This window comes from Mercenaria mercenaria, unplaced genomic scaffold, assembly GCF_021730395.1.
Source record: "Mercenaria mercenaria strain notata unplaced genomic scaffold, MADL_Memer_1 contig_3850, whole genome shotgun sequence".
Taxonomy (NCBI): domain Eukaryota; kingdom Metazoa; phylum Mollusca; class Bivalvia; order Venerida; family Veneridae; genus Mercenaria; species Mercenaria mercenaria.
The window spans coordinates 5305-74647 of record NW_026462030.1 but is presented as its reverse complement, the minus strand read 5'-3'; the positions used below and the strand labels follow the sequence as shown (position 1 = coordinate 74647).

General features: G+C 33.0%; 1 protein-coding gene and 1 long non-coding RNA gene across 2 annotated transcripts; one reads left to right on the top strand and one right to left on the bottom strand.

Moving 5' to 3' along the window:
- Positions 1–22234: 22234 nt before the first annotated feature.
- On the bottom strand, positions 22235–64795 carry LOC123548279 (beta-1,4-galactosyltransferase galt-1-like). Its single transcript, XM_053534611.1, has 4 exons — positions 64771–64795; positions 64105–64255; positions 45321–45458; positions 22235–23619 (listed from the first exon to the last, which is right to left on the bottom strand). Exons 1-4 carry the CDS (start codon positions 64793–64795, stop codon positions 22695–22697), a joined length of 1239 nt encoding a protein of 412 aa, XP_053390586.1. The 3' UTR covers positions 22235–22694.
- Positions 32278–36073, top strand: LOC128553461 (uncharacterized). The gene is made up of 3 exons (XR_008369348.1): positions 32278–32433; positions 33262–33358; positions 33873–36073. It is a non-coding gene; the product is annotated as an uncharacterized LOC128553461 (long non-coding RNA).
- Positions 64796–69343: the final 4548 nt, after the last annotated feature.

The following is a 69343-nucleotide window of genomic DNA, read 5'->3' as shown; positions in this document are numbered from 1 at the left end:
GATCGAAAAAACATAATGTTTCTAGTTATGTTATAAATAAAACATCATTATCATGTTATGATGATAAAAGATATATCCTCGAGGACGGGGTTACTACCCAGGCTTATACATAAAAAATTAAAGATTTATACATCTTTCACATTTTAGAAAGAACATAGTTTCTTATTTTTAGGACATCTTTTATGATGTAATTTTTCACATTTTAGAAAGAACATAGTTTCTTATTTTTAGGACATCTTTTATGATGTAATTTTTCACATTTTAGAAAGAACATAGTTTCTTATTTTTAGGACATCTTTTATGATGTAATTTTTCTTTGGGACATCACTTCTCAATTTTTAGCTCCGGTTTAGAGAAACATAAGTTTCTGTTTTTATGATTGTTTTAGGAGAAACATAAGTTTCTACTTAAATAATAGAACCATAAATTGTTAATTGAATATTTTTAACATTTAAACCAGTAATAGAAATAATATCATTCATTTTAAATTTATTAGCATAATTAATAGAAACAGATTCATTTTTTCTGTTATTTTTTACATCGTAACTTTAAAGAATTATATTTTCTTTGTTTTTTAGTTGTAATTTAGCTTCTCCTTTATCTAATTTAATTGCATCAACAAGAATAATTAAAATACAATTAAAATTAATTCTTACATTATTACCATTTTGAACTAAACCAGGACTAGCATTTACAGTTTTCCACTGAAATAATCCACTATCAGTATCTTCGGTATAACATGTTAAGAACAATAGAGGTTTTCTTATTATTTGTCTTTCTATTTTACTTACTTTTTCGTTTATATTATTGAATATTCCCATTATATTAATTAAAGTTTTAATTAAGATTTTAATTCAAAAGTTTACTTTCTTTATAATTTATATATTCCTCCAATATGTAGAATTTGACATAACTCTCCATCATAAGAATAAATGATACTTCTGTAGATGATGAATCGTCATAAGGATGAATGTCAAACATTGTCCTTTCTGTTAAATGAATTTTAATTTTTTTCTGATACACACATACATTGTCCGATACGAGTCCTTTTTCATCAAACCTGGATGTTATATTTACACTCCCGCCGGGAAATGTACCTGTAAAACCATCTTGCCACCACCGAAAAAGAAAATGTGATATTTTGCATTTTTCCCTCTGTCCAGCCGCCGTTAAATAAAACCTAATATCTATTATATAAGTTCCAGTTTTTTTAGCTAAAAGCACATTTTTAATAGTACATCCGGTACAGCTAGTTTATATTCTTGGTTTATGTTTATAAAATCTCTATAATCTACGACATTTCCAGATTCCAAATTAAATGCATTAAAATATCCCTGACCACTACTAATTATACTTTCATATAATGAATATATCCAGACACCGTTGCGATCAAAATACTTTTTCATTATTATATATGAATGTGCTGCAAAGTAATCTGGTTCTCCTTCAACATAACCGCTGTTATATTCAAAAAGAAACACTTCACGTTTTACTTTTTCCAGTTCAGATTTATATTCTACAAATTTATTTTCATGTTCGAGAATTACTTCAGCTAAATCATCAACTCGTTTTGTTGTAGCAACTTCAGAACTTTTAGTTTCATGATATAAATTCTCTATTCTTCTTTCAAAAACAACGTCTTGTTTATCATATGCATCCAGCTGATCATTAATTATATTAATTGCTTCAGTATTGGTAGAAATTGTTTGGGTATTAGTAGAAATTACTTGGGTATTAGCAGTAATTGATTCTCCTTGTTTAGTTGATATTTCAACTACAGAGTCCAGATCATTTATTATTTTTTTAATTTTATCATTAAACTCGTTGATATCTTTTTGTAATATTTCTGTAAGTGTACTTAATTCCGAATACTTTAAATTATGACGTGTGTCAACAGTACTAATCAAGATCCGGAGTTGTTTCTTCAAATTTTCTAGTCGATCATTAATTGTGTTAATTGCTTCTCCTTGTTTAACTGATTTTTCAACTACAAGGTCTAGTTCATTTTTATGTTCTTCAACTTTAACATTAAACTGTGTTATATCTTCTTGTATTTTTTTTGTAATATTACTTAAGTCTGCATACTTTAAATTATGACGGTTATCAACAGTACTAATCCAAATTCGAATTTGTTTTTTAAAGTCATCTATTTTAGAATTAAGCTCTTTTTTAAGGTTATCTAATGTTGTGTCATGATCATCACCTCTTTGTGAAGCTGCCTTTTCCAATTCAGATTTATATTCTGCAAATTTATTTGAAAATGTATCGAGTAAATCTTGGTGTTTTTTTGTAAAGCCAGTATTTACTTTATTTATTTCTGTTCTAATTTCTAACTGATACATATTTTGTAACTTTTTTTTCAGCTTCAATAATCTTGTCTTTTAGTTCTTCATGTTTAATCATACTATCTTTTAATTCTTGAACTGGATTGTATAAAATGTTTAAATTGACTCGAAATACTTCTTTTATGTTTTCGTCTGTCAAATCAGATTTCTCTTCAAGTTCTTTAATAGAATCAACCATAGCTTTCATTTCTTTTTCAATTTTATCTTGTAATTCAACTATTAATAATGAATTCTTTTTAAAATCTTTTGTTAATTCTTCAATATTCTTTACTTCTGCTTCTAGTGTTTGTTTTATACTTTTAACATCTTCAAGATCATAGTCATCTATTACACTTTGAACTTTTTTAAACACAAATCGTCTTGAAACTGCATCGTTGGGTTTATCTGGATTTCCTAGGTTTATAAGGTTATTATCTCCCATAGCCAATGCTCTGTTCATTATGTTATCAAGTTCCTTATTTCTGTGAAGATATGATTCCATGTCCTTTTTAAGCTTTTTGTATTGTTTTTTAGTAGCATAATCACTTAAATCAATATCAAATTTAACTTTACTTATACTGTCAGGTTGATTAATTTGTTTTACATCATTAAAAACTCCCATCTATATATTACCAGTAAAGTTTTTGCTTGAAAACTTCCTTGGTTTGTCAATATATAAGAAATCATATTTTTGTTTTGTTGCATTAGCAAAAGAGTTAGAGTTAATATTTTGTTCATTACAAATCATATCATTTTCTCGTTTACTTGGACTTTCAAATAAAATATAATGTGAACAGTTAATCCGAATATCTTTTGGTGTTTTATAGTAAGACTGACTTAAATAAATAACACAACAGTTTTTGTGACGTCCTTGAATGATGTATTTTGTTATTTCATTCTGAACCTTTTTATCTTCACATACAAAATCATCAAATATTACTACTTTTTGTTTTTCTGATTCAAGATTCTCACAAGGTTCAATTTGGTTGGGATCAGCTGAATATTCAAGTATTTCATTTGGATTTATTTTATTTTTTTCTGCAATTCCATTTAAAAATTTAATTAAATCCTGATATTTAGATTGTTCTAGATTTTTAGCATACAAGTATAATTTATCATAATATATAAGAGGTTTTCGAAGTATATGCATTAATGTATTTGTTTTTCCAGATCCAGAAGATCCACATATTAACATTCTAAAACATGAATCCGGAATAAAAGGATAATGTTGTTTAAAGTTATTGGACTTATTACTTTTTGTATCATAATTTGGAATTTCCATTATATAATAATATTACATTATCTTACATTATTTTACATTATCTTACATTATCTTACATTATTTTACATTATCTTACATTATCTTACATTATTATATAAATACAATCAAAACTTAATGAAATAAGAATAAGAAAAAACTTAGTCGGGCAAAAGATGAGGGCTCTTAGAGAAGAAATAATGAGAGAAAAAATTAAAAAAGCTACAAATCGGGATATCTACACTGAAATTTATAAACCAATTACTGAAGGAATAGAAAGTCAAAAAGAACAATTATCAAGTCAGTTAAAAGCATTACCTGGAATTAAGGAGCAATTAGCGTTACTTCCAAAAAGTATATCAGAAGATCTGTCACAAGGTATTGCTGAATTAACTAAAGAAATGCAAGAAGAGTCTAAAAAACAACAAGCTTTAAAATCGACTCCTTATACACCGATAGATTGGGGAGATGAACCTGTTGGATGGGTTCCTCAAGATGAACTTAAGAGATTAGAAGATTATGGAAGAGAAAAAATGGGAATAACTGAAACAACTGACGATATATCCGAAGAATCAGAAGAAGAAGAATTGGGAGCAAGACCAAAAGAATTTAAACTTGATTTAAATAAAGACATTAATTTAAAACGTTTAGGTGATGAATATAACACACCACAAGAAGTTTTTGACTTTTTTCACAGTAAATCTAAAGACCCCAAGAAAAAATGACTAGAGAAGAAGTAGAGAATATCATAGAAGACGTAACGGGGGATATAAAAAAATTCAATGCTCAGGCGGTGTCAAAAGGAAATATAAAAAATCCCACAGAGGAAGACAAAAAGAAGGCAACAGTTTTAAGACAAAAAGTAAATAATCTCAAAAAATATAGAGGTGTGCTCAATTATATTCTTAATCAAGGAAAGTACGTAGGACAAGGAATAAGATATCATAACCCATATAAAGTTTCACCAAATGGACATTATGGTAATTTAATTATTAACTTAAATAAACTTTATGGTCAAAACAAATTAATTGCTAAGGATAGAATAACTGGAAAAGAAGTAATTAACACTAAAGTAGATAATGATTTAATTGATTTGATTAATAAAAGATATAACAATAATAAAAAACATTCAATTCATTCTAGAAAAATATTTAAAGAATTAACAGAAAAATCAGGATTACCTGTCAATAAAAGATCTATGAAATTTAAAAAAGTAATTAGGGGACAGGGTTATGACGTTTGTCCGTGTCATCCAGAAGAATTGGTTAATGACTTGAAGTTAATTTGTGGTTCGATTGATGCTGGAAATAATAATGAAGCACTAAAAAATGAGGGTATTAGGGTAGTAGATCAATTATTAAAAATGGATAAATTGTTACCAGAACAACATGAAATGCTATATAAAAAATATTTTTCTTGAATATATAAATGGAACAAAAAATAGCATTAAGTTCTGAAACAGTAAAAGATGATAATAAAAATACTCCGAGTGATTTTACAATCAGATTTGGTCGTTCTTTAATTTTAGATAAAAATAAAACTTATGCTGTTGGTTTGGATAGTATTAACACTATGACTTATTCTTGGCATAATATTAGTGATGAATATGATAATAAAAGAATTCGTTATAATAATGGTAAGGATTGGAAAGATATTATATTTACAAATGGTTCTAACAGTTACACTGATATTAATAATTACATAAGGGAAACATTAATAAGTAATGATGATTATGAATTTGATAAATCAGACATTGCTCCAATAAGTTTGGAATTTGATTTAAGTAGTTTTAAGATTTTGATTTCAATTAAAGATAATTTTATGTTGGATTTAAGAATGTCAAATTTCATACATTGCTTGGATTTGAGAAAAAAGCATTGAGAAATACTGAATGGGGAACTACAACACCAAATATAACATAACTCTGTGGATACAATTTACATTCATTGTTGATCTTATTGATAATTCACTTGTTGATGGTAATTTTAGTGATATTATCTATGCTTTAAGTACTGCAGATTTAACAAGAGCTTATCCGTTACAAAAGACCACAAAGAGTTGGATATTCTGAAATTAATAAAAATATTATAAATTCAATAAGAATATATATTACAGATGTGTTTGGTAGAATAATTATTTTTAATGAGGTTGAAACAAGTTTTACACTAATTTTAAAAGAAATTAATTAAAATTTAGTTTTATATAATGTACAAGAAAGTTTATGATAAAAATAAAAGAATATTTATTTATGTTGATGCTCACACGGGAGAAGAAAATATACATGGTTCGGGTATCTTTGACACTTTAACAAAATTGTTTTCAAGTGGAGTTGCATCTTCAATTAGCACAGCTGGAAAAAAAGCTCTGGAAACAGCAGGAAAAGCCGCGCTAGAAAGTGGAACAAAAAAGGTTGGAATGGAAGTTGGAAATTTAGCTGCTAATAAAATTGTTGAAAAATTTAAAAAGAAACCTGCTCCGGCAGTTGGTGATTTAATTGTTAAGGAATTACAAGAAAAGAATAACAGTAAAAATAATGAGGCAGATATTCATAGAGAATAAATAGAATATTGTCAGGATCGGGGACTTTAGCTCGACAAAAACGTATTAATAGATTAATTTATAAAAAATAAAATAATATATAATATATACATGTTTAGAACAAAACAATATTGTGAAAGATACGAACTAACTCCTACTCAATTAGATACAGCTTTAATATCTGTCTTGGGAAATAATGTTAAGCAACAAAAAAAACGGATATCACTTTACAATTAATGATAGAAGCTCATATTTTGATTGGTTTAATGGTTATTTTGAAGTAAGTTTTAAAGTAAATAAGCTTGCTGATGGTGCTAATTATGCTGGTGGAGATCAAATTGCTCTAATTAATAATGCAGCTTCATTAATTGATCAGTTAGTGGTTAAACAAAATGGAAAAATTGTTTATGATTGTAACAATTTATACAAAGTAATAAATGTAAAAAATTTACTTGAATTATCTACTGATTATGCAGAATCAACTGGAACAAATGAATTTATCTATTTAGATACTACTGCTGTTGCCGAAAGTAGGGATGACCAAGCTGGATATAATAAAGTTTTTGCTTCTAGAAAGTTATCAATCCAGGGTGGTAATAAGATAAATGCTAAAATTCCACTAAATAATTATTCATTTTTTCAGGGTTTAGAAACTAATATTTTACCTCCAAGTCAAATTCAAATAACACTGCAGCTGACAGATGATGATGAATTAATTTTTAGAGCTAATGCTGCTGATGCTGGTTGAGTAATTGTAACAAAATTATTCTATGGGTTCCGCGTTTAATTTTTAATGAATTTGGACTTAATCTAATTTCTGAAAGATTTACAAAAGCAAGATGGTCATACCTTCGTGAAATGGTAACACAATCAACTGATACACAACAAAGTAATATAACCTTTAGAATAACAGCTGGTATACCAAACCACAACATGTATTTGTTTATTTACAACGACCTGATAAAAATAATTCACAACAACATAACCCGCATTTATTAGATACATTTAAAGTTAATGCAGCAAATAATAATTGCACTTTGAGCTCCTGTCGTCTTGAAGTTGGTAATGGTGTTTTTTATCCAGAAACAGAATACACAAAAAAAAAACAAAGAAAAATATCAAACAGGGAATGCCACGCACCAAAAACGTAGCCTCCTCAAAACGAAACCCCCAGCAGCAGACGCGTGTTGGTATAAAAATGTAGCAAACTTGTTCCGACTACCTATTTTGTATGAATGTTCACGGAAACGAATTTTTAAAGAACGTCTTGTTTGGCCAACATATTGAATACCACAATTGGGTGCGTTTCAAGTCAGTACATATATCATGTGGGACGTATTTCAATCAATGTCAGAATTAAGTACCACATTAAAAGTTCTGCCGTTAACGTTTGAGGTAATTGTAGACCTGTGCGATAAATGATTGCAACAACCGCACCTCTTAGAATTGTATTTGTTAATAGAACGGTACTCTCTACATCTCTGTGGAAAATATGTATGTTTAATTTTATATTTCTTCAGTATAGTAGAAGTTAAAGGTGATAGACAAATACGCAGATTATTACGAAAAACAGCTGGAGAATTTAAACTAGTACGTGGAATATAAACTGATTGAACAGAATGTAGCTTAAGTGGAGAAAGGCTAATCGATGGTGTATGTCTTAAAAAAGTACTGTTATCTTTAGGCAGATGAACAGAAGATGTAGAATGTAACCGAAGAGGTGAAAGAATTAATTTCGGTACTCTATTATATATACTCATGAAATGTAATAATTGTAATACCATTCTGTGAAAAGTGGCGTTCGGGTAGATCAGTCATCAGTTTCAATTCGTTAAGTGAAAATGTTAAGCGCCAGTTAGAAAGGCGCTGGAGGTCCCAGAATACAAAAGGACGGGATAACTAGCATGGACCGGAATGTCAGTGAACACAGAACCTTCAACGCGGTATAAGATACTTCTCATCTTGACAGAGGCCGAGAGTTTAGAGCGAATAACAATCCCTGAAGGATGAAAATATAACAACATTGATTGAATGTACGGGGAGACTTTTTACGGCCGCCACACGGCACAAACAACACAGTTGTGCGCATAAAAAACAAAGAAAAATATCAAACAGGGAATGCCACGCACCAAAAACGTAGCCTCCTCAAAACGAAACCCCCAGCACGCAGACGCATGCACCACACACACACACACACACACACACACACACACACACAAAGCCAACACATAAGGACAAAACGAACAACACACACGCACACAAAGCCAACACATAAGACGAAACGAACAAACAAAGGAACACAGTGGGGCACCGCCTTGGAACGGTCAGTGGCAAAAACACCACTGGGGAGCTTAAACCGGTTTATGGTGCACCTAACCTCACTCTTACCCCCACCATGTTCCAAAGACATGGGACAGTGTAAATAAAAGTAATCCCCTCCAGGTGAATCTCTTACACACGTAATGGAAACAAAAAGGCATGGCATGTAAAACACAAAAATGCTCGTGTATAAATATATAAAAAACAAACATTAAGAACCAAAAACGTATGTACTCAATGCCTTTTCAGAAGACAGAGCAACAAGAGAAACACCCTTAAGGGCCCGACGAAACAGGCCAGAAGACAAATATCAAAACAGTTCAGTCCTGGTAGGATTTAAAAACTGCTTATCATAGAGTCCTCCCCCTCTTCCGTCAGACACAATCAAAGAGGGAAGCGTAGTGTCCAACTGTAAACGGGTTGAACACTAAACATGCGGTATGTCTCAAAAACGTAGCCTCCTCAAAACGAAACCCCCAGCACGCAGACGCGTGCACCACACACACACACACACACACACACAAAGCCAACACATAAGGACAAAACGAACAACACACACGCACACAAAGCCAACACATAAGACGAAACGAACAAACAAAGGAACACAGTGGGGCACCGCCTTGGAACGGTCAGTGGCAAAAACACCACTGGGGTATATCAAGAATATATGATGATGTAATTAATTATTATTATAAACAAAATAATAAGACTACTGGAAGTCTGCTAAATAGATCAAATTTTTCTAATTTATTTGCATTTGTTCATTTTAACTTGGAATATAAAAAGGAAGTAATAACAGAAGATCCTAAGCATATTACATTAACAGCTAAATTAATTATTCCACCAGCAGCTAATATTCGTGTTTACGCAATTGTATTGTATGAAGAAACAGTTGAAATAAATACTACTGGAAATGAACTTGTTATTGTTTAAATAAAATAGATTTTAAATATATAATGGTATCAAATTATATTGAATATAAAGTTAACCTTACAGATGGACAAAAGAAAAATTTAGCACAAGCTTATAATAATAAAACTCCATATAATTTTAGATTAAAACATGAACAATTACGTGGAAACTTCCCTTTACTTTTAACAAAAACACAAATTAATCAAATTGAAAAGTCTATTAGAAATAAGAAGGGGTTAGAAATTACAATTTCAAAAAGCAAATGTCCAGTCAAGGTCAAAATGGTGGATTTTTAGGAGCCTTGGCTGGTTTGTTAGGAAAAACAATTCTTCCAATGGCAGCAAAAATAGCTCCAAAAATATTAGCTCCTCTGGGCATCGGGGCCCTCTCTGGACTGGCCAGTATCGGTGTTAGTAAGTTACTTGGGAATGGTATGATTTCGGTAGCTAATGATAAGAGAAATATGATATCACCATATCTTACACCTAATCAAAAAAAGCAACTAGTAGGATCTGGGGTGATTAAATTAACACAAAAACAGAGACAAAATGGCGGCTTTTTGGGTATGCTGGCTGCTAATCTAGGAATACCTTTGATTACATCTTTGTTAAGTGGGAAAGGATTACAGATTGATTCCCAACGGAGGTCGTACAGACGAATTCCTATAACAAAAAAAAAAATAAAATTTATAAACAAACCAATTTCTAACTTTGAAATTGAACAATGGGTTAAAAAATTAAAAATTAAAAATTTTAGGGGTGTATTTAGTAGAAATAATTTACCAAGAGTGAAACTCTCGGCGACCGCAGGTTTACCAAAATCAAAGTTGAATAATGAATGTGGAATTATAAATTTGGACGACTCTGTTGAGCCTGGAACACATTGGGTTTGTTATTTAAATACTTTGTACTTTGATCCATTTGGACTTCCTCCGCCGAAGGAGGTAATTGAATATATACCAAATGTAAAGTACAACAATGTTCAATATCAAAACAAAACAAGTACACTCTGTGGTTACTATTGTTTATTTTTCATACAAAATGTTACAAAACAAAGTACCGTTGTATGATTTATTGTATAGAATACTAAAAGTTAACAATCAAAGAGTAAATGAACAAACAATTATAAATTATTTTAAGTGTGGAGTTTAAATGTAGAATCTCTTAAATTTTCCTTCTGGATTTTATTTTTAAATATATGTTTTCTTCATTTTAAAAAAAAATTTAATAAATTATTTATTAAAATCTTTTGTTTTTTTTTAATTGGTCGACTTTGGATTTTTTAGAAGAGGGCGGCTAATTAAAATTGAAAAAAGTGTCCCAGAAACCCCAGTTCTTATACTACTGGCAATACCTCTGAAAATAGGGGGCGGAGTCAGATGAAAGATAGGAGATGCGCAAGTTCATATCATGATGAAGACTCATACAAGGTTTCATGAATCTATATCAAATACTTCTTGAGCTAGGCGTGTCACAAGGTAAAAATGTGCATTTTTGACTATTTCAGGGGCCATAACTCTGAAGATAGGGGGCGGAGCCGGACGAAAAATGGGAGGTGCGCAAGATCATATCATGATTAAGACTCATGCAAGGTTTCATGAATCTATATCAAATACTTTTTGAGCTAGGCATGTCACAAGGTGAAAATGTGCATTTTTGACTATTTCAAGGGCCATAACTCTGAAAATAGGGGGCGGAGCCAGATGAAGAATAGGAGTTGCGCAAATCCATATCATGATGAAGATTCATGCAAGGTTTCATGAATCCATATCAAATACTTTTTGAGCTAAGCGTGTCACAAGTTAAAAATGTGCATTTTTGACTATTTCAGGGGCCATAACTCTGAAAATAGAAGGCGGATCTAGACGAAAAATAGGAGGTGCGCAAGTTCATATCATGATAAAGACTCATGCAAGGTTTGATCAATTTATATCAAATACTTTTCGAGCTAGGCGCGTCACGAACTTCGGACGGACGGACGGACGGACGGACAAGACCAAATCTATATGCCCCCACCACTCATGGGGGTGGGGGGGGGGGGCACAAAAATAGTTTGATATCTTAAAATATATACTTGTAAGAATTTCCCATTACATATGTCAGCTTGACTGACTTTCTTATTACTGCAGATTTTTCTTATACATCTAGAAAGAAAATTCTTCTGTCAAATGGAAGTAACTGAACACAGAATATTTAAAACAGGTTATGTACTTACCTGAATTTAAATAGTATGTTGTGAAATGAACTTCATAACAAAACAACAATGTACCAAACATCTGAAACATGCAACAAAGGAATGGATATTGTAAAATATATAATATAAATTAAAGATAAATGCGTTCAACATTTGTACATGCATTAAGTAATTTACTAGAGTATTTTGAGCATTTAAGTATGTAAAATTTTGGCATGTGACTTATAGAAATGTGTCACATGGAAGTTAAAAAAAACAACCATATAAGCTTTAGTGAAAATAAAAATGAGTCCAATCCATATTAAGCATTCTTTTCTTTTCCATATTATATTTCTATTAGTATTCTTTTAAAACTTCTATATTTATATTGTGTATACTCTAGATTTGGTAACATATGAAACTAAAACTCCAAAACAGTAACATTTGATGAAAACAACAGCCAAGAAAAAAAAAACACACAAAAAAACCATCATACCTTTTGGTGGGCCTGTTCATTGGCTAGAGAAATTGATATGACTTTCCGGACTGCAGAAAGTTCATGAAATCTTTGTTTCATCAACATTCCGTATATAGTTCCAATGACAGGAACCAGCCCTTCTGTTGCCTTGGTGTTTCCTATTTTTCCTGATGGCAGTGTCACTGCAAGAAGCTTTGTTTTACTACAAGTTCGTTAATAATATCTGTCCAGTTAAAGTTTCTTAGACTTTGATATTGTTTACTGCGCTGAGTACTGCCTTTTGTGGAACCCTCACGAGCATCCATCTCAATGTCGTATATTACCAGTGTGTTGATTTCATTAGCAAGTGATGATGACATAATAGCCCTCGATACCTGGCGTGATGTTCCAGTACCTACAATGTGTCAATGACAAATGTCACATACTTAAAAATAACATTTCCCTTGGAAAAAGCATGACTTCCTAATATTATAGCTGAACAGTTATTATTAAAAGTAATTCTTTACTCTTACTCCTCAAAACAGCTTTGACCTATGTATGAATAGAAAAGACACAGATTATGCACATTCATACGATTTACTTAGAATCTACATTCCTTACCACAGAGAAAAGTCTTTAGCACTCCTAGTGAGCAGTGTAGACCTATATTCTGCCCATCCATATATTCTGACCTTGATCTACAATGGTCATTCAGGGGCAAAGTCTGCAGTGAAGAGACAATATAACTCTGGTTTTAAACCTAGTTATTTGAACTTAATTATGGTGAAAGTGAAGAGCTTATGCAAATGCTTTGGAGTCTATTTCCTGGTGAGTGGAACAAGAACTTTGGATTGAAGGAATGTACCAAAATAGAGTAGGAACAAATCTTCTGAATGCAAGGCAGACAGCATATCCATTATCCCACCGTGCACTAAAAAGATTTAAACAAATAGTACCCTTCCTTCAAAATAAAAATTGTAGAACGTAGAAACTAAACAAGAGCTGTCACTAATGGTGACAAATGCCCCCCGCAGCACCTTGACCTTTGACCTGGTGAACCCACAGTCAATAGGGGTCGTGTACTCAATAAGTACTATTAGCATGTGAAGTTTGAAGGTCCTGGGTGCAGAGGTTCGCGAGTAAAGTGCCTTCATGAAAAAGTTAACGTTGCCTTCATGCAAAAAGTTAACATTGTGACGAACGAACGGACGGACAGTTGAAAACTAATATGCCTCCCTTCATGGGCATAAAAACATACAAAATAAGTCAATTAAGCGTGCTTTCTACTTGGTAGTCATGTTGGGGTGATGTCTTTAGCGCTTTAGTGCTGTTTTATTCAGTACATCAGCAGCAATGTTTGCATTTTCCTGCAAAGCAAGTAATTAAATATTGTACAACAATACGCAGTCAAACATGCTTGCTGAACTTCTAGTCATGTCATATTATTGCGTAAGTTTGAAGACAATTTGTATACTATATAATATTGATATTTTATTTTAGTAAGAAATCTAAATTTCATTAAACCTCATCAAAACGTTTGAGTCAGTGGCCTGGTCATGTTGAATTGCAGGCAATGTATATATATAAAAAAAAGAAATCGGAAATAATATTTTCAAGCATATAAATGTCATTATACCTGAAGTTGCTTTTTAGGCTCTATAAACACCCAGTCACCAGATTTACAATCCTCAGCCCTGAAGAAAACATATTTACCATTAATTGTTTTTATAGACAGCATAGACAAATCAATATTAATCAGTACTCATGTGATATAAGTAATAACCACACTGTATTGATTAAGTTGTACATTGTACATGTATATATTTTTTGGAAAGAAATGTGTAGAATGCCTTCCTAACAATGTACATTATAAACAACAATGTACCTTATAAACAGAACTGAAAACTTGAAAAAATTACTATGATGTACAGTCATATAATGGCCATAAAGTGCTAAAACATAAAAAAGTATATAGTACATTCTATATAGTATACCTCCTAAATCTTAGTATTACATAATAATGTGATAACTTACCAATTAGTGTTTATAGGGAGTGTTAATGTGGTCTGCGTACTAACATCTACAGTTGATGGTAATAAACGGCAGCCTTGTACAGCAGTTACTGTTTCAGAATCAGATGTGCTTAAAATAACTCGGTCATTTGAAAAGCAATTTGCATGAAATCAACGGATATCGTTAGCTATTGAACAGACACACCATTCAAGTGCAATGAAGCGGGTTTTTTTTAAATACCTAGGATAAAACTACGGAAGCCCATTAGTGACAGTTCTAATGTAGCGATTTGTGTACATTTGAAGTTATTAATTTTATAGAAAACGAAAATAAAGTAAAACAAGTGAATGAAGATTTGCCTTTCAATACAAAGTCCCCATCTGGAAGGCAACTATTTGTTTCCTCCGCAGTGTTACATAATGATCTGATTTCAATGATCTATAAACAATATTGTACTATTAGCGAATAAAATATGGAACAAAAAATGTCAAAGATGCTCCCGTTTGTGAAGAAAGCACCAGATCCTACAAGAGGAGGAGACACGCTCTATCTGCCATGGAACCTCCTTTTAAATCAATTTAGAAAGGGAGGTAAAATGTCTTGAAAAAAGTAGTTTTTCCTTTAAATTGAAATCCATCTATATACAATTAATTAATAAAATTTCTTTCCTCCTGCTTTTGAATCTATCCGTTTCTCGTAATTTATAAATTGGCATGATTCTAAATTTTTTAACTAAATCTTTTGAGCATTCTGCAATATGTCAACTGACTGGAAGATGAGCCTTTTCCAGATACCTTATATGTTGGTTATTAGGAGTTACGCGATTTCGTAAATTAGACGTTGCTCCATTATAGTCTTTTGAACATCCGTAATATTTCATAGCATATCATTGCATTGTATGACATATTGTAATTCGCAAGTACCGGAAAATTTGATATTAAATTGTCGATCAATTCTGAAGTTTTGCTATATATATATATATATATATATATATATATATATATATATATATATATATATATTATTGCAACAAAATGTTATAGATTAACCAAACAGCTTTTCCGGTATTGGTGTGATTCCAATAACAGTGCTGGGTTCACATAGTTGTTTTTTTCACTTGATTTAGTCCGACAAAACATTTCTGGCTTTTCTCCATTACTAACTGGATGCCGTCATATAACTGAAGCTTATACTCATGTGGAACTGTAAGTGTTATTTTTTTCCATTAGATTGATTTACACCTAATGATATTCTTATGTCAGTATTTGTTAAAATATATTTCAATACGTTGAAATTGTGCAGCCCAGATTGGACTTAAATAAATTACAAGAAAGAGACAGATTCAAAAGAAGGAGAAAAAAACTTTATCAATTAATACTTTTTATCAAGAACTGAATGTGAAATAACGCATTAATAAATACAGAGTGACGTCCCTTGAAAAAGACTCTCAAGAATGACGTCTCTTACCACAGTAACGACGACGTCGTTACCAAGCGATTTTACTAACGTCTTCAGTACAGTGTCACTCCTGAAGAAAACGTAAACGGGTGAAACCGTGCTCGCTGTGGTCTGGAATGCAAATTCAACGTTTCAAGTGACTGTTCATGAGCTTCTGGAAATTGTACGCTTCATGAGCTTCTGGAGCCTGTAAGTGTTCCATGATCATTAGCGGTGGCACACTTTCCTCATCGTTATGTGGGTGGGTTAGCGTTGCTGGAATATCTACTTCACCAGGAGAAGCTACCTTCTGAATTTCTCCAATGTCTATATCACTTTCACAGTCACTAACATCAGGTTTGTGGTAGGTAAAATCTGATATATCTTGAGGTACATGAAAGCATTGGGATAACTTAACTTTGTATGAAGATGCGCGCAACTAACTCCCTACAATTTTTAATGTAACACCATTCCCCGTCCATAGACACTATTATGTAACGCTGACGAGAAACATGTTTACTCCTGTCAGCATACAGGTACACTATCTTCCATAACCTGAATAACTGTACATATCTGACATCTTTCTTCAGTACACTCAGGTGCATTTCTGCTTCGGAAGTCAGATGGCACATTCGCAGAACCAGCTAAATTTTTCACTGTAACTTGGTACCTACTCACAATAGACAGGAATGACATAACTCTGGGACTAACAGAGAATTCACCGCGATAGTGCTTCTGAATGGCTTGTACCCGTGGCTGACTGTCTGTCAGTACGCACGCAGTTTTACTGGACTGGATAAGGTATGAACTGAAATGTTTCACAGATGCACAAGTACTTAAAGCTTCTATTTCACAAGGTAGCCAGGTAACTTGATGTTTGCGTAACTTGGCACTAAAGAACCCAGCTAAACATAATTTGTCATTTCTTGTTACATACAATGTGGCTCCTATACCACGCCTAGATACAGAGGCATCCGTCACAATCCAAAGCTGATCGTCAGGTTGTGGGATTACGATAGACTTATGGTTCTTCAAAGCATTTTTCGCCCTGTCGAAACATTCAAGTTATTCATCATTCCATTGTATCTTATATTGCAAAGCGCGACCTGCTGTCAAATCATCCAACAGTGACACATACATAGAACACTGAGGCATAACTCTGCTTTGTACGCTCCGATGAATGACCGCACCCCATGTACTGTCTCGGGAGGCCGACACGATACTAGTGTAGAAATTCTATGGGGACTGGCTGACAGCTTTCCCTCAGACCACATCCAACCTAGAATGTTTGTTGTTTTTGGACAAATGACAGTCTTAGATGGTGCTAGTTTCACGTTACACTTTTCCAGAGCCATCAATACTAGTCTGGAGTTCCTTCCACTTTCACTATGTTATCGGGTCAGGCAAGGACGAATCATGGCGGCACCCATTGTTTACAATAAGGTTTAGACATTGTTTTTATTTCTTTAGATCACGTAATTGAAACAAGCCTTTTTTGTGTGCTTTCAACAGATAGTAGTGCAATGGTAAATTATTTTTTGTGAACTCATTTACAATGTAGCGTAGTTGAAGACAGAGAAAAGGGTAATAATTCGGACGTTGCACATTTTTATATGGATTTCGGATATATGCGTCAGCTCAAATATCTTGCTTGATAATAGGCACGGAACGAATTATAAAAAATGACTTTTGGTTGGAAGGGGTCCAAACTTCATGTGACTGTGTAAAATTTGTGACTGGCAATATAAACGTCAAAACTTTGGAGGACCAAAATAATGGAGGATGAATCACAGTACACAGCCTTGCTCTAAAGTTATTGGATTTATCGCGTGTATACACATGGTAAATATAAATTGTGTACAGTACATACATAGGTTTGAATCACCAGATTATTCGTAAGTATGGATATTATTTGATATTTTTTACAAAAATCAATGAGGAATTAATTCCCTTTTGATAAATGTAAGTTTTATTTGAATTTATGGCCAATTCGTGAAATAATAGGCATTTAAACCTATAGCATGTAAAGCATCGGCAGCGATGAAAATTTCATCAGAAATTGCTTCAACTATTTTGGTCTTTCAATATGTTCAAGTGTTTGACACGATTGGGATATTGCCCATATGAAAATATTATCTCAATATTTCATAGAATCGCGTCAAATTAGTTGGACTTGTATATACTGTATTCCCCTACCCACCCGCACACACGGGCTGCCAAATGAAATAGGACCATACAAAAAAATGTCTGGCTCCGACAGGATTCGAACCGAAGTCTCTTCGCTTGCAAGTCTGGCACTCTAAACCGAGCCTCATGACAATATCACCAACAATTTATTATTATATAAGAATTAGCAAGGTCTATGGCAAATACTGTGAAGACATCATAATTATCGCCTGAATTGTGAATTTTAGATGGTTTTTGTGAGGAGGAAAAACATGAGCCGCACCATGAGAAAACCAACATAGTGGCTTTGCGACCCCGCAGTCTGGTCAGGGTCCATGCTGTTAGCTTTAAAAAACTGTAGCAATTAGAGACACCGTTAGCAAACAGCATGAATCCTGACCAGACTGCGCAGATGCAATGCCACTATGTTGTTTTTCTCATGGAGCGGCTCATATCACTATTTGGCATTTGGAAATGGGGCCCAATAAACTATTATATTTATTTGTTTTTAGTGAATTATCTTTCATTAGTTAAAAATCTGGTAATACCATGTCTCTTTTTGTGAAAACACTTGCTAGTTTGTGTCAGAGGAAGGGAGTCTAGTACTAGTATTTCACAGGAACGATGGTTTGGAAACTACCCGTCTGACATAACTGAAATACTGTTGAAACGGGCGTAAAACTGGATCCAATCAATCAGTCAATCAATCTGGCAATCTGGCATTAATGAGTTGAATGTCTTACAGTGACATCAGTTAAGTTGATTTATGCAACAGATGACTCACTGACATAGATATAGACAGAGACATACATTAAGAAAATGTAAATTTTATACATGCAAAGCAAACAGTTCAGAAGTTGTAGGGATGCCTGTGTTTAGTTCAGTCCATTTGTCATACCTGTAGGAATGCCAGTGTTCAGTCCATTTGTCATACCTGTAGGGATGACTGTGTTAAGTTCAGTTTAGAAGTTTTATTTGCTGCAAAATTGGCAATTTTTGTAAATTTCCATTGTCAGACATGATATTTGAAGCTGAAAACAGGTTAACAGGTGAAGTTGCTTGCCTGTGCCACTGACTAATATTAGTTTTAATACCTGTGCCACTGACTATTATTAGTTTTAGTCATATGTTTAGTGTACTACTATTTCCAAAGTTCAATGATACACTGGATGATCTACATGAATTCAAAAGTTTTTTTTCTGTTCTCAACAGGCAATGTAGAAAGAACACTCATATACAAAACAAATAGAATCAACTTACAGTAAACCTGAAAGGACTCCCAGTATATTTAGAACTGATCATTTTTATTGTAAAACACCAGTATGTGTTTCAAAACATGAGAAGAGGACACCAACTAAACAGAGGAAAAGAGATGCAAGTACCCCAACAGGAAAAACACCCAAACAAAATAGGAATGTTTGATATGGATAAAAAAAACCAAGTCTTATGGACTTCAGAAGAAAAGACTTACCTGAAAACCTTCATCCAAAATACCCCTTAAGCCACAGAAACATTAAACCAATATTGGCAAAAATGTGCTGATGCATTAAATGACCGATTTCCAGAACACTGTAGAAATGGTATGTTAAAAAAGCTGTGCTTGTTCTTTTTAGTTGCAGTGAAAATTATATTGTAAGATGTAATATTATATAATAGTACTTTATACTTTTAACTTTACTTCAGTTTTAAAAACAGTTTAAAGCTTGAACCCATTTTCTGGATGGAAACCACTACTGCAAACCCAGTTTTGTCTTTGGAATCCATTTGAATCCATGAAAATTAAAGTGTCTAATGTAGGGACCTGAGTTAGAGATGGATGCCAAGTGCAGTATTCTGATGCCAGTACTACTGCACCATTTCATCAGCTTTCATACCCTAACAGTATATAACAGTTTATTTAGGTCATATTTTGGTTGATAAATTGTTCAAATCAAATGTACACAGGCAAACCTGTCAAAGCGGCCAGCCAAGGATGCATCAGAATTGGCCACCCAAAGAAGGTGGATGCTTAATACAGGTGTATATTATATTGCAGTGACCAATTGGAATATTACAATGACCAATTGGAATACCAAAATGTTAGCTGTTTTAGACATGCAGTTGATCGCTAAAGCTGGTTTTACTGTATGTATCATTTCGTATTATAATAACAATGTTCCTAACTCATAAGTAACTGGATTATTGCAGTTCTTTAGGGCTTGCATGCAAGAGTTTGGCACAAAGGCTATATATTACCCCGAGTACTTGTTTAAATTGCAATACGTGCAGTCATATACACTGACCAATTTACTTGTCACATTGTAAAATGGACGAAAAGACTGAAATTCATAGCTATATTAAATGCCGCATTAGGCTTGATATAGATTCAAAGCGGATACTTGATGAATTGTGTGGTATGTGGACCTCATGCCATTTCAATGTGCACAGGTTTTAGGTAGGTTAAAGTTTTTAAAGCTGGGAAATTACCGTATAAGTACTTATTTCTACGGGCTTAATATTCTGCGATTTTTTTTCAAAAATGAGGTGGTATTAAATTTATGCGTACCTTATTTCTGCGTTGTCTTCCTTCTCATGTTGATGGGATTTATTTCTGCGGTTCTGTATTCACCGGTTGTTTTATTAATTTCAGTTAGGCAGGTACGTATTTTGTTGTTATTTTGAAAGTTATGTTGGCTTCCGGTTTGAAAATAAAATTTGAGGGATACTGATGCAACATCGTCATTATCACATAATGTTTAGTATTAAAGGGGAAACAGTCATTTTATAAAAATGGTCATGCCAAACAGACACGATAAATGCCTGAATCTATATTTTGCAAACATTCTCATCTATGCATTGTAACGGTATGATAATTTTTGTTAATCACGCCATTTTAAAATCCCATACAAATAACGGTAAATATGACCATCGCCAGACGGCTCGGTTAACAATAGACATAAAACATACTATGTTTTGTGTTTGTCACATAATTTAAGGAATTTGAAACTAACAGCTGACTTCTCAATGGTGAATGAAAATCAAAACAAATTCGATGTTTTTTATCATGGTTAATTCAACAGCAAAATAATAATAGAACGATTCTATTATATTACTGTTACTACTAAATTTTCAACTTGCTTCGTCGGCCTTCGGCTACATGTGGGACAAAAACAGATAACGCTATCGGACATTGTCTTATACATAACCGGATTATAATGGCGGCTTGTATCTTCGTATCACGGCATGTCAGGACAAAATTTTCTGCGGATTTTAAATCTGCGGTCTTATTGTCTTCCGCAGAAAACGTAAAAATAAAGTCCCCGCAGAAAAAAGTACTTATACGGTATCTTTCGAAGATGATACCCGTTCTGGTAGGCCTAAACCCTGTGTTACCAAGGCAAACATCGCTGCTGTAAAAGCTGTGGTCGAACAGGATGCGCGATTGTCGGTGAAAGATATAGCCAGTTGTAATTGCATATCAGAATACAGTTTACAAACAATTCTGAAAAAGCGTTTGGACCTGAGAAAGGTTTGTGCTAGGTGGGTACCTCCTTTGCTCAATGAGGAGCAAAAGAAACAACGCCTTAAATGTGCCCGGGAACGTTTGAAAACATACAAAGGCTGTGATAGTCGGGTTATTTCTAACTTGCTAACAGGTAACCTGGTTGAATATGTTTGAGCAACAGAGAAGGGCTGATAATAAGCAATGGAAGCGAATATATCAAAAACACCTTTGTATTGCCAAGAGAACCATCAGTTCGAAAAAGATGTTGTACGCAATTGTCTTCAATTCTGAAACTTTTACGATAAGAAACAACGTCCATTCAAAGGATGGCCAGGAGTCCATCTTATACACGACACGCCTCCTCGCACAAGTGCGAGGTTGTTAAGTCTTTTGTTTTTTTGCTTCTGAAAAGGTTGAAGTTGTAAACCATCCGCCTTATTCACCTGACCTGAGTCCATGTGACTTTTTTTTTATTTTCAGTGCTTAAGAAAATGCTTTCAAGAAAGAAATATAAGTCCAGAAGTTCTCTTGGTAGAAGTGTCTCAAACAGATACCAAAAGAAAACTATTTATCTGCTTTTCGCGATTGGGTAAAAATTTACAAAAATGTGTTTCTGTAAAGGGGGACTACTTTGAAGGTTTGTATTAAAAATAATGTTGATAAAACGTAGCACTTAAGATATCCGAACCCAATGACAGAACTTTTTGCAGGACCCTCGTACCTTAGAAATAATGTTGAGGTAAAACGTTCAAGCAAATGGTAATAAATGTTTAAACTACACTTTTCCCTTATAACATCTTTAAAGTCGCTTAGAATTTTGTGTCAACCATAATACACCTTTAATGTCTACAAGGATATAAATACGTCTCTAACAATCTTTAAGAATATAGTATATACAGACTTGATGGGACTGTTGATATTGAATGTATTTTTTTTATTTTTCAATTGTAGAATTGTCCGATTAAGGTGATGCTTGGTGCATGAGTTTTGTTGTGCTCAACTTCAGTAAAATCATTTAAACTCCACTTGAATGTGTGAACACGGTGATTTTGCGGTTACAGTTAATTTGAAATATTTGAATAGGATTTTTCTTCCTGTTAGTTCATTCATTTCATTATAATACAGCTTGTTGTTGTGGGATTCATTGATAAAGCAGCAATGAGCGCTCATTATAAGGTTTATGCCAACCTATACATATACAAGTAATTAAGATAATGGTTTCAAAAATTATTTATTACATCACGGTTTCTATCACTATAATCAATGGACACGCACATAATATATACAAGCAAATATCCCGTTTCTTTTCAAAACATACCTTCAAAGGTATTGTACGGTAAACCATTGTTTCAACGATCGTCATTATCAGACATTTTGTTGTAACAACATATTTACATTTAATTTACTTGTTGGATTTCGCATGGCTTGAATCAAGAAATCGGCATCATTAATTCTTAATGTACTTTTTTTAATTAGCGTGTTTCAGATTTTTATTCTATGGAAGACTTTTACTCCCTAAAAATATTGTTTATACTAAATATTATTCAAAAGTTCAAACAACAATTTAAATTAAAACTATAAGTACTATTTTTAAAACAAATAATCTAACTTTGTTTATTTATCTAGAATCCATGTCATACTCTTATGTAATATTTGTGAGTATTTTTTAGTCGCTTCGTTTGTTACGGTTAACTCTTCATCATATTTCCTTTGAATGTCATCTTTCCTGTTAGATGATTGTCCTTCAGTTTCATTGTGATTAGGAATACGTACCCTGTAATGATGTAACAGGCCGATATTAGGATCAACAGCGTGCTGATTGCCATTCATTTCTCTAATAAAATGTATATCGGTCGTGTATATTGCGTCTGTTCTGGCAATAAATTTGGATCGTCTACGAGGCCAGTATATGAAATTTTCTCTTCTGAAGTTCGAAGTAGTAATTGGCATTTGAGAAATAAACTTTCCCGTTTCATTTCTCAGAAAAAAGGAATTTCTAAAAATATAAGCATTTGCCTTTGGTAATCTAGACAACATATCTAACCAAGTGACATCTTCATCCAATTGAGGAATAATATATTCGTCTATATCAAAAGCTGCTGTATACAAACTTAGTCCCCTGTTTCGGTAAAGGCAATCATTAATCGCGGCTAGTTGTCCATAATAATGTAGATTTTTCTTTCTTTTATTTGTTATGTCTTTGGGTAAAGACCAGTTCATAATATCTACAGCGCCTTTTGACTCGTATATTTTTAGTGTTTGCATTACGTCGTTAGAGCAGTTTTGCACATATACAATTATTTTATCTACCCCAAGAATCATGTTCAACTCAATCCATTCCACTAACTTCAATTTGTCATTAAAACGCGAATGAAGGGGAGATAGGCACAAAGAAAACATGCGATCATGATGATTTGTTTGTTTCCTCCTTACTGGTAAGATATTACTTGCTTTCTCCGAAGAACTGCCTTTTAAGATAGATACTGCCTCTGGGACATCTAACCGATACAATTCACATAGAATGAAAGCAACGTTATACCTATATATTTAAAAAGAAATCGATTATTATAAAGTAAATTATAGATTTAATTAACAAATTTGAACACTTGCACACATTTAGACATGCTAAAACTGACCGGTGTATACACAGCAACAAGTTTAGTAAAATGAACCTTATGAAACAAATACAGTGCCTGTACTTCTACAGAAATATTATTTTAATGGTTACTTCATTGTATTCGTTACAGCTAAATGAGTTAACCTTCCATTTTCAGCCTTTTTAAGTTTTATTATATGAAAATACTCATTAAACATTTTGTCCAATTTTTATTCGAAGATTTTAAAATTTGGCAGAAACAAAACCAAAATACAGTGTTGGAGTTGGAAAAGTTGTTATTAATACATGTGTAGTATCCTGTCTAAAGTTTGTCATTGTTAGGTAATCATTTGATGACACTAAAACAACGAAGTTATTTGTCACAATGGTGAGTATTTTTTCTGAATGTAGTTGTTCACTTAAAGCCTTCTTCTGATCATGTGTCATATTGACATCTTATTATTATGTTACATGTTCTAATGTGTAAATATTGAAAAAATTTCTTCTGTTCGAACTGTAACATAGCTTGCTTTTAATAATCATTTACTTGACGTTTAAAGCTTCTCATTGTAAATAGTATGATTCGATCCGAAGACATTTTAATAGCTCTTTATAAGCCTAGACTTTCAAAACAGTTTTCGAATCGTTCATAACTTGTCATTTTATATAAATTAAACCAAATCATTCAATGACAGCACATGACAGTATCTTACTTTTTATTTCGTCACTCCTTGCAAACAGTTTTTTAACATTACCCGTGTTGTCTTTAATTATTACTGTACAATCTGTACGCGCATACGGCCTTACCGTTATTCCGTATGGGATAATAAGCGCATGTCATGCCTTTACCAAAATTTTCTCTCGAAAGTAGGCGCATATCCGATTACTGGTAAACGCAGCAAAAAAACGTAATTAACGGTATTATACCGTGATAATTGTTTATCATAAATACAGGTGACAAGTGTTCTTACCTGTTGAATAGGCAATGGGTGTCAAAAGATTTTAACGTCTATTGTCTAATAAAACGATAATTGTTTACGATAATCATGCTTTTTGAACAGAAAATGTTTTCAGTAAATGAAAGTAAAAGTTTGTAAATCTGTGAAAAGAATATGGATAAAATGCTACAATCTTAGTGTTGAACAATTATTGAATGGTCCGCGAGATTGAACGTTATTTGCAAATTATGTAGTTCATTATGCTTTCATTATGAATAAATACTGTAGTTCTATGCAATAAAAGTTAGAAGTTCACTGCGCACGTCCATGGCCATGTTTTACTTTCGTTTTCTCAACCAAGGTAGGTAAGCACTGTCAATATTCCTAATATATCAAAAATAGGCGCACACAGCTTGTCTAAAAGCGCTTATCAAATATAAGCGCATAGTTTTGGTTTAAGTATAAGCGCATTCCAGCTTTAATGGTGGAAGAAGACCTCAGTTGCCCCTCCGTGCATTATTTCATCACGAGCGGGCACCTGGGTAGAACCACCGACCTTCCGTAAGCTAGCTGGATGGCTAATACAGGTATTACTATTACAATAATGATATAGAATACTGTCTTAGCAACTGGCGAGACCTTTATTTGATATAGTTCACGCTATATTTTCTCTTCTCAGCTCGCTTGGAACATGCTATCTTTTTGTACTGTGGATAGGATTCCCAGTTCTTCATTCGAGTTTCATTTGTTATACGCCCGTTCTGGAAAATCTGCACGCATTGTAGGATGGTGCGTGCCTCTGTTCGTCTGCATAACCGTCTCTCTGTCCATCATAATTCGTGTCCGGAGCATACATTATTATAATTCAAGATTTTGACATCAAACTTGGCATATTGGTGTATGGCAATGGGATAATGTATAGAGCGCATAAAACAGGTCGGTGGGTCGAACGTCAAGCCAAACATGTAGTTCATATTTTAAGTTTGTATCTCGTTATTCGTGTCTAGATTGGTGGGCAGTGATGGGACAATTTAAGAAGCGCAAAACTCCACATTACCCCACATCCCAGACCTTATAGCCCAACAAAGAAAAAAAGTACTTTCTTGCACCTAAATATTTCGTCACCGCCGACGAACAAAAAACCATCAATTCCCACCCACCGCCGTATAATACCCCCTCCAAATCACTAGACTTCAAAAGCCACGTGTTTTTCAAAATTGTCAACCCATTTTTATGACTCCAGCCAAACACAATTCAGATTCAGCTATGATTGATTTACCGATACTATCGATCATTTGTTGCGGACTGTACGAAATAAAGACAGTAAAATAAAAGTTAGATAAAATAAAATATAGGATGAAATAAAGTAATTAGATAATAGAAATGGATAATGAAATATGGCCATTAGATATTACAAATGGAGATTGGAATAAGGTATGATTGTAGTAGATACTGCTTTTTGGATAAAGTAACCTTCGTACAAAAACCAAACAACACTCATATGCAACCATCACCAGGATTCCTTTTAAGTTGATACGTTTTCATTAGTTCATCATGTTTTTTAATGGAAGTCATGTGTTTATTGTTTTAAATAAACATATTATACAAAAATATTTTTCTTTACATAATTTCTTCAAGTTTAGACCACCCTTATTAAATGTTCTTCACTGTACTAAATATATATATTAATTGAAGTGTACAGATACATTCATGATTAAATATCTACAATGGAGCTCGCGATAAGCTTCCGTGCAATCTCGATTGTAAAAGCTTTTGAAACGGTTCTGAAACGTTTCCCGTTTCCCGTTTAAATAACGGTTATCTTAGTGATCGTCCAATTACATGATATCTAAACGGGAAGCGTTAATCGAGAATCGTTCATCAAATCAAAAGCTTGGTGGGCGTTCCCAATTAGTCGAATGATATCTAAACGGGAAGCGTATCAGCCGATCAAAAGCTTGGTGGGCGTTCCCAATAAGTGGATCGATTACCCAAAACAAAAATCTCCAAGCCGCCGTCTATATCGTAAATTTGCAATTCATTCTACTTTGAAATGATTAAAATGTTATTCACCTTTTACACCCGGTATGACGAGATACTGGAAATGGCTTAACATTATCGAGAATGGTCTGCCACATGTTTATATGATTTATGATATTATTGAAATATTTCTTCATATTTCATTTAACTATTTAAAAAGAAAATAAATTATGAAAAAAAAGAAGAATTATCAATCTTAGAGCTTTTAAGAGTAAAAGACAATATACGAGTCGGTGCATGAAATGGTCTAAAACGATCTGCCATATGTTTGTTTTGTGATTTATTTGATTATTACCTCATATTTCACTAAACAATTGAAACAGAAAATAAATGATGAACAAAAGTTTCTATTTTCTTTTTTAAATAAATTACATACAAGATATAAATCAGCGTATAAAACGCGCTGATCGAAAAGGGCTAAACATCGGAAAGGACCTGTAATATATTTATTATTCGGTATTATTTAAATATTTCATTTATCAATAGGAAATGAAAAAGTATTGTCTGCTTTTGAATGAAAGAAAAACAAAATATGAGTCAGTGCATAAACATGCTGTTCGTTAAGGGCTGAACATAACTGGAAATGACCTGATATATATTTATTATTGCAAATTATTTCCTTATTCTTATATGAGTCATATAAAAACACATAAAGAAAAAAATGCAATTTTAGCCAAATCATACATCAGTCTAATCTATGCGTCGTAAGAAAAACATGCATCCGATTAGTCGTGATTGAGTTTGATTTGATTATCACACCTATCGACTATAGCCATTAATTGGTATATTTGCAAGTACACAAAATTGGCACGCGACAAATTTTGTTGCACAATTTTATTATATCTCTGAATTCTAAACAGCTGACCGCCTTTATTTACTTTAGTTGCTTTCTTCAAAGAATTTCGCTTGATACTATGGGTGTAAAGTGCATTAGATTTTTACCGTACATGTTTTCAATAAAAAAATAAACACGAAGGAGTATGTGTGCTCCGTTTGCATGGAACAGTGTGACACGAACTACATATTTTGTGAGGTAAGCACATTAAGATATAATTGTGCAATATATACGACTTTCATTTTCTGACATAATTATCCATATCATTTGAAAGCGAAGAACAACTGGTAAATTTGGTATAATTTCTATTTTTACACAAACAGTTGAAAATGAAGATACAACCGTATCCATGTATATTTTGCACGAATGTTATACCAGTGCAATGTTTTATTTCATTCCTCCTCTTTTCTCTCAGACGTTTATGTCCACAAAATAACACCAGCCATTTTCCAAATAACACACATCTCTATTTCTTAAATTTATTCATCGGAAAAGAAAATCGCTTCGAAACCTACATTTTTGTTATTTTCATTCACCGTAAATAACGCTTTTTATAAAGTTCTTTCAAGATGAACAGTTTCAATGTAGATTCGTTAAAACTCTGTTATCGTGACCGCAGGTAAAATGTGCGTATTTCGTCAACATAAGTCATGATGTCAGCATTTATAAAAAAACGACGTCAAAATTAGTGTTATAAGTAACATGCCGTGTGTCAAGTTCTTATGATGTAAACGGAAAATGTTGGAACATCCCGATCCTAGTATCTGTTTACTTCGGCTACTTAGCGAAACTCCATATTGAGCAACACGATACGTAACACTTTATTTTACTAACTGGCAGGTAATTTTAGAGGATAACAAACCCGCTTCCCATCTATATACTACATCCATGGGACATGCCCTGGAAACTGGATCCGCCCCTGACCATCACCGCTGAAATAAAGGCTGTGTATACTCTTTTCATGCTGAATATTTTTGCGAAATTCTGTTTTTAGTAAATTAATATTTTTAATTATAATAACAAGTTTGAAATGTAGTACACTAAAGGAAAGTGGTGTCGCTTTATTACTATCTATATAGATAAGTGATTAAAATGTGTAAGAGATTAGACTGATTCCTGATTTGCGTACTATTAAGGCGATCTCAGGATGCCAAGATTGTTTATCGGCAATAAAGTGATAAAGTTTTTAAGTTATTACTTCGGCCACAGGGTCTAGTGTCCCATGTGGTACGCTTTCTGTACGCATCTACATTCCAGTGGTGATTAGTGTGGTGATTAGTTTACATACCTAATCATCCGAATCGAAATATCAAAATTATGTAGTAGAGAGAAGGACAAAACTCCTTTCGCTGAATTTTGAATAAGTGGACAAAATCCCTCCCATTTTTTTTTCATTTTAAGATATTTTCATAGACAGAAATCTCACAGTGGAGTTTAAAGGCACTGGCCTCCAAATCGTATGGCAACAAAAATAGAGAAAATGTTTAGGTATCAGGAAATTAATGTTACAAGACAACTTTGAAACTATTGTTACGGAAACACATGACGATTAGTTGTTTTTACTAATTTTTACCATGGAGCTATAAACACAACTCGCTGTTTTTTGACATTGAAAATTGAAAAGCGTTTGTAACGCTTTACTCGAGGTAAACGGTTTTAATTAAAACTATCTATATTCAACGATTGTTAAATATATAATCGTCCGTGGTGTGTTGGTAATGACAGCGAGAAAGCTTTTATTGTCCCGGCGGCCCGGGTATGATTCTCGTCTCGGACATCTTTTTTTCTTGATTTGGCATTTTTACGATAGTTTAGAAATAAGAACTCATATTTCACCAATATTCATAATATGACCAAACTTCAATTTAAAATAAGATCATTTTAGCCAAAATTTGGAGGTACGAGCCTTTAAAAACCGTTCTACATACTGAAAATGAAAAATAAATATATTAGATATATTATTTGCTAAATTATGTTTATTTCTGTGAAATATAAACTTAGGGGGGAATTTTGTCCGCTTCATCCTTCATTTTATACATAAGAATGAACATCGATTATATTTCAAGTTCCAAATGCGAACGCTGGAAAAAAAAACCCCAAAAAACAACATTATTATTATTTAAACATTTAAGTTATCAACTGGAATCGCATTTAGATATTTATAAAAGTCATATAGCGTTGATAAAAACTTTCTTAACAACACCGATACCGGTATGGAAGATAAGATCAAGCCTGTGCTTGAGGACCCTCTGATTATACGTAGATCACAAGCACCGCAAAGGCGGTATTGCACTTTTAACTTCTTTTGGGTCGGGTATTGCTCACGTGTCAACCAGTGTAATATATTGCCTATTCGAAATTTAACAATTTTGCAAAATGCCAACAGAGGGATATGTTCTTATTAATTGATAATTATTTTTGCTGTTTTTCACTACTTTCCTTTTGACTTTCCTTTAGTGTACTACATGTACCTTTTTATTCTTCATTTCTTTAAAAAAAAAATGTCTTCGTGCTTGTCAGTTCTCTTTATTTCCAATGGAATGCAATACAGTTATTTTATATGTCGAGACCCTCCGCACAAAGGCGGTAGTTAATACTTTTAACATATGATTTCACCAAGGTGGACAAAGTCCTGCTGCCCCACCCCGCATTTAGTTATAAGAAAAATACATTTAGAAAATATCAACAAAGTTGTAAAATAATAAGGTTCATGGAGAGGGGATTATCAATTTTAAACAGCCTGAATTAAAAATTAGAAAAAAAAGACAAATCAGTGATGACTGGTGGGAGGATTGGGGAGGGGGTATTTGTCGGGGGGTAATGGGATGGGGAGGTGTGTGTGTGGGACGGCGGCAGGGATGGCAATTAAATTTTTGTACGACTTCATATAGTATAAAAATATTTTATTTTTTCTATTGAAAAATACGTTTTTACAGTTCAGGAAAATAGTATGTAAATTCGAAGCACGGTAACACAAATTATATGGAAGTGTTTCTGAATCATGTGAACAGAAACTCTAAAAAATCTAATTATCATAGTTACATAATCAAGGTTCAGATCTGGCTTAATACAAAATTATATCCAATCTCGCATTGCCGAGCTTTTTGAAATAACTTATTTCCTTAATTGTACACGCTAACATTTTATGACTATAATCCTTTTCATGCCCTCTGGCAGATAGCAAACTACTGTATGAATAAACACGTAAGGTACAGCTTTCTTCTAATGCAGATTTATTAACTAATTTGTGTCAGTATCACTGAAAAAAAAAACATTATACAACTATTTATTTTTGATTCCGTTAAACACCGTAAATTCAATTCACACGCCACTGATAATTTATGATAGGACATTTTACGCTAAAGGCAAATGAAAATATATTTAAAGTATGTGTAAAGCAAATCAATTAAATAAAATCTACTTCCCCTTAATTGTTAGCAAAATAAGCAGGTACTCCAAAGTAAATTGCAAATTAACCTGAAGATTTAAATTCTTATGCGCTAATTAATAAATTTGTGGAATTTTACGGTTCATAGTTATTTGAACTTATTTGAAACGATTCAGAATTACCACGCTTAGCGTTGATTCTCGCTGCGCAGGTGGAATAAAGTCTCGTTTCACGGTTCTCGTTTAACGTTGCGCATGCGTAACTGGATACGAATTTTCATTAGCACGTTTCTCGTTTTTCACAAGATAATCTTTTCATGAACGGTTACCAAACGAATACCGGCTCGATTCTCGAAATCGCAGAAATGAAGACTGTGTATACTCTTCCATGCAGTATATTTCTGTGAAAATCTGTTTTTAGTTAATTGATATTTTTAAATATAACAAGTCTAAAATGTAGTACACTAAAGAAAAGTGGTGCCGCTTTATCACTATGCATATATAGATATTTGATTAATACCACAGTCACACATACGGCGCAAATAGCTACGTCGAGCTACGGATTGAAACGTAGTAACCCGTATCGATCCGTACCTGAGCCGTACGAATTGGTACGAATTGATACGGCTTACTACATTAAGGTACGTCTCAGGTACGTTTCAATACGGGTCGATACAGATTACTACGTTTTTATCCGTGGCTAGACGTAGCTTTCCGCGCCGTATGTGTGACTGGGGTATTACGCAATACTAAGGCGATGTCAAGATGCCAAGATTGTTGATCGTCAATAAAGTGATATAGTTTCAAAGCTATTACTTCGGCCACACGGTCTAATGTCCCATGTTGCACGCTTTCTGTACGCATCTGCATTCTTTGACATACATAATATTGCTGATCATGTAACGTACGACTTGAACATTTATCCGGACCAACTCTTCCCGCTATATTCTATACCATGTCGCTAAATTGATAGTTTTCATAAACAAAGTAGCTTTCTAGTAAATGAATCTAAACATCAAAACTATGTATAAGAGAGACGGACAAAACTCATTCCGCTGAATTTTGAATAAATGGACAAAATCCTTCCCATTTTTTTCATGTTAAGATATTTTCATAGACAATAACCGCACATTGGAGTTTAAAGACAATGGCATCCAGATCGTATGATATTTTACGCTAAAGGCAAATGAAAATATATGTGACGCACCATGACATTTTGGGTCCAAATTCGGCGTTACGTCATTTGAGAAACATCGATTAAAGTTACGTCACAAAAAAATGGTGGACGTTACCACGTGTTCGCGGCAATTAATGCGTTTCTTGTTTTCAATAATACTCTACCTTGCCACAAGAAAAAAATGAAGTGATATTTATAAACATTTCCGTGTTTTGCAATTCCGTTTCTTTAAAAAATTTAAATGATTGATAATTTATCGCCCTTTGAATCGACACGCCATTTGTAAACATCGAAGGTCGCGGAGAAAATGAAACTACCAAAAGCAATTATTTGATGATTTATTTCGATTGTATAAAGAATGACAGTTAGCCAATCTCAAGGTAAGTAAGTATTTAAGCGATATGTAGTGTTAAGAATATTATTTGAGTTCATATCGACAGTTTTGTCCGATATCTTTTCCAAAAATAGCCCTGATTTGACACTAATGACAGATTCAAGGTAGATTTAGCGCAGTTCACATTTTATTTTAAGTGTCAATATATTGTAGACTATATTTTATTTAATAAATCTGCCATGAATTCAACTTTTTTTAAATCGGTTTTGACTCTTATTCAGTAGAATCTGTATGCAAGACAATTACAAGAAGTATTCAGTAGAATCAGTATGCAAGACAATTACATGAAGACCTTGTGACTCTGGTGCCATGGTGCCAGACAAAATTACAACAGTCAGTCATAATGTTTAGTTACATATTAAAGTTAAAGCCCTGATCATTTTATAAATATAGCCATGCCATGAAAGTGACTGATTAGGAATAGTTGAAACACACCTGTTGTCAGCTTCAACCACTAATTTCTTACATGTATGTAATGTCAAATCAGTCCATAAAACTTCTACAAGGCATAAATATTGTTTTTACTTGGAAAGAGACAGTTTTTTCCAAAGCTTTCATGTTAAATTTGCATACTGTTCACTTGGCCATTATTTCTGGATTCCTCACCATTTTGTACTGTTCTTGTCAAGTGACTAAAAACCACTTAGTAAAATAAATAAACTTTAGATACATTTTGTTTTGAAAGCCTTGCCAGGAATTCAAACCTATTACTCTTTTTATAGAAGTCTTTGTGTTAAATATGTACTGAGCTAACTGCCCAGGGCATTTTTATCTCACATTTCAGCCTTTTTCAGTATTTTATTTCATTTTACAGATCAACCACTGAGGATTGTTTGGCTTGATGCAATGACCTTAAACAGTGAAATGATTTTCCAGGAAAGTCTATACACAACAAGCTGGATTTTATGGGGGTTTGTAAATTTTTTCATACATTTTTACAGTTACTATACTGCTATTCTAAGAAAGATAAAGACATTAAAGTAGCATAAACATAAATGATCTATTTCATTCATAACATTTTAAGAGAAATGATTTTGATTATAGACCCATTCAACAAATATGTGTAATATATTAAGAAGTGAATAAGTAATGACATACAATAATTGAATATATCATATATGTATGTTTTCATATTTTCAAAATTATTTTTACAGTATTTGTGTTTACATTAAGTTTGATTGCATGAATTGTATGTCTAGTCTGTAGGAATCTTAGCTAGTTTATGTATTCTTGAAAAGCTACTTTTTCTGCATGAAAACTGTAAGATTCTTGAGTGAGTTTATACTTATCAAATCTGCTTTCAGTCAGCTTTTAACAAAAATACTCTCTTAAGCTTAAAAAGATGCTTTACAGTCTTATATTCTGTAACCTTATACTAATCTTATTAAAATGAAGTTCTAATGTTGATGAATTTTTGTTTTGCAGTGATGAAAGAACTATGAATATGTAAATGGGAATGAAACAGAAGGAATTAATATGTTCTACTGATCATCCAGCTGAAATCATGCCTGTGGAATAGAGGGCATGTCACAAATACTGATATGAGCAAATAACTCCATATTGCACAAAAAGTGTAATGTTTCCTGCCCTCATGACCTGAAAAAGTTAAAAATTCTAGTTCAAATTACAAATGTGTTTCAAGAAAAAGTAAAACTTAGTCAACTGTGAGAAATATTGGGTAAAAGTAGTGTTTTGATGTCATGACAGCTGTGAAGTTGTTTGAGAAGCACTATCCTAATTGTTCTAACAATACAGAATTTAACTTATAAATTTTCCAAAACTGCATGCATGAAATACTAAGACTTGTCTGTTGAATAAATCCTAGTTGTTTCAAAACTACAACATGTGTGACATTAAAGCACAACCTTTGGAGGAAACATTTTTACAATAAAAACTGCCTTGCCAGTGTGAGTGTGGGAAGGATTTTTTCAGAAATGGCAGAAAACTACCAATATAGCAGAAAATATTTGTTAGTGGCTGAATATAATATATTTTATTTCAAGAATTAATCATGTTAATCCATGGTTATAATTGTGGTAAAAGATATTTTTACATGACATGACCTTTGCAGAAATAGCTATTTTTTTGCAAAACATTGTGAGTTGCCATGGTAACACAAATTTGACTTAAATTTAGATTTGTTTGATTATGTAGAGAGCATGTGTCTTGTTTATATTCTGCTAATCAGACTATGTTCTGCAAGAAAATATCTTTTATGTGTAACCATCAACAAAACATGTCATAACACAATGGCAGAGCTGTAATGCAGGTAGGCATTTCAGGAAAATATGTAGTTCTGAAAGACAAGTTATGTTACATAAAATGATGTTTGTTTTTTATAAATGATCATAACTGACCATTTGTGGTGTAAAACAAATGTATACAGAACAGATGCTAAATGGATGTTCTGATTCTTTCTGGAAAATTTACAAAAAACTACTATTTTAAGAAAATAGTGCATTGTTGCCATGGTAACATTAATTTAACTTTTAAATTATTTTGGATATCATCATATGTAAACAACATCTTTCTTGTTTATATGTTATATATGTTAAGCTGTATTATGTTAGGGAAAATATTTCCATATGTAATAATTGCATCAACAAAGCACTATGTTATTACACAAGCCTGCCTTAAAATGGCAATAGTTGTAACTGAGAGAGGTGTATCTGAATATTATGTATTTCTCAAACCATATTACTTTAATTTTCACGGAATGATGTCTACTCTCTTACTTTTAAATAAGAAAACAGACAGCTTTTGATGTAAATATATGGAATAACACTTCCAATATTCAATTTATTTCAAAGAAATTGCCAAAAATGTTAGTATTTTTGTAGGAAAACACCACGTTGTTACCATGGTAATGTTAGTATTTTTGTAAGAAAATACCACATCGTTGCCATGGTAATGATTCACTTATCAGTATATCTTAGTCTTTTGAAATTTTAGCAAACTCACAGTTGATAATAACAATCTAATAATTATATCTTCTTGCCGGATTTTCTTTCTTACTGTTTAATAGATAAGGTGTCTATAATAATAAGATTAATGTCCTAGTTTTTGGGATGTTGTCTAATTTGATATCAAATAAATTCTGTATCTTGTTCAAAAGAATGTCATAAAACAGTTGTTTGCAAACTGTTAGCACACTAGAAAAAGTTAATTTTGTATTTATTTCACATTCTATGTAATTTATTGCTAGATTCATCAAGAGACTGTTAAAAAAGAGGTTAAACAACAGTGTTGCTATAGAAACGATTTTTAGAACATAAATATTTTTGTACTACATGAAAGAAAGAGACAAAAAGAAATACATTCCATTAATTGCATGTTGCTTTTGTTATTTTATCATTTATTTTATCTTGATATTATTTAAATATGGTGTCATTATTAAGATATACTGCCTCAATTTTGATACAGTTAGACAAAAACATGGTGTCCGAAAAGTGGTAATATCTCCATGACAACGACTGATTTTTGTTGTCAAATTGAAGATTTTTACTCAGAACGGGTCAGTCTGTCAGATTAGCCCAAAACCCCATTTTAGACCAAAATTGCATTTGGACCCAAAATCTCATGCTCTGTCACATATTTAAAGTATGTGTAAAGCAAATCAATTAAATAAAATCTGCTTCCCCTTAATTGTTAGCAAAATAAGCAGGTACTCCAAAGTAAATTGCAAATTAACCTTAAAATTTAAATTCTTATGCGCTTATTAATAAATTTGTGGAATTTTACGGTTCATAGTTATTTGAACTTATTTGAAACGATTCAGACTTTTCACGCTTATCGTTGATTTCTCGCTGCGCAGGTGGAATAAATTCTCGTTTCACGGTTCTCGTTTAACGTTGCGCATGCGTAACTGGATACGAATTTTCATTTTTCATTGATACGTTTCTCGTTTTTCACAAGATAATCTTTTCATGAACGGTTACCAAACGAATACCGGCTCGATTCTCGAAATCGCGGAAATTTATCTCGAGCTCCACTGTAGAAGTAACAGTCAATCGTTAAAACAATGTTTTTGGTGGTAATACATAATTACATTGAAGATTTTATTACCTATCCAAACAGCTGTCTTTATGTGCCCTGTGGTGACTGTAAAATGTATTCCCGTACTTGGTGTCAGTGTTTTTATATTTTCTTGTTCTACAGTTTTACTGAAATAAAATTCCGGTTAAACCGGTTCTTGGTGGCGTGATGGACGTGGCACATTTCATTACCTCTCATGTACAGATCCAGTTTAATCGAATCTGCAATTTCTTGACTTTATTTCGTTATATGCTTCCAAAGGATCTTTTCACATACTTTATAGTTATACATATATTGTGTAATATTTTAAGACTATGCATAGTACTACAGTGGAGATCGCGATACATTTACGCGATTTCGGGAAACAAGCCGGTATTTGTTCGGTAACCGTTCATGAAACGATAATCGTGTGATAAACTAGAAACGTGTAAATGAAAGTTCCTATCCAGTTACAAAATAACTATAAACTGTAAAATTCCACAAATTTATTATTTAGCGCATAAAAAATTAAATTTTAAGTTTAATTCCCAATTTACTTTGGGCTAACAATTAAGGGGGGCGTATATTTTATTTAAATGATCTGCTTCACATATACTTTAAATATATTTATCTTTGCCTTTAGCGTAAAATGTCTTATCATAAATAACCAGTGGATTTTGAGTTGAATATTTAGTTAATAAATCTACATTGGAAGAAAGATATACCTCTCTTGTTCATTCATACAGTAGTTTGCTATCTGCCAGGGTAGGGGGTGCATGAAAAGTATTATAGTCATAAAATTGTTAGCGTGTAAAATAATAGAGATTGAATATAATTTTGTATTAAGTCAGATCTGATTTTAAAATGCACGTATTATTATGTAACTATGATAATTAGATTTTTTTATAATCTCTGTTCACATGATTCAAGAAACACTTCCATAGAATTTGTGTCACCGTGCTTTGAATTTACATACTATTTTCCTGAAGTGTAAAAACGTATTTCTCTATAGAAAAAAAACAATAAAAGTTTTCATACTATATGAAGTCGTAAAAACATTTAACGGAAAATGCTGTCCCTGCCGCCGTCCCCGCCCCACACACACCTCCCCATCCCATTATCACCCGACAAATACCCCCTCCCCTATCCTCCAGCCATTTATCACTGATTTGTCAATTTTTTCTAATAATTTTAAATTCAGTCTGTTTAAAATTGATAATCACATCTCCGTGAAACTTATTATTTTACAACTTTGTTGATATTTTCTAAATCTATTTTTCTTATAATTAAATGCGAGGTGGAGCAGCAGAATTTTGTCCACCTTGGTGAAATCATATGTTAAAAGTTTTAACTACCACCTTTGTGCGAAGAGCCTTGAAATTTAAAACAAATATATTGCATTCCATTGGAAATAAATGGAACAGACAAGCACCAAAAAAGAACAAATTCAAAGAAATGACGAATGAAAAGATACATGTAGTACACTAAACAAAACTCAAATGGAAAGTAGTGAAACACAGCAAAAAAATAATTATCCATTTATAAGAACATTAACATTTGCAAAATTGTTAAATTTCGAACAGGCAGTCTATTACACTGGTTGACACGTGCCCAATATCCGACACAAAAGAAGTTCAAAGTGCAATACCGCCTTTGCGGTGCTTGTGATCTTCCTATAATCAGATTTGAGGGTGCTGTAATTAGCACAGGCATTATCATATCTTCCATACCGGTGTTGTTAAAAAAGTGTGTATACATGCTGTATGACTTTTATATATCTAAATACCATTACAGTTGATAAGTTAAATGTTTAAGTAATAGTAAAGTTGTTATTTGTTTTTTCCAGCGTTCAACTTTGAAACTTTAAATATAATCGAAGTTCATTTTAGCAAAGAATTTTTATAAACGATATTACTTAAAAAATAAGGATCTTTTGCGGGGGTGGGGGTGGCAAATTCTCAAAGACTACCCCTTATGAACCATAAACTAACATCAGATTAAATTCATCTTAAAATGGTGTCCAGGGAATCTAAATTCATCAATTTCGGTATGTGTCAGTTATTTAACAATGACACCCTTATATATATAAACGAAGGTTGAAGCGGACAACACCCATTCCCCACCCCTAAGCTTATATTTTACAGAAATAAACATAATTTAGCAAATAATATCTATATTTATTTTTCATTTTCAGTATGTAGAACGTTTTATAAAGGCGTGTACCTCCATATTTTGGCTAAAATGATCTTATTTTAAAATTAAAGTTTGGTCATATTATAAACATTGGTGAAATATGAGTTCTTATTGCTAAACTATCTTATAAATGCCAAATCAAGAAAAAAATGCCCGATTCGAGAATCGTACCTGGGCCGCCGCGGCAATAAGAGCTTTCTCCCTGTCATTACCAACACACCACGGAGGATCATGTATTTAACAATCGTTGAATATAGATGTTTTAAATTAAAGCCTTGTACCTCAAGTAAAGCGTTAGAAAGGCTTTTTTCAATTTTCAATGTAAAAGTTAGTAAAAACAACTAATCGTCATGCGTTCCCGTAACAATAGTGTGTCAGTAATTAAGTTTCAAAGTTGTCTTGTAACATTAAATACCTGATACCTAAATATTTTCTTTTTTTGTTGTCATACGATCTGGAGGCCAGTGCCTTTAAACTCCAATGTGCGGTTACTGCCTATGAAAATATCTTAACATGAAAAAAATGGGAAGTATTTTGTCCATTCAAAATTCAGCGGAATGAGTTTTGTCCGTCTCTCTTATACATAGTTTTGATATTTAGATTCGTTTTCTAGAAAGCTACTTTGTTTATGAAAACTATCAATTTAGCGACATGGTATAGAATATAGTGGGAAGAGTTGGTCCGGATAAATGTTCAAGTCGTACGTTACATGATCAGCAATACTATGTATGTCAAAGAATGCAGATGCGTACAGAAAGTGTGCCACATGGGACATTAGACCGCCTGGCCGAAGTAATAGCTTTGAAACTATATCACTTTATTGACGATCAACAATCTTGGCATCTTGACATCGCCTTAATATTGCGTAAATCAGCAATTAATCTAATCTCTTAAATATTTTGATCAAATATCTATATATGCATAGTAATAAAGTGACACCACTAATCTTTAGTGTACTACATTTCAGACTTGTTATATTTAAAAATATCAATAAACTAAAAACAGATTTTCACAGAAATATGCTGCATGGAAGAGTATACACAGTCTTCATTTTCGCGGTGATGGTCAGGGGCGGATCCAGTTTCCAGGGACATGACCCATGGAGGTAGTATATAGATGGGATGCGGGTTTGTTTTCCTCTAATAAGTACCTGTCAATTAGTTAAATAAAGTGTTACGTATCGTGTTGCTCAATATGGAGTTTCGTTATGCAGCCGAAGTTAACAGATACTTGGATCGGGGTGTTCCAACATTTTCCGTTTACATCATAACGTTGCTTTCAGCATACATTTTTACGTCATTATTTTCAAATGCTGACACCATGACTTGTGTTGACGAAATACACACATTTTACCTACGGTCACGGTAGTGGAGTTATAATGAATCTACATTGAAACTGTTCATCTTTTAAGGACTTTATAAAAGCGTTACATATGGCGAATGAAAAATGTAGATTTCGAAGCGATTTCATTTTCCGATGAAATAATTTAAGAAAAAGAGATGTGGGTTATGTCTTATTTTGTCGATATGAACATCTGAGAGAAAAGAGGAGGAATTAAATAAAACCTTACTCTGGTATATAATTCGTTTAAAAAATTACAGGAATACGGTTGTACCTTCATTTTCAAATGTTTGTGTAAAAATAGAATATTATACCAATTTTACCTGTTGTTCTGCACTTTCAAATGATATGGATAATTATGTCATATATATTGCACAAATATAAATACGCTTACCTTACAGAATATGTAATTCGTGTCACACTGTTCCATGCAAACAGATTACACATAATCGTTCGTGTTTTTTTATTGAAAACTTGTATGGTAAAAATTTACACCCATAGTATCAAGCGAAATTCTTTGAAGAAAGCAACTAAAGTAAATAGAGGCGGTCAGCTGTTTAGAAGTCAGAGGTATAATAAAATTGTGCGGTAAAACTTGTCGCGTGCCAATTTTGTGTACTAGCAAATATCCCAATTAATGGCTATAATCGATAGGTGTGATTATCCACTCAAACTCAATCACAACTAATTGGATGCATGTGTTTCTTAAAGTTATCTTATCTGTCTTACGACGCATAGATAAGACTGTTGTGTGATTTGGCTAAAATTGTATTTATTTTCTTTATGTGTTTTATATGACATATAAGAATAATGAAATAAAGTGCAATAATAAATATATATATATATCAGGTCATTTCCAATTATGTCCAGCCCTTTACGATCAGCGTGTTTTATGCACTGACTAAGTTTTGCCTTTCTTTCATTTAAAAACAGAAAATTATTTTTCATTTCCTTTTTATAAATGAAATACGAAGAAATACTTTTTATAATAAATAATACGCAATAATAAATATATTACAGGTCCTTTCCGATGTTCAATTCTTTTTGATCAGTGCGTTTTATACGCTGGTTTATATATATGTAATTCATTTAGAAACGAAAAAAGAAACTTTCTATTACATCATTTTTTTTCTGTTTCAACTGTTTAGTGAAATATGAGGTAACAATCAAATAAAGCACAAAACAAACATGGCAGACCGTTTAAGCCATTTCTTGCACCGGCTCATATATTGTCTTTTATTGTTAAACAACTATAAGATCGATAATGATTTTTTTTTCATAATTTATTTTCTTTTTAAATAGTTAAATGAAATATGAAGAAATGAAATAAGAAGAAATATTTCAATAATATCATATAATAAACATGTGACAGACTCTTCCCGATAATATTAAGACCTTCCCAGTATCTCGTTATACCAGATGTAAAAGGTGAAATATATTTTTATCATTTCAAAGTAGAATGAATCGCAAATTTAAGATATAGACGGCGGCATTGGTGGTTTTTGTTTTTGGTAGCTGAGATAACCGTTAGTTAACGGGAAACGAGAAACGTTTCAGAACCGTTTCAGAAGCGTTTACAAACGAGATTGCACGGAAATTTATCGCCAGCTCCACTGTAGTGATATTCTTACCACTACTTATTTTATGTCTACATAAACTATATGTAGTAAGAGTTTTAAAATATGAAATTTATGTCTAGTATATTTGTATCCTTTGGTAATTGAAACGCCATTCAAATTTGTTAGTACCTGAAATGGCGTGTAGTTGCTCAGGATACAACATATGTTCTTTAGAACATGACAAGACATAGAGATACAAGTACTGGAATTTCCAAATTTGTACAGCTATAATACCAGATAGAATTTAATTATTTTATGTTAAATATAGATACTACAAGCTTAATCAATCCACTTCATACTCCATTAATTACTAATAAGTGCTGTTGCTGTTTCTGAAGATTTTATAAAAAAGAACAAGGAATATACCGAAATGAACACAGACTACTTAAAACAAAACCCCACCTCAGCGTATGTATTTATTATAGATAGGCCACACTGACAAAACAAACACAGTTAGAAACACAAATGGGTGCCACCTCGGAATGGACAGTTGCAAAACCACTACTATGGAGCTTAAGCCCTGTACTTGTTCATAAACCCACACTCTCTATCCCTACCGTGTTTAACAGTTATAGGGCAGTATCAAAACAAAAGTACACCCGCCAGGTGAATCACTTACAGACATATTGCTAATGAATGAACATGAAGAACAGAAAACTGACCTGTGAAAATATATAGAAAATAAAAACTTAACTATCAAATACGTATTGTTTAATGTTTGTGTGGAAAGCACAGCAACAAGAGAAACACGACAAGAGCCCGACGTAACAATCCAGAAATCAAGTATCAAAGCAGCTCAGTCAAGATGGACTTAATGAATTGCCTATCATGAAGTCTTCCACATATCCTCTCAGATCTAATCAAACAGCTGAACACCAAATATGCCGTAGTTTACGAAAAAAGAGGTCATAACCCCTTTTAATAAAAGTTTCAATAATATTCCCCTAACCACTTTCCATAACATAGAATCTTATGACGTTTTTAGATAACACCCCCATTAAACTCAAATTTTTATAAATCTTCACTGCAAGCTTTTGTGACACATCTAAAGGCTAAAATCTTTAGATACAAGTCAGGTGTCGCTTAAGGGTTCGGTTTGTTTTTTAATGGTTATTTTCTAACTGTATTTTGGTAAAGCTAATAAACGTAAAGAGGTTATGACCCAACTGTTTTTCGAAGCACCGCATATTTAGTGATCAACATTTTTACAGTTGGAATTTACGCATTCCTCTTTGATTTTGTCTGGGTAAACAGTCTGAGGACTTTATGAGAGGTAGCTTTTTAGTCCCAGCTGATTATACGCTCTGGCCTCTTTTGTAGGGTCCCTAAAGGGTGTTTCCCTTGAGGCATTGTCTCCTGCAAAGGCATTGAGTATAATATTATTCGTTCTTGGTTTTTAAGGTTTGCTTTTTATGTAAATCAAGAACATTTTTGTATTTTACCTAACTTGTCTTTGCTGCATTCGCGTGTTTAAGGAATTTGCCTGGTCGAGGTGATGTTTATTTACACAGTCAACTGGCGTTGGAACATTGTGAGGGTAATACCACAGACCTGTTTAAGCTTCCCAGTGGTTGTTTTGACAACCAAGGCTATCGGAACGTGCTTATACCTGTTGGATATCCGTCTTTGTTTATAGAGAAACTAGAAATTACCAAATGGACCTTAAGAATTGGTCTCTGATATTAACGGATTCGAGTATATCTCAATCTTTTTTTTTTTCTGAGAGATATTATTCTGAGGTCATATTGCCTGTCTATGCTAGACATTATTGTTGCATTTTGAAAACGAAGAAATTGAACTGGTTTATAATTTGTCAGATATGACGGTGACTTTGTAGTTACGTTAACAGTGTATAGGTTTGACTGAACTATTTCTGTTTCAACAAAAATGATTCACCACTTGCTTTAACGAAATGAACGTAACAGAAAATGGGCAGTTTTCTCATATTGCATCCCTTGGTTTTTTTAAGTTTGTATTGATACTTAGAAAATAAAGATAATTCACTGATGTAGCTTATCGTTTAGGAAATTTTCAAGTTGAGGAGTGATATCTCGAAGTAATCTTTATCAAAAAAATGGCAAGATCCCATAAATTTGGATGTGCAAACAGTTGATATAACATTACATTTCTTTTTAGTTAATTAAAATAAGTTTCATTATTAGATCTAACATCACCCCGATGTGTTTTTCTATTAAAGGAAGAAGATAGAAATTTGTGATATTATTCAACAATGCACTGATGTACGTCACACTTATTAAGTCATAGCGTTAAACGTCAAAGCGGGCTGCTGTAAAAGAAACCCACACAAAACAAGCAGGTATTTGGTAATGTCGTCATTTTTTTTTTTGTAGAATTTAACATCGCACCGACACAAGGATAGGTCATATGGCGACTTTACAGATTTTGATGGTGAAGGAAGAGCCCCTCCATGCATTATGTCATCACAAGCGGGCACATTGGTAGAAACACCAACCTTCCGTAACCAGCTGGATGGCTTTCTCACATGAAGAATTCAACGCCTCGAGTGAAGCTCGAACCCAAATCGCTAAGGGGAAAGTGAGTCTAACTCAGCGACTTTAGCCTCTTGGCGATGGAGGCCTCGGATGTCGTCAATGATGTATATAATAATCTTATATTTCGTGCTAAAATCGAAGCAATATATCTCGGATATTGACTTATCTTGAATAATATCACAGAATATCGTTTAGATACGTATTATTGTATCACTCGGGCTGCGCCTGAGTGTAATTGATTCCTTTGCATCTAAACTCCAAACAATGATTTTACGCAACGTCAAATCACTAATGTAGTATTTCTGAAACAAGATTCATAATTTAATTAGTTTGGTTCGTCTAAGAAACAAGAAGGCTTTTCGTTTCATCTTGGACATCTTCTTCAAGACATTTGCGTTTATTGACGAAAAGAAAACCTTTCCATAACTCTGGTATCATACAAATAAATAATCAATGAAACGCTGGCTTAAACTCTTACGTTAGTTATAAAATATGTCGTATTACAAACAGAGATGTAAATGAGAAGTAAAACATCTTTTACAAAACACTGCTTTAGACAAGACACATGACCACTACACATAAGCAGGCATAAGACGTAATGTATCAATAAAATTGTGTTATAAACATATAGCTATTCTTTAATGAACGTGTGAAAAAATACGCACTAAGTGTTGCATAATGTGTAGCATATTTACTAATCTGAAATATTTATCAAATTACTAAGACTGCAAGCTGACCTCACTGAAAAATAAAACAAGATAGAGGTAAACGTATAAACAAGCTCTTACTTTATTTATATTAAACTCACGCTGTACAAATGGAAAAATAATTGATTCTTAATACTATAACAACGGTCAAAACCTACATAGATCTGTGAAATCTGCTAAAAAGTTTGTGTCGAGAACTCTAATTTTATTTTGTGATGTGCTTGTTACTTTCAATGGATCGCCGCCCTGCATTCCCTTCAGTGGTCATTAACCTCATTCGCAAGAACGTAATGGACAAAATAAATTGTGTTCTAGATTTGAGCCTATTGTTGAATAACTACTAGTAATTTAAAGAAAAACATAATTTGGTAGCCAAATTTCCCGAAGAATAGTGAAGCTCTTTAAGTCTCCAGAGAAATTAACTTACATATAAGCAAATAAATTAAAACCATATCAACATTCATACCTAGACATGCAGATACTTACGTTAAATTCTTATGGTCTTGAATTAGAACAACTGTAGCTTCATTATGTATTGATTCAAACTGGCTTGCATAACTCATTAAACAATGAACAGTGGCATATTTGATTTTCGACACACCAATTACACGTACCTTGTGTATCCTAAAAGTAAATGTCGGTATATAACTGCAATTTAGTTAGTTAAAACTTAACAACAAAAATTTGTGGACACCTGTGTCACTTATTCATTTATTACGCCTTGATAAATGTCAATCGCAAATACGTCTCACACTAACATGTTATATTCTAAGTATAAAATGGCAGTTGTATATGACGTTTCTCCTTACTGAAGTTTATCAAAATTAAGATTGGCTACCTCCTATCAATTTAATTCTAATTTTTATTATCATATTTTTAGATCGCTAATCAGGGCCTCCATGGGAGAATGGTTAGGGTCATGGACTTCAATTCACTTGCCCCCGGATGTTACTGCATGTTTTCAAATTTATTTGCGGCAGGCATAGCTCTATGTGGGGATAGTTTGGTTGTTTTTGTGATGCATGGAACTGTTTTGTAATTATATTTAATGTTTTGTCATACCTTTCCGGGACTGAGTAAATTTCATTATTTCCGTTCATATAAAGGTACTCAGAAATTGTACACTATAGAATACATGTATAAGGCAATGCGTTCTGTCGTAATTAGCATTGTCAGTATGCGCTTAATTACGGCACTGAAATCTGCGCACAATGAAACTGATTTTGTGGTTTATTGTGCAATTGTGAGAACAAAATCTGTCTAAAATGCTTTCAATTTCTCAAGCAAGAATGCTTAAAAGATGCGCGAAGCCCTAATATATCACACCCATAGTGGTAGTTCTTATTCGCTCCTGGACGTTTTAGCGACAGCGATTGGCTAGCTATATATTGTATGACCAGCGTTTTTGTTTCTGCTTTAGAAATAAATAGCGGTTTTATCTGTATACTGCTCAGTACTGGTAAAATATGATATATAATTTAAGTTAGAACAGCCACCAGGATATCTTTGCAAAACCAGGATTTTGGCAAACTTCACAACCATTTCTAAGTGACCTAGAAACTTCTGTTTTAGCTTGGATGGTAGTTTAGGGGCCAAGGAGCAATAAATGATATAGTTTTGAATTATTTTTAATTATCTTATGTACAAAAAAGATGATTTAAACAAGAAATATCTTTAAAAATGATGGTCGGCGAATTGTAATAAGGAAAGAAGTTTATGAATTTTTCATCTAACATTTATCTTTCATCTAACATTTTTCAAATTGCAAAACTAAACACCGCACTTTAACAATTTAAATGGTTGTCTTTTAATTTTTCGCAAAGGTTTCGTAGGGTTGCAATTTTGTTTTGTTTATCCTTAGACGAATAACTACAGCAGTAGTTTGATGAAGATTCATGAAGCGGTTCATGAGAAGAGGTCATTAAACGTGTTTATATTTTTAGCTAAATTGGTCCCTATCCCCATTTGTAACAAAATAGCAGGAGATCTTACGATATTGTTACACATCGAGTTTGATAAAAATCCATTACATTTTAGTGGTTTATGCGAAGAAAGTCATATCTACTTTTAGCTATAGTGGTCCCTAATAGGGCCCAAGTTCCTATATAAATAAATTTGGAAGAGGACCTTATAATGATGCTCCAGACCAAGTATGACAAAGATCCACCAAGCTGTTCATGAGACGCTGTATAAAGGCATTTCTAGTTTTAGCTCTAGCAGCCCCTAAAAGGGGTCAAATGTCCCAGCTGAACAAAGTTGGCTGCGGGCCTAATAAAGATGCTACAAATCAAGTTTGATTAGAATACATGAGAAAAAATCAATTAAAGGATTTATTTATTTATTATTTTTATTTATTTCTAAAATAGGCCAGCTGATCCCGCTTTAACAAATGCATATTCGCTATTCATGAAACTTTGGACAATGACGTCACACCTATAAAAAAGTGAAGGTCAAGCAAAACATTGTAATTATTTCAATATTTCTGTTTTATAAGCAAAGTTTGACCGTAGTCATATCACATAGATAAACTGTATGCAGCGTACCTTGGTTTCAGTGTAATGAGATTCAGTCATTATATAGCACATATTTCAACTGAGTTCAATATTTGCATACAATACTAAAGAAAAATATTCATACATAATAAATCAGTTAAATAATTTATAACAAATATATCAAAGCAAACAAGTACTCATTTTAATATGCAATCTGAATAAGTCACAAAAGCAAGAAACCTTTTCATATACAGACGACAATTGTAACAAGGAAAATCTTTTAAAAAGCACTTCTCTACATAAAAGACTCTTATCACACCCTTATTCATGTGATACGCAGACCGTATTCAGCTCTTTCTTTAATTTGATATTATGTTGGTATTTGAACATGTTTTTATCATATTTATTAAATTTACTTATCATTTTGAGATACATTTTGTATATCCATATTCTTGCTAAATATTCTGAGCCAAAGTTAGCTTTAAAACTGTGAACAGCGTCGTTTAGGATAAAACGCTTTGTCTACATTTCACTCAGCGTATCACAATCAACAGAGTGAAAGAAATTGACACTCTCGTCCAATCAGGCAGAGTGTTGCATAAATCTTCCATTTTGATAAATTATCTATAATGCGTTATCAAGTAGTTTGATTTGCAAACTGAAGTCACGTGGCATAGGTAACGAAAACGAATTTAGACGGCGTCGCCGAAAAATGTGTCCAATTGGATTTTTCCAGTTTCAAATCGGATACATGGCGTCCGATTGGAACTTTTGAAAATCCAATCGGACATTTTTCCAATATTTTGGCGGGCTGGATTTTTTTCCGGTCGGATACAATATTTTTTATAACAAATTTAAAGGCAACTCTGTGTTACTTTTGTGTTTTTCATGTCTTTTTGTCTGGGTTTGAGATCCATACTATGGTAAATAAAAAAATCCCATTTAAAAAGCTGGAAAATAATCAGATTGGACATTTTAAGAAAAAAATCAGATTTATTGTAAACAGTTACAAACAGGATCAATAAACACCCTTAAACATAAATAGTGAATAACAATGTTTTAGTCAGTTTAAAATGGTTTTTAAAAAAATTCTAAATCCAGTTGGATTTTTTCCTATTTTAGGAGTTGAATATTTTTCCAGCTTTTAAAGTTGGATTTTTTTCCAGCTTTAAAAATTGGAAAAAAATATCTAGCTTAAAATATGGGACTTTTTTTCCAATTTTGAGTTACTGTTGTCATTTTAAGGCTAAAATACTTCTTTTCCAGGCATTTTTGAACTGCATTAATATAAATTTACTGACCAGTGAGCCATAAAATATGGTCTGTTATTTGTTACTTATCTATAAATTATTATGAGTTCCAATGAAATCTGAAACTTCAATACTTTTCTATGTTGACGTCCAAATGAATATCATATAGGACCTGCGACGTCATTTGTGACATCAGTTTCATGTATGCCATTGCGTTTAAAAGTTTTTTATAAACAGGAATTTGTACCATTCATATAGAAATAATATATACTTTTGTGAATGTAAAAAAAATATTTGTATTGCATCTAGAAATGGGCACTCCATATATCTCGGAATAATATTCCCCCATTACATCTCCGAGTATCCAAAGCATATTTCCAGCGTATTTTCTCAAATCTTATACAAATCTAATAACCAATTAATAACCAAAATAATTATTCCAAGATAGAGACTAAATATAAATTTCTTCCGTTTTATGCTATAGCGCAACAATTGTTTATAAAGAAATAAATGTTGTTCTTGCGCTTCATCATGTGACATTTTTAGCCTGCCGAACGGATTCTGTTGTTTCTACGATAAAACAAGAGGGCCAAGATGGCCCTAGGTCGCTCACCTGAGAAACACACCATAATACACCATAACAGTGTAAACATAGACCTAGTGATTGCATGGAAAAAAATATTCTGACCAAGTATCATTAAAATTGGAGCAAACACAAGTATTTTTTTTATTTGACCTAGTTTTTGACCCAAGATGACCCATATTCGAACTTGACCTAGATTTTATCAAGGCAATCATTCTGACCAAATTTCATGAAGATCAATTGAAAAATTCAGCCTCTATCACATACACACGATTTTCATTTGATTTGACCTAGTGACCTAGTTTTTGACCCCAGATGACCCATATTCAAATTTGGCCTAGATTTCATCAAGGCAATCATTCTAACCAAATTTCATAAAGATCAATTGAAAAAATCAGCCTCTATTGCATACACAAGGTTTTTCTTTGATTTGACCTAGTGACCTAGTTTTTGACCACAGATAACCAATAACCAAACTCAACCTAGATTTTATCAAGGCAATAATTCTGACCAAATTTCATAAATATCAATTGAAAAATACAGCCTCTATCGCATACACAAGGTTTTTCTTTGATTTGACCTAGTGACCTAGTTTTTGTCCCCAGATAATCCATATTCGAACATTTCCTAGATTTTATCAAGGCAATCATTGTGACAATATTTCATGAAGATCAATTGAAAAATACAGCCTCTATCACATACACAAGATTTTCATTTGATCTGACCTAGTGACCTAACTTTTGACCCAAGGTGACCCATATTCAAATTTGACCACGATTTTATCAAGGCAATTACTCTGACTGAATTTCATGAAGATCAATTGAAAAATATAGCCTCTATCGCATACACACGGTTTTTCTTTGATTTGACCTAATGACCTACTTTTTGATCCCAGATGACCCATATTCAAAGCTGACCTAGATTTCATCAAGGCAATCATTGTGACCAAAATTGATGAAGATTAATTGAAAAATACAGCCTCTATCGCATACACAATGTTTTTCTTTGATTTGACCTAGTGACCTAGTTTTTGACCCCAGATGACCCGTTTTCAATTCGGCCTAGATTTCATCAAGGTAATCATTCTGACCAAAATTCATGAAGAATAATTGAAAAATACAGCCTCTATCGCATACACAAGGTTTTTCTTTGACTTGACCTAGTGACCTAGTTTTTGACCCCAGATGACCCATATTCAAATTTGGTCTAGATTTCATCAAGGCAATCATTCCGTCCAAATTTCATAAAGATCAATTGAAAAAATCAGCCTCTATTGCATACACAAGGTTTTTCTTTGATTTGACCTAGTGACCTAGTTTTTGACCAAAGATGACCAATAACCAAACTCAACCTAGATTTTATCAAGGCAATAATTCTGACCAAATTTCATAAATATCAATTGAAAAATACAGCCTCTATCGCATACACAAGGTTTTTTCTTTGATTTGACCTAGTGACCTAGTTTTTGTCTCCAGATAATCCATATTCGAACATTTTCTAGATTTTATCAAGGCAATCATTGTGACAAAATTTCATGAAGATCAATTGAAAAATACAGCCTCTATCACATACACAAGATTTTCATTTGATCTGACCTAGTGACCTAACTTTTGACCCAAGGTGGCCCATATTCAAACTTGACCAAGATTTTATCAAGGCAATTATTCTGACTGAATTTCATTAAGATCAATTGAAAAATATAGCCTCTATCGCATACACACGGTTTTTCTTTGATTTGACCTAATGACCTACTTTTTAATCCCAGATGACCCATATTCAAAGCTGACCTAGATTTCATCAAGGCAATCATTGTGACCAAAATTGATGAAGATTAATTGAAAAATACAGCCTCTATCGCATACACAATGTTTTTCTTTGATTTGACCTAGTGACCTAGTTTTTGACCCCAGATGACCCGTTTTCAATTCGGCCTAGATTTCATCAAGGTAATCATTCAGACCAAAATTCATGAAGATTAATTGAAAAATACAGCCTCTATCGCATACACAAGGTTTTTCTTTGACTTGACCTAGTGACCTAGTTTTTGACCCCAGATGACCCATTTTCCAACTCGCCTAGAATTCATCAAGGTAATCATTCTGACCAAATTTCATGAAGATCAGTTGAAAAATACAGCCTCTATCGCATACACAATCTAAATGCTGACGGACGACAGACAGACGACAGACAGACGACAGACGACGGACGCCGGACATCGAGCGATCAGAAAAACTCACCTGAACATTGCTCAGGTGAGCTAAAAATTGAAATACCAGTTTCAGAACAATACATTTTGAGACAAAAATGGTCCAAAATACACTCCTTGTGCGACCTGTATCTTATTATCTGCAAACGACTGGCCTAAAACATATGTATATTTATAAAGCGTGCGACCATATTTGTAACCGTGCACTTTTTCCACAAATCTGAGCTAAATCTGGATGGATTGATGACCATTTCCATTTTATTTGAGTTCCGGTATCTCAGGTAAGATTTTAGACACGGTCATCTACATGGAGCTTCAAGCATTAGTTTATTTTACACAGTAATTTCTCGTACGCACGAGTCCTTCATTCTATAAACATTATGAATAACCATTTGAATATAAATGCCTTTACAGTACATCTACTTGTTGTAGTAAAAAAATCGTACTAGATCATAATACCAGACAGGCCCCTGCCCCTTAACTAAGCGCAGGTTTTATTTCACACAAAGCGATAACACGCATATTCGTCAAATCCTGACATAGTATTTACAGAAATATGAGGAAATTGTCTTAATGTTAATCATTATGTAGAACACTACTTACCTTAAATATTTTTTTAAGAAATTCATCGATTTGTAACTGAATGACAGGTCATGGACATAATCCGAATTGTTTGTTTTTATTTTTTATTCCATTCGGCGCATTTAATTTATCCAGTAGAAACATTAATAAGATGTCAGTATCTACTCGGTAAGCAGGAAATAACCGATTTCAATTGTACGGAAAACTTACGGACGGAAGGCGTATATTTTTACGAATTATATCATGTCGATATCAAGTTACATTCTGTCACATATATATTTAGAAGCTGAAGTCATTTGTTCATATTTATATTCATAGCTTTATAATGACGGTCTCACGTTGAAACACCTAAACTATCTCGTTATTTTGGGTATTTGCTTATGTCAAGTGAAATATCTCATTGAACATACGTTTCATCAATATTAAATAATTTTCTTGTAGTTCTGTAATGATGAACTAAATTACACATTTGCATTGACTAAGATGACGATATAACCATTCGTAATTATATTAGCCTTCCGTCCGTACGTTTCTGGTGGTTTCCGTATAATCGGAATCGGTTATTTCCGTTGTTTGTGCCGGGCCATGCTGGGTTTTATTAATAAACCCCCTTTTGCTGGTCATAACCTCGGATTCTCCCTACCTCCCTGCTATTATATAAGTAATATTATCACAATTTTGAGTTACGGTTGGAGCAACCGGCCTACAGCATAAGATTAACATGTCTTTCTGGGTAATTAGAAAAGAAGAAAAAAACGTTTCGTTAATTCAAAACGGTTTTTTGAATACGGAAAATATCAAAACTGTAAAATATACTTACCACCCCTGCAATATATGCATTAAATCACACATTGCGCTGCATTTCTATCTAAAACTTAATGGACGCCTGGCCCTAGTATCTCTGTTTAAGTGAAAACAATGTTTGATCAAATGACTCTACAAAACGTCAAAGATGAAACATGTTTTGACCGGTTAATTACATATTTTTCTACGTAGAGAGTAATTACAATTAGAAAAGCACGTTTGCCTTACAATGAATGACTGTGCGAAAAACTGTCACTTTATTGACATGTTTCGATTTAAATCTATAGATAAACTTCTTAGTGGTAAATTAACGCATTTCCTATCAATCGTTTTTAAAAACTGATTTTGTTCATGTGTTATATCTGATATATGTACCCTTGATAAAAATATAAAAAAAAATGTTTAAGCTTATTTATAAGCGTGCTGCTTTGCAAGTTTTATCAATAATACATGTAATTATTTATGAGGAAGATAACCTCTATATCCTTTCCGCAGCCTTAACGTATTAAAACGTATTAGCGTCTGATGGCCCTTTCACGCTTCCGTAGAATCAACATTTATTACACGAAATTTATTTTGAAAATATTTCTGAAATGTCTAGGTCTGCAGCTCTCAAATACGGTCATATCGTACATCCGAGGCATATACTGACACTCTCAGACAACATCAAAAACGACCTTTCGAGCGATTTGATGAATTTCCAAAATTATCAATGTACCCTTGGTCCGTTACGAACCCCTGTGGGATTTGTGTTTGTTCCATGCTCAAATATCTTTTTGTAGATGAAAAGCTGACATGAAAAGCTGACATGCAGTACTAATGGCCAAGTAATTTCAATTCGTTAGAAAGTGCTGAAAATTGACTCCACAATAGCAAAAAAAAAAAAAAAAAAAGTCCACACGCATACATTTAGACGGAGTGACCCCTGCGCGTGACCCATTACTATTTACGAATACGGCTTTTGTTTTCAAGTTTAGCATTTCTGCTTTCATTTTACTTCCGGAAATAGCTGAAGGTCGAGTGATATCATTTTATGTGCTGTCAAAAACATATATATGCCTGGCAGGATCGCATAAATATGTGCTGGCCGTCCTAAGGTTATATCCTTGCAGTGTATGGTATGTCAAACTTATTGCTAAATTATATATGTATGTTATTATTATTGTATGTTTGTTATTGTTATTCAATGTCTTGTCATTCATATTCTAAAAGTCATTATTGTTATTCTATATTTCGTTATTCTTATTGTATCTTTGATATTGTTATTCAATGTCGTGGCATTCATATTCTAAGTCTTACCATTGTCATTCTATATGTCGTTATTCTTATTGTATGTTCGATATTCTTATTGTAAAAGACGTTATTGTTGATGTATATTCATTATTGTTTTTGTAAGCTTGATATTCTTATTGTATGTGCGATTTCCCGCGATATAAATAGCACAGCGACGCTATACAAGTACAATCACATAACATAGAATAAGAATGACACGTTTTGTAAATAATAATGATGACTTTTACCATAAGAATATCGAACAAACAATAAGAATAACGACATATACAATAACAATGGTAATACTTAGAATATGAATGACACGACATTGAATAACAATATCAAAGATACAATAAGAATAGCGAAATATAAAATAACAATAATGACGTTTACCATAAGAATATCGAACATACAATAAGAATAACGACATATAGAATAACAATGGTAAGACTTAGAATATGAATGACACGATATTGAATAACAATATCAAAGATACAATAAGAATAACGAAATATAGAATAACAATAATGACTTTTAGAATATGAATGACAAGACATTGAATAGCAATAACAAACATTCAATACTAATAACATACATATATAATTTAGCAACGTTTGACATGCCATAGCAGTGGTTGCACATGCACAATTTAGTATTATGCTTCTATTTTTATTCTTATCATTTTGTTTTTTCTTTAAGTTTCAATACGTTAATCAGTGTTTTCACTACATCTTGATGTGACACTGAAAATATCTTCCAGGATATAAACTTTCCAGAAAATGCTCCCACGTAGAGGTTCGCAATTGCTGTCATTTTTATCACGTTGTGAAAGTAGTAGCTTAGCTAACTTTCTTTATTTCGGGCTTCAGGAGACGTTGAACACATCATCGTAATCCCATGAGTAGCTGTTTACGCTACTATTCATGTCATTACACTACTGTACTTTTCACCGTGATTGCCATGATTACGCGTAGAGGGCCGTAATGTAATAAGGCACCTGTGGAGGTCCGACAATTGTCCGAGGACGAATCAATAAAAATAATAAAAGGAGAAAACAGTGAGTGAATGAATACGTAAAATCATAAATTTCTTCAATAAAAAGTAGAGTTATTTATTTTATTTCCTCTATCATTGCAAGTATATGGTAACTATGCTAAAGACAAGATCTCCACCAAGCGGGGCAATATACGTCCACAATTATATAAGAAAAAGCGGGCAAATTTTCAAGAACTTAACTGTTGAAACCCAAAGGAGAGTAACAACAAATGAGTAGAAATTTCTCAGAAAGTCCAAAAAAAATCCTTTACCAGGTACATATTTATAAAAATACACCTAAAGTTGGAGGTACTATCCATGTTGTACCACAGAAAAGTAGTCTTCTCTAAGACCAATAAAAAATACAAAGTAAGCTGTTTATAGTAACAAAAAAGGAAGTTATGAAAAAATATTGTAAGTAAACAAAAAAAGAGATGCCGAATACAGATAAGAGAACCTAAATGCAGATCAATATAATCACGTAACAAAGTCATATGAACTTTGATCCCTAATTTCTGATGCCATGTAATATAACACTACTGAATGGTTTGCCGGTCAATAGTCAAAACTTTTGGTCATCAATCCGATCCCGGGCAATAGTTTTAACTATCAACCGATAACTGATACATGCAGTGCACCATATCGGGCCTCAGTAGTTTTTACTACTTAGTCGCGGACAAGTCATTCAATGAGTGTATACTGTTGGGCAATAGCTTTTATTGACCTTCAAGCAATTAAATAAGTGATACCGTCATCATAGGATTTTAAAAAAAAATTAGGACTGGCTCAGTGCTTGATAAAATGGAGAGACTCCTCAAAGAGACTTGTTTGAACGCTAGTTACTAATATTAGAACATGAATAACTGTATTCTGAAGTATTGATTATACTAGATATTTATACAGACACATAAAGTGTTTTATATGCCTTCAACGTATTGAAATTCAATACTTTCTGATAACATATATATCTTATTTATTTTTAAATAGTTTCTTTTTGCTCAGATGACAATTTACTAATACAGTTTCAAATTCATCTGAATATTAGCTTCCTTTATTAAGTGCTTACATTCTACAACTGAGTTATGGACGTCGTAGTAAAAAAGATACTAACAACTGTTTTGACAGCCTCAAAATACAGTTTTAAAGGTCTCGCATTTTCTATTTAAGAATTTACTTACCTACCATTTTTGTGTATTTGAACGTACGCATACCTATTATAATTATCAGTTTTATGCCAAAATTGTAGCGTCATATACTTAGTTTTTTATTAAAGCAAAACGTGTTAGGATTACAAATAGGACAATACGATATTATATAAATATTGCATTCCTGAGAGGGTGATATGAAAAATGTTCGGCGAGATTTATGAATATCGACCGAGGCGCCAGTAGTTTTTACTACTTAGTCGCCGAAATTCATATTTCGAGGGGTGAACATTTTTCATATCACCCTCTCTGGAATGCAATATTTATTTCATTATACCGAAATCTTATAAAGGTCAGAACATTTACTGGAAAATTAACATAATTATTTATTTAACATTAAAAAGTAATTACAAACAAAATAATGAAGACAGAATTAAAGAGTCTTTACTTGTGGCGACCTTGCTGTGTAACATCTATTCAAATATTTCAACATTGCGTCAATCAGTAGCATTCGAAAAACGGTGATAACTTTCTTTTTTCTAAACAAAACATATTAGTGCAAGCACTTATTTTCTTAGTTAGACCATTTCCAATTTCATGGTGGTAGTTCCGATTCAATATTGGATGAAAAGTTGTTTTCGGCATATTTGGCACGTACAGCAAATCGTAAAACGGGCTCGTACATACAACAGCATCGGAAAAGGGAAATTTAATCCTAAAGTATAATTATATAAGCACCTCGTCTGAAAATTTATCGACTCAGTCTTTTAATCAATGCGAAAGTATAAATCTCTCAACGGGAGATATGAAAAAAAAAATCACATGCGCAGAAATATGACATAATAATGCTGTTGCGCATGTGATATGCAATTATGGATCATATCACCTGCGCAGAAATTGAAGAAAAAAAACGATTTTGCGCATGAGTTATAAAATTACTGGGGAATATGATATATTTTTCAAGTTAAACTAATGGGAAATTTGCATTGGACATATATGTGAGGTATCATAATATATATTTGTGAATATGCATACTAGTAATACTTAGTCACCATACCAGTGTATGTACACTTTTGCAAAAAGAGCAACTTTTTTACTATGATACGGTTATTTATATACATTCTTTCTTTATGATACTTTTGAGTATTCTTTATATATGAAAAAGATTGAAAAATAAATTAATAAAGTGCATATCCTTTCCGCTATAGAAACGTAACGTAGTAAAACGTATTAGCGTCTGATGACCCTTTCACGCTTCTGTAGAATCAGTATTTATTACTTGAAAAATGTTTCAAAAATTTCTAGGTCTGCAGCTCAAATACGGAAATACCTTACAGCGGTACGACAGTGAAGTGCGACAGTACGATGGTGATTACACGACATTACGATGGCGAAGCGCGACAGTACAATGATAGTTTTTATGTAAATAATGTGAACGCATTACCAAGACAACACATTCTTTTTAGTTTCAACTTTTATCTCTTCATCAGAAATCAAGACAGTTTAACAGTTTATCTTAAATGACTATCTTGTCAAGTCTTGATATTCGGCACTGCGCTCTACACCTCCCGAGCCCGTTCCAGCAAACAGACAACTTCGTTAGGTCTTGAAATTCGTCAATGTACAAACTTAAATTTAATGCAGACTGGACATTATCAAATGTCGTTTATGTCATAACTTGTAAAAAGTGAAACATGTAAATTAAATATATACCTGCCAAATATGACAACAGGTTTGAAATCTACTCGTATAACCAGTCATACGTTTCAGCGATCCTTCATATGATAGTAGTGTGGCTACGCATTTCAACAGAACTAATCGCAGGCTTTTTATCAATTGTGTTTGTTTCTAATGAAATTGAAAGACTATGACACGAACTCTTCTAGAATTTCACCGGCTAAATAGCGTGCATTTTACTAGCAATAATCATGAATTAATTGTTTGTTTTTGGTTTAACGCCGTTTTTCAACAGTATTTCAGTCATGTAACGGCGGGCAGTTAGCCTAACCAGTGTTCCTGGATTCTGTACCAGTACAAACCTGTTCTCCGCAAGTAACTGCCAACTTCCCCACATGAATAATCAGAGGTGGAGGACGAATGATTTCAGACACAATGTCTGTTATAAAATCGTCACGGAGAATCATTACCAACTTTTAGTAACATCTCTAAACCGATAAGCGGGACAGATCTGCCTATCATAAAAATCAATAAAACCAATAATCCAATATCATCGCTACCGGACGGATTCGTTGATTTCCGTACTAATTGTTGTTGTTGTAGTAACACGGGGGGAAATTCGATAATTAACAGCTTTGGTCATTATCTGATGCATTTACAGACGGGCAGTTTGCTAAACGATATACTTGAATGAAGGTTTAATAATTATTAAAGTGAAAACCGGAACAAGTCGAAAATTTATATAATACTTTATTGTCAAATAAAAGTAATATTTAAGAATATGAATATGTTATCTAAAATATTTAGAAATCGTTACATTTTATACATCGAACACAGATTTTCTTTCTTTTTAATACATGAAACATCATGCTAAAAGAAGTATATACGCACAAGAAACTGTCTGTAAATAAAATAAATATTCAAGAATATGAATTTGTTATCTAAAATATTTAGAAAGCGTATATACTTCCTCAATACGCGCTTTCTTTCACATATTATGAACATGGAATATGAGCTTTTGTTTCTAAAATATTTTCAAAATTCTTAATCACTAACGCTTTTCAATTTTCATCGTAAAAGGTAGTAAAAACAGCAAATTCTCATGTATTTCCGTTACATAAAGTTTGTCAGTAATTTTGAAGTTTTGAAGCCTTCATAAGAAATATAGCTTTTTTTCAAGATATCTAAAAGGTATTTTTTGTTGTCGAACGATCGGGAGGCCAGTCGCTTTAAAGAAAAATAAGTATAGAAATAAGACTTATACTTTTAAAAGGAAATACTTAACCCTTACCATGCTGGACACGATTGGTTCTTCCTTTGCGATCAGTGTAGATCATGATCAGCATGCACATCCGTGCAGACTGATCATGATCTGCACTGTCTGCCATTCAGCCAGTAACTTTTTGGTATGCATCCCTTTTCATAATTAATAGTACTGTCCAAATTGAAAGATAGACAAGTTCATTATTGTAATTTAGCATGGTAAGGATTAAGTTTTTTATATCGTGTCTAAATAGAAATATCATATTTGCGTGACTTGAATAAGTACTGCTGACAAATACTACTACCATAGTATACATTAACTATAAATATAGTTACAGGAAAAAAATCAACATTAAATAACAATAACTTCATCAATATCTCAATTTTAGAATAGCAGACTTAACTTAGTAATAAGTATACCTATTAACGATGTGAATTCTAAATTTGTACTGATTCTTCCTACTGTCATACGATTCATAAAATAAAGGTAAAAATCGTAATAACAAAATTCCTAAAAGGAAGGGAAAAGACTATATAAAGACAGAAGAAAGTGAAATATATATATATTACAACGCAAAAACCATAAAACCATAAAAATACCTATAACTTGAAGTAAAAAGTGGGGTAACATGTCTTTTATGACCCGGCTTGAAACAACATTGGCCGGATATTGTTTACCCCTAGGCATTATTGTAATACACTATAAAATTCAAAGGGTAATTTTAGATATTTGTTACAATTAAATTATTTTATGCTTAATGTGACTGTGTGCAATCTTGAGACTAAAACAAATAATAGATATCGCAATTTTTGAAACGAATGATTGAAGAATGTACCAAAAACATGCATTAATTTAAGAATACAGAAAAAATATATAAGTAGGTTCGGAAAGAAGCAGAACTATCAGTTCATCAAGGCTATCTTTCAAATTAAAGTTTGGTCATATTATGAATAATAGAAAATGTTGTTTTTTCTTGTTTCAAAATTATTGAAAATTCCCATATGAAGAAAAAAAGATGACCGCGTCGGATATCGCCGCGGCAATAAAAAGTCTCCAGATCGTTCGGCAAAAAATAATATAGGTATCTAGAAATTAATTATCGCTATATTTAAGAATGCCTTGAAACTCAATTACTGACAGACTATATTTTACGGAAACACATGAGAATTAGTTGCTTTAAGTATTTTTTTTTCGATGAAAAATAAAAGCATTTGTATATTTAATGCGAATTGAACACTAAATCCTCCATAGCGTTATTTTAAACGACAGCGGATCTAGGTTTCGGCGTTTCTGAGTTCAACAATTAATTTGTTTTAATTTGTCTAATTACAATCTCAGTTTTTTTTTTGTTTTTTTTTTTTTTGTTGTTTTTTTTTTTTTTTGTCAATGTGAAGTTGCCTACAATTCATGTACCGACAAAGTCAGGCTAGCAGACGACAATATTTTCCGTAACAGCTTCCGAGTACTTACGGATAACGGCGGAAAAAGCCGGATTTTTTTAAGAAATGTTCACTGTATACACTAAAATGCAAAAAGGTACAAACAAACCATTATTAAATTTAAAACAAATTACACATAATGAAAATTGAATAATTTTTCTACATTTTTAGGGGTATCGATTTTTTGATTATTTGCGGAAAATATCTCATTTTATCTGTTATACTTGAAAAAGTCAGTTTTTTTTTTACCCGTTTCCTACAGAGTCTATATGAACTGAGGTGGGTCTATTTAAAGTCAAAAAGGACCAACCAAATATTAAAATATTTTTTAAAAAAAATATTCAAAATATCTGGGATAAATTAAACTTTAATTTGTGGGGTATCGAATTTTTGATTTCCAAATAGAACTTTTTATATTTAAGTTTAAGTAATTTTTTCCTTCTTTGTTTATATAGGCAAATTTATCGATTTTCCGATAGATCGATGTTACTAAAAGTTGGTAATGATACGCCCCGAGCGGGGATCGAACTCGCGACCCCGCGATCCGTAGACCAACGCTCCCCCTACTGAGCTGAGCGGGCGGGCTAATCAGCAACTAATGAAATTGTAATTTTTATATATACCAACCTGTTTACAAAATTTCTGTAGCTTTAATGTCATGATTGTATATTTAGTATGTCTAGAATTTTCAAAATTGTGACTTGCGTAGGCATTCTCTGAAGATGGACGACTACCATGTTAAACGTTATCTACTAGGTGCCACAAGAAAGACTTGCCCGGTAGTCACCCTTGTAAGGCACTTTATAGTGAAATAAACGAGGTCAAAGGTCATTCGGTGCAAATTTTCATGTGTGTCACATAAATACCTTGTATCTTGGTCATTTATCGGTGTAGAATAACAACAATTGTATCAAAAAGAAGCCAGGACTTTGTACATTTATTTACAAACACTTTATCTAAAATTTTCTCATTTACATACTTATGAATATTCATGAAAACTTAAAAATGGGCAAATAATTCGTTAAAAATGACATTTTCAAATAATACAAAGATCAAATCTTCACTATTTGTGTTTATAAATGGACGAAAATAAGCAATATTACATTTGAAACATTACTTTATATAAATATATATCTGTTTGTAGCATTATATATTGTTTGCAAGAGTAAATACTGTCAAAAGTGGGTGGGGTATAATAATCATTAAGAAAGACAAATATTAAAAAACTGACAATATTTACATATCTCACATATAAACCATATTTTGAGATAGTAAGATGTTTTGATTTTAGAATAATGTTCTTCACAAATATTAATTAAGTGTTTTTCAGCTCATTTGCATACTCATGAATATTAATTAAAATGAATCAAATATTCATTTAAAACGTTCATTTAGTACACATATATCTGTTCTTAGCCATTGATAAGAATCTTATCAGTTTTATAAATGTCCAAGTAAAGCTTGAAAATAGTCCATGCATTAAGAATATAATTAGTATTTAACACTTATTCAAATACTGCACAGCGTAGTTCACACAGTTCAATCTTGCTCATAGTCTTTTCTCTATACACAATACCAGAGGACATTGTTTTAAAAATGTCACAACTTTATTGTCCTCGATGCAATGTACATATCTACAGTTGGTATATATATAGCCTCGCATCACATTCAAACATGCAGACCTGGTTGGATTGGTAGCATTTGCACATTGAACTGGCACATTTCGTCTTGCAATCCACATTAGTATATGATATGTTACTTTGGGTATTATAGAAATACAGTCATACATGTCACCCGTGGTATCCTTTGTATGCATGCAAACTTACTTTACGCTATCGATGCAGTTGTGAAGCGTAATTAGTATATGTCCAAACTGGCATATACATGTATGTATAGCTATGACGGTCTGTCTGTATAACCCTGATACCCCAAATGGCCTGCATCTATACCTAAGGTACCGATAGTTGCCTCTTTGTATGCCACGGACACTCATAGTGTATCTGTATGTATGTCCATGATATCCAGGGTGACTTGTATACCTTGGATACCGGCATTGACGATGTTTCTTTATACCAAGGATATCCGTATTGGCATACATATATAGCCCTGATAGCCTGTATACAATGGATACCACTAAAGGCCTGTGTTTTTTTTTTTTGCACCTAATATCTTTCTGTATATATAACAAGGAAGACCTATATATCCGGTATACCCAGAGGGTCTTTATGTATAACAAGTTTACAAATAGTGGTACCCAGGATCCAATAGTGGCCTATTTATAGCCAAAAAGATTTGACAGTATACCAAGGATACCAAGATAGACCTACCTCTACACCGGTGGTATGTATTTATACCCAGGATATTCATAGTGGTGACATTAAGTAAACGGTCAGGATGGCCTGTTTGTATATCCAGGGTACTCAAGGTGACCCACCTAGGATGCACTCAGGTGACCTGTCTATGTACCAAGCATACTCAATACATATACTGGCCTAGTGTATAGCAACGATGGTCTGCCTGTATACCCAGGTTTTTTTTTACCCAGAAAGGATTATATGTAATATACGGGATATCCATAATGGCCAGTATATATGGCCACGATGACCTGTTTGTATATCCAGGCTACACCGAGTGGCATGGCTTTATACCTTGGATACATAGGTAACCTGTCTGTATACCTATGTCATCCAGATTGGCCTGAATGTATAGCCATGATGGCATGTCTATTTACCCAAGATACCCAGAATGGTGTGTATGTAAATCGAAGATACCCTTAGTAGCCTATATATACAAATGTATAGCCAGGATGACATGCCTGTGTACCCAGAATATCCAGAGTTGCAAGGAAAATCGGTTGACCCTTCTGTATGTTCAGAATACCCAGAATTGCCAGTCTGTATATTCAGTATACCAGTATTTGCCAGTATGTATACATGTGTAGCCAATATGACCTGTCTGTATTCACAGAATACCCAGATAGGCCTTTCTGTACACCCGTGATACCCATAATGACATGTATGTATAGCCAAGGTACCCTCAGTGGACTGTATATATAGCCAGGGTGGCTATACATATATGCACAAAGCAAACAGAGTGAATAATTGTTTAACTAAGATACCCATAGTGGAATGTACATGTATGTATACCCAGAATAATTTTCTCCTGTATAACTAGGATACCCATTTTATCTGTCTCTATATCCAGGTCACCTATTGCTGTATAGCCCGCCCGCTAAGCTCAGTAGGTAAGAGCGTTGGTCTACGGATCGCGGGGTCGTGAGTTCGATCCTCGGGCGGGGCGTATGTTCTCCGTGACTATTTGATAAACGACATTGTGTCTGAAATCATTAGTCCTCCACCTCTGATAATTCATGTTGGGAAGTTGGCAGTTACTTGCGGAGAACAGGTTTGTACTGGTATAGAATCCAGGAACACTGGCTAGGTTAACTGCCCGCCGTTACATGACTGAAATACTGTTGAAAAACGGCGTTAAACCCAAAACAAACAAACAAACAAACAAACCTATTGTTGTCTATATGTATAGCCAGGTTTTCCCTAGATGTCTGTATGTATGGCAAGAAGAGCCAGTATGTATATACAGGATACCCAGAGTGACATGTCTGTATACCCTTGATACCGATAGTGGCATCAGTATTTATCCCGGATGGTGTGTCTGTATACAAATGATACCAAAATGGCCTGGCTATATATCACTGATACACAGTTTACCTATCTGTATCCTAAGAATATCTATAGTGGCCTGTATGAAAAGTCGAGTTTGCCTGCCGATATACCGAAGATATCCATAGTTGCCTTCTCTATACCTCTAGATACATTGAGTACCCATGCAGTCGTTATACCAAGTATAATATTAATACCATTTTAGGCTATCCTGTTTGTAAACCGAATATATATTTAAAATAGTATATCCGTCAAAATACTGCAAAATCTTACATAAAACCTTTTGTACATTCTCCAGTATATTAAAAAAAACTAAACATACTGACTTCTTGGCGGTCATTGTGAAAAGTGTCTTATTGGTTGTCTGAGATGGTGTCAACCTGATTTAAAATAGTAATGTTTTTTCAATCACAATACTATACTAAATTACATAAAACAACTATTTAAACTCTATAGTGTATGCAAAGAAACCTTAACATATATATGCATACTTTTGAACATACTTACCTCTGGTGGTCATCTTGGTCGCCATTTTGAAAAAATGGCAGCCATATTGGCTGTGTGACATAGGTTCAAATTTTGAAATAGCCGGCAGATATGTACCTAATACAAAAGAAATGCCTTGCTTTTGTGAAAACAAATACACAATTGTGCTAAAGATAACTGTTGGTCAGAAGTTAACTCACCCCACCCCACCCACTTCAGGCAGTATCTACACATAAAACACATATGATGGCGATATAAACAGTTGCGTTTATTAATAGATAAGTATTCCACATATCATTTCTTACCTTTTGTGTTTTTCAAATCATGAAAATTATATATAAAACAATAAATATTGTACAGCTGTACATGCATACCAATTTTATCGTAATTTTGTACGATTTTGCCGCTTTCATTAATATTAATTAATATGCAAATAAGCTAATTTGCATATAGTTATTTTATTTAATAGTTAAATACATTGGCTTCAATTAAATACCATTTTTGCTCACTTATTTCATCAAATGGCGAAATTATGATGCCATATATGTGAAATTTATAAAAACTGCACTTAATGACCTTTGACCTAATTTCTTGACCTTAATTTGACCTTAGGATTGTGACTACCGGCATCAATGAACTACTTATATCATATACTTCACATATAACACATAAAAGTTGCATTTTCACGAAATGCCTACGTAGGTGTTATCCAGCCACATATATGAAAATAATTGGTAAACTAATTATCATTTTCTGTTTATATTCTGACTTATTAGTTATAACTAATATTTTGCGATCAAATGTTATTGATATAAGCTGTAATATTTCTTATTTGAATAATTTATTGTTATTTTATTAGCTCACTTTATTGTTGCTTCAAGTTTTTCAATGATTTTCAATCGTAGCTTATTGTCATTTTTTTTTCTATTATATTATGACCTTCATACAAATTACACATTTAAACTCTTGAATATGTTCGATTTTACCACTGACAGCTAGAAACTAACAATCTTTAGGCTACGTAAGGATATGCAGCTCGTAATTAAAATACACCAAAAACAATGACAATATGATATTTTTGTTTTGCAATACATTTGTCATTTTTTGTCAAATTCTAATCAAAGTAACCCATTTCCAACTTTGCATTACTGGATTCAGATATTTTCATTAGAGAAACAAATTAACGACAAAAAAGCATGATCGTCGAGGCGTGTAGCGTGGAGAGTAGGTGTACATTAGCCTGGCTCCCGTCCCTATGTTTGTTCTTATTATCATTTATCCGTTTTCTTCATTAGAGTAGGGAAAGTAACTCCAGGAGATTGTTTCTTCATTGACATTTTTATTGCCCCTGGCTCCAAACATGGTTCAGCCATCAGATAAATTGTACTATTTTAGGGGCTTAAATTTTTGTTATAAAATGTTTCCAGTATTTATATAAAAAAATAACCATGCAGCCAGAGGGGCAGGCTAGGGGTACATGTACGAAAGGGGGTTTCCTGGAGAGTTTTAAATATTACTATGTTAATGGCGGCGTCGGTGCATTTTGGGACTAGATTCAGAGCACCCACTATTACATTTTACTCGTCAACACTATTTTCCATCGTTCGAAGAAATGTTTGCGTTTATTTAAATAGACACAATCACATTTTAAAAAGATTTGCCTTTTTGCTTATTTTCGTAACAAGAGATAACAAAGTATGTTGAAAGAATTCCCGTCAAAATGGCAGCGCCTTATTTCATATAAGTTGAAAACAACAAAATGGGTAAAATTAGTAAAACATAAAATAAATAGATTTTTTTTTTTTTTGTATTTTAAATGTAACATCAGAACATCTTTATTCGAGTGAACAGCATATCAACATATTTTCGCACCGGAATACGGACGAAACCAACACCCCGCACACACGCACACCCTACCCACCCCACTTCCTCAAACAACCCCCCCCCCCCCCCCCACCACCCCACACACACACAAAACCAGTCATTTTCAATGAAATATTTCTACAAAGGTCTATTATCGTAATGAAAGCTACATACATTTGTAGAACTATTCAAGAAATATTTTATTGAGCTCAAGGCTCAAACCCGACCCTTAGGGTCTCCTGGGCTCGAACATGGATGCCATGATGTCAAAAAGCAAAATAAAGAATGCACGAAAATACACCTTGTTTTTCAAAAACAAAAAAATAATACATCAACATAGGCTCTTAAGTAACACGCTTTGGTGAATACCAATTATTTGTATGGAAATAAACAGTTTTAGGTAAGTTTTGTCCATCTGTACAATCTGTAGACTCGCTAAAGGGACCTATAACGCTAATGTTGGTCGCATTTTATCGAAAAAATCACCAATTTCATTTTACTATAAAAAAGCGTTAAAAGTAAGATATCAAACTGAAATTTCTTTTAATAAGTAGTTGGAAATATTGTCTAATCGAATATAAATAACAGCTTTCTTCACCGTCGGGTACATTTGCTGAACTTTGCCATTTTTAGCTTAAAATATTAGCTGCAAAATAAGGAAAAATGCTTATAAAATATTTACTTTGGGTAAATAACTGCCAATAAAAGCTTGCTTTGATAGAAAATGACAAAATCTGAAAATTTGTGACAAAAACACAACATCTATTCGTCCGTCTGTATGTAATCTAGGATAAAAGCTGTATTTCCATACTTTTCCGTACGGAAAAGTCCGTGTTTTTCATTAACTTCAAATAATTGTAGAATGTTTCAAATACAAGACATTTTAATGAAATAACTTTTATAAATTAAATCTAAATATTATCTAAACAGATATGTAATTTGTGTTTTTTTTACCACCGACGGTTTCGTCGAAGGACCGTCTCAAAATATATATTTTTTCGTGAAAAAATGCATACTTCATATATCAAATTGAGGGGTTGTCCTTGTCAGAGTCCATATTTTCATAACCTGATGTCCGATTTTAATAAGTGATACCTTGTTGTAAATGGCAAGCCACTATCTAGAGAAAACAGGCCACGTCAGGTTCGAACCCGTCGGCTAGGGGTCAAGGTTATAGATCAAAATCCGGTAGTACTCTCAATATATGAACTGTTCAGAGCAGTCAAGACAGTCTTGAAAACTCAAGCACTACCTTCGCTGAGTCCAATCACACCATTGGAGCAATTCTCACGGCTCATCGGGTCGGGCCAGCTTAATCTTGGCCAGCACCCTACTGCATATAACAAGTTAGGTCATTTTCTGATACCTTTCATAACCTCTGGTGGCACAATATGGACTTGTAAGTAGCTTAAATGAAAAGCTAAGACATCTACAAACATATTCATATATGGTATAGGTAGGTACCTGGAGTGTCATATATGGTATAGGTAGGTACCTGGGGTGAAGAGACTCGAACAAGGGTCAAAATCTTACATAGTGACATTATCATCGGAAATTCAGCATAGATTACAATACCGTACCTCCATTTATTACCTCCCCTGACACATATGGCTCACACAGCTTTATGAACATGATCTTAATCTGTAGCCAGGACGCGTAACTTATCGACCATTTATAAAAGCGGTACAAGTTTAGGTCAAAAGGGCCCAAATGGGTCGAAAACCTTCCAGACATGGTCAAAAAGGCTGTTTCTCACGTGATCTCAATTGATAGCTAGGACCAATATCTACACGACCAGGCATATATGTATATACATGTGGGCAAGTTGGCAGCTACTTGAGGAGAACAGATTTGTTAGAAAAAAATAAAAATTGATAGATATTTTATAGATTTCCTAAAGTTTTTCAGTCTCTCTTTACTCTTTAGATTGTTTATAATATTTCGTTAAGACTAAAGGGAGGTAATTACATTTACAGTATCTGTATAATTTTTATCTTAAGATTGGTTTTATAATTTTATAATAGTAAAGTACGTTAAATAAAACAACCTTTTTTGAAACGTTATACAGACTTTCATATATCATTTTATTTTATAACCTTACAGATTGTACAATTAGCCGAAAAAAATATTATAGTGGAAAACTGTGATAGTTTAAAATCAATCTGCCGTTTGCAAATACATTCATGTGTCATGGTGCAAAGACCCATGAGTCGTCGGTCTAACGAAATGGTCATCACTATTGTTCTAATGACTTGTATTGTTACTAGCCAACGCTTATTTGACGCATTACAGTTTGTTTAACGCTATGGTAACGCAACGTCTTATCCGTATTATCATCATTGAGTAAGCACAAATAAGGTATTTCGCGGTAAACATTTTCCATATCACCCTCTCATGAATGCAATATCTATAAAAGATAACTGTGATATGTGATTATCATGTTAAATACACGGAGCACTTTAAACGACAAAATAGTGATGGTACCTTTCCAAAGCATTCCATTTCCGATATTCATAAAAAGGTATATGCTCGTATACAAGGTAGAGATACACATAAACACCTTGTTTAGACATGATTTCGCGCTGATCAGCGCAGACAAAAGGCTTGTACTATGCATTGTGGATAATTATTTAAATGCACATTCTATAAAAAGAAAAGAATGTTTCATCAATATGTCCCCATTTTGATGCTTTCTGTGGAAATTAAAGATAAGTACGCGTGTCTGTCAGTG

Excerpts from the sequence above, each read along its gene's own strand:
- LOC123548279 (XM_053534611.1), bottom strand. The coding sequence starts at position 64,795 with ATGGCGACCAAGATGACCACCAGAG. Across the intron at positions 64,256-64,770 it reads GACCAAGATGACCACCAGAG|ACACACCATCCGGGATAAAT; the intron begins GTAAGTATGTTC and ends ATTTGTATACAG. Across the intron at positions 23,620-45,320 it reads CAAGACCATAAGAATTTAAC|GTATAACGTTGCTTTCATTC; the intron begins GTAAGTATCTGC and ends TTAAATATATAG.